This window comes from Hippocampus bargibanti, linkage group LG03 (genome assembly GCF_051943395.1).
Source record: "Hippocampus bargibanti isolate YZ-2025 linkage group LG03, ASM5194339v1, whole genome shotgun sequence".
In the NCBI taxonomy this organism is placed as follows: Eukaryota; Metazoa; Chordata; class Actinopteri; order Syngnathiformes; family Syngnathidae; genus Hippocampus; species Hippocampus bargibanti.
This window is the reverse complement of record NC_142736.1, coordinates 21,376,709-21,429,693: the sequence shown is the minus strand read 5'-3', so window position 1 is coordinate 21,429,693 and position 52,985 is coordinate 21,376,709. Positions and strand designations below refer to the sequence as shown.

General features: G+C 41.2%; 2 protein-coding genes across 3 annotated transcripts; both read left to right on the top strand.

Annotated features, from left to right (window-relative positions):
- Positions 1 to 5,090: 5,090 nt before the first annotated feature.
- On the top strand, positions 5,091 to 25,609 carry myzap (myocardial zonula adherens protein). Of its 2 annotated transcripts, XM_088992537.1 has the most exons (14): positions 5,094 to 5,765; positions 10,184 to 10,261; positions 16,894 to 16,962; positions 18,363 to 18,527; positions 18,642 to 18,734; positions 20,092 to 20,205; positions 20,281 to 20,433; positions 21,517 to 21,642; positions 21,770 to 21,898; positions 21,963 to 22,057; positions 22,225 to 22,330; positions 22,456 to 22,539; positions 23,160 to 23,263; positions 23,351 to 25,609. In XM_088992537.1, the coding sequence occupies exons 1-14, from the start codon at positions 5,688 to 5,690 to the stop codon at positions 24,027 to 24,029; spliced, it is 2,073 nt and encodes a 690-aa protein (XP_088848663.1). In that variant the 5' UTR covers positions 5,094 to 5,687; the 3' UTR covers positions 24,030 to 25,609. The 2 variants fall into 2 exon arrangements, with proteins under 2 accessions (XP_088848664.1, XP_088848663.1); XM_088992538.1 differs by lacking the exon at positions 16,894 to 16,962 and having other exon boundaries at positions 5,091 to 5,765.
- A 1,310-nt stretch (positions 25,610 to 26,919) lies between these two features.
- polr2m (RNA polymerase II subunit M) lies at positions 26,920 to 38,360 on the top strand. Its single transcript, XM_088992539.1, has 4 exons — positions 26,920 to 27,470; positions 28,594 to 29,091; positions 29,182 to 29,404; positions 32,308 to 38,360. Exons 1-4 carry the CDS (start codon positions 27,379 to 27,381, stop codon positions 32,449 to 32,451), a joined length of 957 nt encoding a protein of 318 aa, XP_088848665.1. The 5' UTR covers positions 26,920 to 27,378; the 3' UTR covers positions 32,452 to 38,360.
- Positions 38,361 to 52,985: the final 14,625 nt, after the last annotated feature.

Below are 52,985 nucleotides of genomic sequence, written 5' to 3'. Positions count from 1 at the left end.
GAAAGCAACCATGTTTGCAATCGATTAAAGAATGTATTCCGTGCCATTTTGAGGAAACATTGGGGGGGAAATCTCTTACCCAAAAAAAAGAGGCACAAAATGGCGACCTCCTGTGGTCACCTCCGTTTCCACAGGCTGATAAATTCCTTATATGGCGCTTGGACGCCCTCTTCTGGCCTTCTGGCGGCTTTTGGGTGCAACACGAGGTCTGTTGCGTCACACGCGTGTATGATTTTGAAGTGCGCTTTTCAACACTTTCATGTCTTTCAATTCCTTGATCTCCTTGATGTGCGTATCACCCTGACGCATAGCACACGCTTGCAAATTGTATAAAAGGAGCTGTCGCGGGACAGAGAGATTGGGCGAACCACGGGGCAGACTCATCTCGGACTCACGCCCAGCCCATGCCGGGCGTCGGACGGACGTCACGGCACGACTTGCTCGACTCCACACCACGATCAAGCTCTGCGCGTCACCTGCCTAGAAGATCTGACAACGAACCTACTTACAAATAAAGAGAAACATCAAACTCTTTAGGTCCCCAGAACAAACAAGTACAGCAAAATACATTGACTTGATGGACGGACCGCTACAATCTGTCTTTTTTACGGTCAGGGGCGGCCCTTTAGTGACGTCACGTACGGACTCGTCACCAACTCAAAAACAAGACTTCCAAAAAAAAAAAAAAAAAAAAAACAAGACTTCCTGAATATTCAGCGCATGTCTTAAAACATAAAATATAGCTATATGGGGTGGAATCTTTGTAAAATACGCTCAGTAGAAGTCATTTGAAGTCATTTTACAAATTGTGGACACAACTTGTCCGGAGACGTCGGTTGTCCTTAAACTCGTATTGAAAAAAAAAAAAATCAAGTGACATTATGCACGATTTGAACAATTACTGTGTGGAAGTGATTATTTTTATCATTAACTGCACAGGGACTTGTCCATTATGTGCATAAATCATTTTTAACCTGCAAAAAGTGCATGTGACCTTATGACCTCAGTTCTTGGGACGTGGATGTTCTAAAAGTTCCTCAGTAGTGATTGTGAATGCAAATGTGCAAAAGCAGGTTGATCCTGCTGCGCAGACTAATTCAACGCCTGAGGTTTATGTCGTGTGTTTAGTGTGAAGTTATTAGTTTGAAGTTGGAACTTAGTCAACTCAAGTCCTGTATGTCTGATTGTTGATTGATTTTTTTTTTTTTTTTTTTTTTATTAACCATTCGTCTTTGGCTCGATGTCTTCTCAAGATATGGAGGAGCATGTGAATGCAAATATGAAAGCTGCACTGTGAACGACTCCCCCTCAAGCGCTGATGAAGTCCAGACCGTGCATACAGTGTCATTCTTTATCACATGATTTCCTTTTCATTTTGTACAAGAGCAGCGCCATACAATCTGACTTGAGGGGGAGAAAAGAAAAAAAGCTCATGCTTAACTTTACACACAAACAAAAGTGCAAAGAAAACAAGAAGGCCTCCAAAAGTTCCCAATTTTGAACTCATTTGATTCACACCCATAAATAATTACCCCAAGTGTATTTGTCATGGAGTTAAAAATGTACCCGATTGGCAACTTGTATTACTTTTGGCTTTCCGAAAACGTGTGAGGAAGGCGTGTCACTCTTTTTAATTGCCTACACTTATTATTTGTTTGTGTGGCAGGCACGTAGCAACTTCACCTTCTCAAAAAGTTGAACACTACACGCCTGTTATTGGTATCATTGCGGAGGGTAAAGGTCATTATGAGCCGTCAATGTTGGGGGTTGCAGAGAAAAACATTTAAATGAGTGTATTGGAGAACTAAAATTGTACTTGATAAGATTGTACTGCATTGTAACGGCATTTGCAATGAAATACACGATTAAAGAAAATACACCGCTTGCATGTCATGACTGCTGCTTTATATTCCTACAAACGATCTTGTTGCAATATGTTAACTTTGACTCAATCCATTCTTGTACACCAATGAGCCTAAAAATAGCCTCTCCCCTCAAGTTGTCACACCGCTAAACTTTTAGTAACATTATCATGAAAATAAGAAAACCCTTCTTTGTCCCACAATGGTGAAATTTCCCAACACACAAAACAAAATACAAAGAAGAGATAAATAAAATGAACAAAGACATTTAAACAGAAACAGAAGGTACTGTAAATGCAGCCACTCTCCGCCGCCATCTTAGATAATTATCCCATACCTGTAATGGTTTTCAATTTCCATGACTGCTGTATGAGTGTTCCTTGAACCTGCCATTAATGTTTTTGTAATGTGGGAAGAAGTTCGAGTACCCAGAGAAACCCCACACAGGCACATGGAGAACATGCAAAGTCCACATCAGCAGATGAGAGCCCGAATTAAACCCCGCACATCTGCACTGTAAGCCTGACGTGCTACCCAGTCGACTGCCGTGCTGCCAATAATGCAGTAATCTCCTGTTACTCACGGTCAATGGGTACCCTTACCACCCACGATAGACGAAAATCCGCGAAGTAGAGTTATTTAATAACCCACGTGATAAGACAGAGGGGGCCGCTGGGCGGGGGTGAGAAGAAGCACAGCCAACCCACATTGCTGTAAACCGTGAGATACCGGGCTGTCATTGGGTGACGTCAGCGCTGGGAACCAATCAAGCGACAGTCATGTAGAAAACCTCTGAGTTACTCGGCATTTTTTAGAATTCTAAAGGTTGTATTTCCCTTACAAAAAAATCTGCTATGCACTGAAAATGTGATAAGTGAAGTAGCGAAGGATCACTGTAGTATAGTTGCTAAAGTCATATAGTTGCCCCCCCCCCCTCCCAGACGCATAAATTCTAGGAAGCATATTGCAATTTTTGTGATTTCGAAATTGTATTGCCGAAGTAAATTTCAATGTGAATAAAGTAAAAAAGTACATTCAAAAACTCAATGCAAAACATAAAAGAAACAAGTTAAAGGACTAGAACATATACAATAAATTAAAATGTCTTTATTTGTATTTGTATGTGTTTATTTCTGTACTATTTATAGCAATCAGATGGTGCGTATAGTTTAGCTTTTTTGAATGTTGTTGTGCTGATGGCCATTTTATTTTTGGGAGCCTTTTACTGAGCATCTTCATCTTTATTAACTTCATAGAGTTGCCACAAGGGGACATATACCAGTGTCTTCTTGTGCCGGTCCCACGCCCGGATAAATACAGAGGGTTGTGTCAGGAAGGGCATCCGATGTAAAAGCTTGGCCAAAACAAACATGCAAATCAAACATCTGAAGATGGAGGACACTGATTCGCGGTGGCGACCCCTTGAAGGGAAAAGCCGAAAGGAAAAGAAGAAGTTTACTTCTGTACTATTATAGTACGGAATGTATGCTGCTGTGCCTGGAGTCCACGTGACACTTGATCGTCCACCTATTGACGGATTGCACAAGCGTGTTTGATGTGCGGTTACTCATTTACTAAGTTAACCGTGCCGGGATACCACTGTATTATTCGTTTTTATTGCTTTGGGGGTTTGAACTATCGCTTCCTCCATTTTTTTTTGTGCAGGGAGTGTCTGAAGGCGAGGAATGTGAGCCGCTTGTGACACCCCCCCCCCCCACACACACACACACACACACACACACACGCAAGCATCGGGGCATTGAAAAATAATGCCACCGTCATCAATGATTAATTAATTCCCTGTTACAGCTGCTTCAATGACATTTTGGACAGTCCTATTTGTAATATATTATACACTAACAGTAAAACGTATTTATATTCACGTATGGTGTATCAAATGTGCACTTCTAAATGCATTTTATATTACTTATAAATTCCTTAGAGTATACGTTGTTGCTTTTGCTCTCTTTTTATTGTCTTATCACGTTGACGCGAGACGAAGCGGAAGTTTACAGTGACAGGAACAAGACATGTAATCGGATGACAGGTACATTTATTTAAAAAGGGGATTCTTTCGCCGAATTGCAACCCACAGGCACCAGAGATACGACATTAGCCCGGTTAATTATGTGAGCCCTGAGCAAAACAAGTGGATACATTGTCACAGTTAGTCGAGCTCAGGGGGCCCTGTCTCAGTTACGAGCAAATGGCAGGCGTCGGAATTTTCAATGACGCGGCCAATTTGAAAACAGGCAGCAGTTTTGGAAGCAGTAAGTGCAGTATTCACTGTTTGAAACATAGACTACTCACCGAAGGACCAATTTATTTGGAGTAACGAACAAAAATAGGTGAACTGTCGCTAAGACTGCTACGTATGGCTGAGTTGTGGTTGCTAGTTGCTAAAGCGCATTCGTAAATTAAGTGTTACCATCCTATCACAAACCAACAGTTTTACTGTCAAATATTCACAGATGTTTACTATTTGTAGGTAGACCGGGACTCTATCAGATAACGACTGTCCAATGTTCTTTTTAGCTATTTTTTAATGTATTTATTCATAAACATGGCCTCGTTGGAATAGTTGTTATTGGAGTAATCTAACAGTACTGAAAAATAATTACATCACATTGCTTTTATATTGTTGAACATGACACTGTTACTTTTTTTTAAAAAAACAGGAAACTATACGGACTGAATTACTGGCAACCAGTTCAGGGTGTCCCCTGCCTAGTGCCCGAAGACAGCTGGGATAGACTCCAGCACCCCCCTGAAACCCTAATGAGGATTAAGCGGTCTGGAAAATGGATGGATGGCTCAATATACTAACTCCATCAGAATATATTTTAAAAGTAGCTCTTCCAACATTGAAACAAATAAAAACATAGATAAAAGGAATTCTTGAAAACATATTTGAGTACCAAATTCCTGAAGACATCGTGAGATTAATACAAGTGACCTTTGGTTTGTCCAATTAGAAGGGATGCCGAAAGTGGTGATTATTAACTTCCAAACATATGAAGCACCACTTGGGTAATGTTGGCCAAATTGTTCGATGGGTGCAAAAACAAAACAAAAAGGCAAACGATGGCCTGTCTCTCGAAAAACTCCTTGGGGGTCAATCTAACGACACTATATAAAAATTTCCAAATTTTATATATATACATACATATATATAACTTAATAAACACATACCGCTTGACTGGTTGGTGTGGTTTAGCAGAAGATTCAGCATTTAAACCAGTATTACAGCCCTCATTTTATTTCTTCCTCTCAGGGACATTGTTTTTCAGCCTATTTCATCATGTCGTTAAGTTCTAGTTACATTTCATTGTGTCATGATCGCGTCAAGATTCTTCCCGGTGATTTGAGCCGTGAGCAGCTGTCACCTAGGAACTCCACCTGGCCCCAGCCGAGTGGGAGGATCCGACCCGGACCACCCTCCCCGCCCTCTGCGAGGCCTTCTCTGTCACAGCAGAGGCGGGGAGCTGAAATCTGGCCCAACAGGTCGGATGGGCGCTCAGACAGAAAGAGAGCGAGCCGAGTTGCAGAGGGAGCGAGCAGCTTGTCAGTCAGGTGGTTGCGTGGCGCACAGGCGGGAATCGGACAATGACCTCGCTGTGCTGCTGAGAGGGATCTACGGTCAGAGACGCGACACACCGACCCTCACCTCACTGGACCAGAGAGGAATTTCCCCACGGTGCCTCTGAGAGTTGAAGCACAACTCAGGAAGGAGCAGGCGGAGGAAGAGTGGGAGGAGGGTCTGCTGAAGAGGAGGAGGGGGTGGGGTATACGCTGTGGAACCGTGGAGTGGACACAAGCGGAGACATGCTTCACTACGGGCCGGGACGGAGGTTTTCCAGTACCACCACCACCACTGCTGACTCACTAGAGTCCGGAAGCGAGGTAAGAAGTCCCACAGTGATAGCACATCCTCTCCATCTCACAGATGTCTTTGGTCTTCTTGTCCTCTGTCGACTCTTTATTTTGCAAACCCTGGTGTGCCTTTGCCCCTCCCACTTGTCTTTTCTCAATGCATTTGGACAATGTCTGCGTACAAGAGGATGTGTACGAGAAGAGTGTGAAAGGCGAGGACAATGTGCTGCAGGCTGACTGAAACAATGCATTAACAGAACTGACCTTTGGAGACGAATGCTCTTTTAGATTGTTTCTGGAATTTGGGAATCAGCAACAACAACAACAACAACAACAAAACAACCCACAGGCACCAGAAATCAAGTCTAGGAGAAAATAACAACATATTAAGCGTTGTGTGTTTGACTCTGAAGACATTTTTTATTTGTTGTTGTTTTTCTTTGCTGTTGTTTTTCTTCTATAAAAATCAGAAAGTATGTATGTTCAAAACCCCTGCAGTAATATACAATATATATTCATTATATCTGCCCATAGTTAGTCTGATATTAATGCATGTATTTTACCAATGTCTTTTTAAATAATCAATATTTAGTCATCATTCTTCTGCTGATTATTATTATTATTATTATTATTATTTGTATTATTGCTATTATTACTATACAATACAATACATATTGATTTATATAGCACTTTAACAACAGCTGAAGCTGTGACAAAGCACGTAACATGGAAAACTATCATATCCAGAAAATAAAGCAGTTACAAAGACTCAACATGGAGTGCTACAAAAAAATAAAATATAAAGTACAAAAACAAAGGCCCATCTAAAAAAAGGTAAACAAAACTATAATTATGATGATGATTATTATTTATAAAATCATAATACATTTCATTTAGTACTGCCTTTCAAAACTGTCAAGGACCAAAATATCTAGTCCGGTGACTGTAATTATTATTATTATTATTTCCAGAATTATTATTGAAGATTGATCACACTGATTTGCTGTGGTGATCCCTGAAAAGAAAAGCCGAAAGGAAAATATTATTATTGTTGTTGTTGCTGCTGTTGTTGTTATTATTATTATTATTATTATTATTATTATTATTATTATTATTATTATTATTGTTGTTGTTATTATTATGTGGGCTGATCGTCGACTAGTTATCACGTCAGTCTAACACTGCAGGTTTAGGGTTCGATTTCGGCTTTGGTCTTCCTGTGTGGAGTTTGCATGTTTTCCCTGTGCCTGCGTGGGTTTTCTCCCACATTCCAAGAAAGTATGCTTGGCAGGTTAATGGAACACTCTAAATTGTCCCTTGCCATGATTGTGAGCGTGGTTGGCCCTTCGTCTGTGCGTGCCCTGTGATTGGCTGGCAACCAATTCCAACTCGAACCCACCTGCTGCCCAAAAACGGCTAGAATAGGCTCCATCCTCCTGCACTCCTTGTGAGGAAATAGCGGATCAGAAAAACAATGGATGGAGGAATCCTTTTTTTCTTTTTTTGGTCACTGTACTCACCCCCACATGAAGGCTCCAACGCCTGGCTTACAAGACGCAGTGTTCAAATTCATTCATTAAATGTATTTTTTTCAACAATTTATATAGGTTTACAAATGCCAGGAAGCTCCTATGTTTATTGTAAATGCCATTGATGGTAGTATACAGTAAATAATGGAGATTCAAATAATTTGTATTGTACCATAAAACCTTTGCTTACCATCTCGGCAATGTCTTAACTCCTTCACTGCCAGACGTGCAAAAAGGTGTCCACTCCAGTGCCAGGGTTTTTGTCATTGTCACTCAAATTCCAGGACCCATAATATATTGAATTTTAGGACTACACAAACATTGAAAGCAGCGTAATAAACCTTAGACTCTCTTCTTTCATCAGAAAAAAAGAGTTCATTTCTAAATCATATGGGTCTGGAGTAACTGTATATGAGCTTGAAATGAGGTTGGCTGTCCAAAATACAATGCAATACATACATATTGGTTTATTCATGTATTTTGTTTTTCTACTTTCATTCCTTTCATCACTTTGCTGCTGTGAAATGTAAATTTCTCCACTGTGAGACTATTAAAGGCAAATCCCATCCCATCCCATCCCATATACAGTGACGTGCAGTCAGGGGAGGCAGGTGAGGCTGTGCTTCACCTGTCATCATAGAAATATCAAATGACAAAATAAATTAAACGGTTATAATTAGTAATTTGTACTTTAACATTCTTTTCCATTTAACTTCACCATTTTTTTTCAAAAAAATGTCACATTTGCCGTTCAAGTACTAAGTAGAGACGAGCGGTGAGGCAGCAGCCGGCTGAGCCTCACCATGGATTGCGCAATCACTATGCTAACTGTGCTGGCTTGCTCTGCAGTGAGACCGCATTGCTGTCCCTCTGCATATCGTGATTAAAGTGTTCAAAAGCTTTTCGTATATGAACTAAATTTCTACAGTTTAGCTGGTAGATATAATGTACAGTCTCTGTACATTATAAACACTGGACTACAGTGTTTATTTTATTTTATTTTATTTTAATCAAAACGGTGTGCATAGGTGAGGCACACAGTTCTCCTGCCTCATGACAGGGGGCGCTGGTGATTACAGATTGTTCTTGTGACTCCTCTGCTGCAGAATAATATAATTAGTGACAGCAAGCTACAGTAAACAGTTAGCAAGTTAAGTGCAACCATCCAGTCATTTTTTCGTGTTGCTTGGCTTTATTTTCAGAATAGTGGATTACATATCTAAATTGAAAGACTTTTCTAAACTGGACTTTCAATCGAAGCAGGCGATAAATATTAAAGGAAGACCGACACCGGACTGTATTGCTCACAAACGGTGAGGGATGGATCTAAATCTCCTGGACAGCTTCTCAGCTTTTTGTCCAGGAAGGGTCTCATTGAAACTATTCCTGAAGAGACAAAGTTGCTCCAGCTCGTGCTCACTGTTCCAGCTACTACAGCATTAGCGGAGCGGTCATTCTCAGCACAGAAGACTAAAAACATAGTCGGAACAGGACAGATCAAGGACGACTTTCTTCACTGGCAGTGATCTCCATTGAGACAGAGAGACTTGGACTTCATTTTTTTTCTCTGCTACAGTTTGTATACAGTATATAAATAATGCTGACATGACATTTTAAACAAAACATGTTGCCAATCAAATGGTGAATAAGCTACTCTGGAGTTCATATGTTTGTAAATCTGACTGAGATGACGTCAGTGCCTCACCAGCCATGAACCTCACCGCACGTCACTGTTTATATAGCACTTAAGCAGCAGGTGAAGCTGGAACAAAGCGTTAACATGGAAAAAAAGAACATGCTACCCCCAGAGGCCATGGCCAGCACTTTATTGCCAACCAAATAAGAAAAAAAAACCGAACACATTTGGGAATGGGACTCTACATCATATTTTCTATTCCCGAATAAATTCATGAATGGCAGTTAATGAGTTAAATAACAGTGCTATTTGTTAGACAAGTGTGAAAATAAGAATGTTACGTCTCCAAATAAGTTGTCTCCATAATTTGTAAAATGGCTTCAAATACTGAGCGTATTTTACAAAGATTCCACCGCATATAGCTATACGTATTTTACGTTTTAAGACTTGCGCTGAATATTCCGGAAGTCTTGTTTTTGAGTTGGTGATGAGTCCTCACCCTACGTCACTGAAGGAACTGACCGAAAAAAGGACACATTGTAGCAATCCTTCCATCACGTCAATGCATTTTGCTGTACTTGTTTGGTTTGAAAACTTCGTGTTGCACCAAAAAGAGGCAGAAGAGGGCGACAAAGCTCAGTGTAAGGAATTAATCAGCCTGTGGAAACGGGATGATTAATTCCTTACACTGAGCTTTGTCGCCATTTTCTGCATCTTTTTTAATGTTACATTTACCCCCCCTATTGCCTCAAAATGGCACGGAATAAATTCTTTAATTGATTGCAAACATGTATGCTTTCCTCTTCAGACCTATTTGAATCATATTCATAACTGGATGAGTAACAAGAAAGCATATTCTCCGAATCTGAAGCCATTGTTTTGATTCTCGAGCAAGGCAAGACATCTTGGGGTGACGCCACGAACAAGGGGGCGGGACCTTCTGAAACTGGCCACTTCCGGGTTCATTTTTTTGCAGATTTTGGACACTTTAAGTCATTTTTATTGGTGTTTTGCATTTGACTAAAAATATCATACTGCATGTTTTGGGTATTTTAGATGCTATAAAACGTTTTTCTGATGTCAGTTAGGAAACAAAAAAGTGATGTTGTTTGTCATTTAAAACAATTAAAGGACTTTTTTTCCTTCAATGACAAATTACATCTCAACAGACACACAATTGTATAAAGATAATCACCACAGTTTGTCACTTGACAACATTATTGGGACAATGCTTTCATTTCTTGACCTGTGAAAATTCATTGCATCTTTTTTTTTGTGGACAGAGGACAATCAGGCGTCTCAGGTTGACTCTCCATCCAGGAAATGCCAGCAATGAGCACAAAGCTGCCTATCCAGAAACGGTAAGTCAGTGTTTTTGTTTTTGTTTTGTTTTGTTTTGTTTTGTTTTGTTTTGTTTTGTTTTGTTTTGTTTTGTTTTGTACATCGCTGAAATTCCACATTTAGCCATGATGCATACATCTTGACAGAAAAGACTTCATAAAGTTCCGCAAGATGTCTGGTCTGTGTTGTTACGAAATCAAGACGGAAGGGCGTGTGCAACAGTGGCTACATGTGTTTCACATTCAACCACAGGACAACAAAGCTCTATTGTACATCTCATGTTTTGTTCAGGTTGAGCAAAAAATATACATTTTCAAGATGTGCTTTTATTTGAAGAATGAAGGAGAGAGGAAAAAATACATTTGTAAAAAAAAAAAAAAAGGACTGGAGGCATGAAAAAATAAAGGATGGTAATAAGAGTAGGGAATGAGACAGAGGGGGTGGGGGGCTGGAAGGATTGAAAGGAAGGTCGGATCCAAGGACGGAAGGAAGCAGTTGGAAACACAAAGATAGGTCAAAACCCACTCACAGACTTGAAACCCTCAAGGTCTTTTCACACAGCACTCTTGAAAAAATGCTGCTTTTATCTGAATCAAATCCCACAACTTACTTCAACATAGTTCCTTGGTACCATGATGCTATAAGACAGCACCGAAGTATTACTTTTATTGATTTGGCCTGAGCCCAAAATCAGTGAAAATGAACGGATAATAGGTTCCCTGACAAACATCTGCAAAAAATGGAAGATGGGTTAAATTGACATTTTGAACATTTTCCAAAATGTGCACATTTCATCTCTATAGGCACACTGGCTGTTTTCTTCCCAGCTTTTGTATTGAGTGCTAAAGTGGTTCTGCCTTCGAGTAAATGCGAGTGCTGACTGTGTGTACATGCTGCAGGCACTACCGGTACACAGCTCTGTGGGTGTTTGCAGTGGGCGACGCCGCCCCAGCCGCTTTTGTTTGGATACAGCATGACGAGGTAACTCGTCATGTTGTTGATGCGTGTCCATTCAGGACCCTGACGTAGACGTGGCTCTTTTTGGTGAGAACTTTGACCCGGCTGGATTATGCCTTGCGCGTGCACACACACACTCACACACACTGATACGGCAATGCTGTAATATGTGAGCGTGTTTCCCTTCCAGAGGGTGTGGAAGGGTCGAGATGTAGTTAGAACAGTGAGAGGCGAGGAACACGTTTGCCACCTGTGATGAAGTGTTGAGCGAGTCTATTATGGAACGTACGCACATGAATGCCTTGTGACAGCTTCGAAATCAAGTGTATTTGTGGTTTTATGGCTCATTAGGTGGATATGTGATCATGGCACATGAATACGTTACGCTCGAAAAGAACCTGGAGACTCATTTTGGACCTTGAACTAGACTTTCAGAATTATACAAATGCAGTCTGCAGAGGCTTCAGGGATGTTCCTAGCCCGTGCCATTGGGCTATTGCACCATTTACGTATTTTGACAGCCACTCACACAACTTTGTAACTCCACTGCACCAGAACCGGCACAAGTCTATTACAATTAGCGCATATTGCTACATGATCTGCCCCACATAGGACATACTTCTGTTAAAATAGCTAAATAAACACATTTTGTTAAACAGCTATTGACAATTGTTTGTTTTCCTCAGAGGTTTTAACTTTCGTCGTCTGCGATCTTGCCTTACCGATATCTAGCCATGTGCACCTGGCATTTGTTTTGGTGCTTTCCAAAGTCGTGGGAGAGGATATATTGGGCTTTTCTGTGATCCGTTGGAAAATGCAGGAAGGGATAATCGAATATTCATTGACCCATGGTGCATTGCAGCGTTTACATCAAACATGGTGGATGGTTGCAATATGGAGCGTGAGATCAGGAGTAACACTCTAAATGAAATTAAAAACAGGCAGCAAACAAACATTCTCGCTTTTAAGAAATAATCAAATAATTCTGCGGATGGGAGTGACAATTCATTGCAGCAAACTGCTGTTAATGATTCGAATTTAATGGATAATGGGAATGATTTCAGAGCTGTTGCAGCACATTGGAAATCTTCAAAGCAAATACATTTATTTAAGTAGACACAAGAAAGAAATATTATGTTAAGCCTGTTCTTTGTCTTCTCCGTAATACCATAGAATATCAAAATAGCACAGGAGTGATTGTGTAGTAACTAAAGCAAAATTAAAATGTTTTTTTTTATTTTATGTGTGACTTGAATTAAATTGTTTGTTGATAGATTAGAGTAATGGATTTTACTCAATAATTTTCAATTTATAAATATGCTACAATGAATGTATTTTGGATTATTTCAATCAATTTTGTATACTTCGGCGATCTTGTTAAATTGGGCCTCAATGTTAGAATTTGGCCCCCTTTTCAGACACAAGGGGCCAACGTTTCGGTTTACAAACGTTAAATTCATGAGAATTTAATCTTGGCATACAAACTATTTTTCGGGATACACACGGGGCGCCACAATGAGTGATGTGTCGTTCACAAACGAGCCCGTTCTCCTAACAAGGAAATGGGTGCCGACTTTTTTTGTCCTCTATTTCCCGACCCCAGTCTTCAGTTAAAGCCGCATTGATTGGTCAGGAACGCAGCAGTGAGGGGGCGGGGTCTACAGAAACACAGAGCTGCAAATAAAAATAAATAGGCAGGCGACAGAGAAAGAGTGAGAAAATTGATAGAAAACACAGTGAAATTTGGACTCGTTTCAAATGTATTGATAGTTCAAAGGCAGAGTGTAGACTGCAAGGTTAAAATATCCCATCAATTTGAAGAGAAAGGACAAGCAAGCCAATCAGCTATTAATGCAGTTTCTTGTGTGTCTCCCTGCATCTGTTGATGTTGCAATATCACAACTTCCAAGATGTAAAACCCAGAGCTCCTTGAAACACTTGATGCAAAAACTATCAACCCAGCTAAACAGAACACAATTGATGAGGAACTAGGTAAAATTATCGCATAGAAAGCACGGCAACTTTACTCGGATATCGACAAGAGGCAACCTGGAAGTTCGTCATCCATTGATAATTTCAAGGCTAGCCACAGATGGTTCGAGAACTTTAAGCGTCATACAGGAATTCATAGTGTCATTTGTCATGGTGAGGCAGCCAGTTCTGATGATAAAGCTGCCAAAGCTTACAATCATTCCTCAAGATGGTGAAAGAAGAAGGCTATGTTCCTCATCAAGTGTTTAATACTGATGAAACCAGCCACTCCATTCCAAAAAGCCATCAAGGGCCATCACAAAAGTAATATAAAACGACTTTACTATACAGTACAGTTTCTTTCTTTAATTACAATACCATAGCACATTTGTTATACATAAAATAAGGTATATTTTGTGTAGTTTTAAGGCTTAGAAAATTAGAAAGTAAAAAATCATGTTTTATGGGGACCTGGGAACGGATTATTCTCAATGGTTTCCTATGGGAAATTAATGTTTGGGATACACACTTTTCACCTTACACACTGTCTGGGAACCGATTAAGTTCGTAAGCCAAGTTATCACTGTATATCTATGAAATGTGTGTGTAAAATTATGACACTGATAATGTTACATTTATCTCTTAAAAATGTTCATGCAAGAAATGAATACCACCTTTTTTTATGCGCCCACCAAATTCCTGGTGGCAACCCTGCTGTTCTAGAGCTGAAGAAAAACAAAGGCTGAAATTTCCCACATTGCACACATGCAGCTTTTTCATTGCAGTTTTATCTTGGAAGAAAAGTAACAAGACCACGTCGACAGAGTAGAAATGACTAAGATCTCTGTTCATATTGCAGGCATTAAAATTACAAAGTCCCCAAAATCAAATATATAAATACCTGAAAAATCAACTTGCTTAGACAGTACATAAATATTTTTACTTTGTACTACTTAGTCCCTCCCACTGAATAGTTCCCCCGCTAGTTGCATACGCGCTACCATTGTGACATCATAACATCTGCTTTGTTGCTTTCATAACATGCGCTTCGATGACTTTGTTTGCAACTTTAGTTAGAAATGGCGTTTGAGTGGCAGGGTTTTATGCGACGCCGTTGCTCGCTCTCCGTGACCACAACTTTGATCACCTCAGGACAATTAAACTAAAATGGATTAAGTCGAAGGTGATATTTTTCTGATACATTTTCATCTATTGATGGGATGGGACCGTCACCAAATCAAATGCAAAATAACAGCACTCAAAAGGAACAATGAGAGGACGCTAACACCGACCTTCCTATCAGTTAAACAGTCAACCCGAGCTGGAATCAAAGCTAGGAAAAAAACTGCACATGAATAATAATTCCTTTAACCCTTTGAGGGACATCTGTTACTCGAATGGACATCTTATCGTGTTTTAACAGGTTGCAGGGTACATACAATGGTTCAAAATGAGTTGACATCAAAGTTAAATTAAAATTAATCTAAATAAAGGTTTACAAACTTATCATGTTGGACTTAAAAGTTCAATGGAACCGAACTGTCATCTTTTGGCACTTTGTGTGTACCCCTGGTGCATCAGTCTACAATTTTAGTGTTGGACTCCCTTATGGTTCGTACAATGAATCCCTTGCCGCATGCAGCAGGATTTCCTGCGAAGTGCTGAAGCAGTGCGGCTGATATTGTGCTGCACCCCAGATAAACATCAACGCTGAGGTTATTCAAGGTACAAGCAAAGTTCAAGTGGTTATTAACTGACTTTCTTGTGTCTTCTACAAGGGCACAAACTTTGTGATTTTCTTTTAATTTTTCCAAGCTTAATTCAAGTTCTTTTGTTAATAAGAACTTCCTGGTTGTCCTTACTGGCTTTTTCGGGTCCACTACCTTCATGTGAGTGGCCCTGTAATCGAGCGGTTAGCATGTTGACTTCACAGTAGAGAGGTACCGGGTTCAACTCCAGCTCTGTGTGGAGTTTGCATGTTCTATGGACTTGCATATTCATGTCCCAGGTGCGTTTTCTCCAGCTCCGCCGATTACCTCCCACATTCCAAAACATGCATTGGCGGCTGATTGAACACCAGTGTCCCTCGGTGTGAGTGAGGCAAAAATGCTTGTTTGTTTCAGTATGCCCTGCGGTTGGCTGGCAACCGGTTTAGGGTGTCCACCGCCAAATGCCCGGGATAGGCTCTAGCACAACCCATGTTTGGAAAATGTTTGAATGAATGAATGAATGAATGAATGAATGAATGAATATCTTCACTCAAAAGGACATGTGTGACCCTGCCATTCAATGAAATGACCAACAATCTAAGATGAAACATGTTCAACATTCTCAAAATCAGAAGCAAAATCAGAAAGCCTTTAATAGTCCCACAATGGGGAAATTTGCAATCTACAGCAGCAAAATTGAACGTTGTGGGGCGAGGGTGAAAAGATAAAAAACAGTGTTCTATGCATAATAGAAATGTCAGAAGACTGAAGATTAAAATGTATTACCGTGCAAAAATTGCATAGTGCAAGTATAAAAATACACATTGTCTTAATGTGTCTATTCCAGGAGGAATTTGTTTTTAATTCCTTCTATGTAACAACAATATATGACCACTTCATTTTCCCTACAGCACGTCATTAAATTGGCTTTGCCAGCCTCTTCATCTCCTTAAATCAAGTGCACAGTCACAATGGCGTAGTCCATTGCGTGAAGAAAGCAGGGAGGATGCTTGAAAGAATCACAATAAAGTATTTTGATTTACAAATTATTTTTAGGGGTTTGAAATAAGACATTAAAAATTGCCTTAAAAATCGCCTGATATCAAAGAAAACATGATGACTCATTTTGTGTGTTGGCTGGGAAAAAAAAATGCTTCTTAGTTTACAGTAATGCACACACGCAATAGTCAGATGAATATATGTTTGCAGCAACCTGGCCCAAAAATGAATGCCAACGCATTCGCATCTTCAGAAGTCGCCACATTGACTGCATTGCAATTTAATACCACAAAAGTCCAGTCTTCCCCCCGCCCTAAATGGCTTTGATTGTCCGTTGAATGAATGCTCTTTGTGTCTTATGTCGTCTTTGACGAAGTCACGCGAGACAGAGGAACTGTTGTGAGCACAGTACTCAACAACAGAGTAAAGTGATTTACTATCACCCTGGCGTATAATTAATTCAAATGCCTGTATTTACATTGTTTGTACTTGTCACTCATGGTACACCCACCTGTAAAAGTAAGCAATTGTGATTCAGATAAGGTTGTCCAGATCTCCCTCATCAAACATTCTCTTCCTGGCAACTAAACAGAAAAAGCATGGACTGTTGTCACTTTCGGACAAAGTCGCATGGTTTTGGTTTCGGTGAAATAAAACACCGTCAAGCAGTGTGTATTTAAATGCATTGTAACAGTCAGAGTTTATTGTTGTGTTGTTGAACGGTTGAACGAAAAAGCCAGTAGTGTAGCTTTCCTCAGGAGTCAGGTGAAGTATTGAAGAAATGACGGCTTTGCGTGTGCCCATACAACAACACCGCTGTCTTTGTTCTGCTCCTCTTCATTCTTTACCTCCGCCCCATGTGAAGATTGATTCCTTCTTTGGTGGACAGCAGGTCTGGAATGTCGGTTTAGACAGATATTCATTCGTAGGCACAAAACACGTGTTTTCAATCAGTTCGAACTTTCAGCATCATGGGCCAGCACTGCTAAATCCTAATATGAATTGTCTTCGTGCAGGATGGCTGGAAGAAGAGGAATGGCATCATTCAAAGAGAGAGGCCAGCTGGCAGAGAGTCACCCAAGCCGGTACAGTAGGCAGACACATCAATAATAGACATTTAGTGACTCTCTTCGTAACAGTCACATAAGAGGTGCGATATCTAAGGAAAGCCCATACAACCTCTCATACAGATTCCTCAGAGTCAAAACACAGCCATGTCTTGTTATACAACCTTAACTTCACTCACAAAACACTTGATTTCAACCACTTGGCATAATATTATTTCATATGTTTAACTCATTCACTGCCAGACGTTGAAAAATGTGTTCACTTCATTGCCAATGTTTTTTTCATTGTCACTTGAATTCCAGGATCCACGGAATATTGAGTTTTAGGACTACATAAACATTCAATGCAGAGTAATAAACCTCAGACTCTCTTCTTTCATCAGAAAAAAAGAGTTCCTTCCTAAATTATATGGGTCTGGAGTTATATGAGCTTGAAATGACGCCAGCTGTCCAGTGCAGATGTGCAGCGCTCCTGTGTGGAGTTTGCATGTTTTCTCTGCATCTGAGTGGACTTTCTCGCACTTTGGTTTTGTCCCATGTTCAAAATACATGCATGATAGGTTAATGAAACACTCCAAATTGTCCCAAGGTGTGTGTATGACATTGGTCATGTCAGTCCTACCTATCAACTATATTGTATTTTAAGCAGCACATAAAGTACTTTGCACAGTTAGAGTAAAATACAGCGTTCGTATTGGGCCTTCTGCATAACACTTGGCAATCATTTTAACAGTAAATAGGCAATCACTGACTTTAAAAAAACTTGCTGCATGTGAAATGTGAATACAGTAGCTGTTATTCCTGAAGCGATACACATTGCAGCGCAAACAAGCTAAGAAATCAGACTAGTGAAATGGTTGGTTGGGACAGATTTGTATCGTATTGAAGTGCATGAATCCATCCCTGTATACAATTGTATGCATACTGGTACATTCAGACATATGCAATGTGATGCAATATAGATGATTAGCACAGACCATAGATAACATCTGACACATTCAATATTTCCCCCTTCTTTTTTCTTTTACATTGCTGCTGTCTGCTGTGGTTCATTTGGCCTAATGGTAGCCCATAAGGCAGAAGAGACAACAGCTTATGTTTTGGATTGCATATACATGACACTTTTTTAAACACCCGTTCACAGCATCCTGTTTCCACTCTGGAACTGGGACAGTGTTGCAAAAATGATGATTTGGTGCTGTGTTGTCGTTCTGCTTGTGCGTTGAATTGTCTTAGTAGTGACAACAAAATTAAGGGCATAGAATAAATGGTCAAAAGGCTCACTATTAAATGCACTACATCTGAGCATGCACTCGTCCGCACACCTGCTCACACACGCGCACACACACACACACGCGCATAGACAATGATAGACCCAGCTGAAGGAAACCTGAGCTGTGTGATCTTGTCTCCCTCAGCACCTGGGTGACATGACCAACGGGCAGCCCGAGCCCTCGCTGCAGCATCACGGGCCCAAGATGTACGGCCTAGTGCAGAGTAAGAGCCCGGACAGACAGCAGCAAGTGACACCACGAGAGTGGACCGTCAGTCACCTTCGCGATGAAATGAAGTACATCAAGGAGGTGAGGGGAGCGCTGACGTGAAATCATCACAACATGATCGTAGTGATATGCTTTATTTTTGTTTGTCGGATAACAGATCTTATCTGCACGCTTTCTCACAATGTGTTTATACAGGTGAGAGATTCTCTGGAGAAGGTCAGAGAGCGTATGTACGGCCAATTTGGGGGCATGCAGCAATCTGTGCGGAAGCTCACTGAAGAAGTAAAGGTAGGATAAGAAGCATCATGTGATTATGATCATAACTCTGTGGTCATTTGATACGAAAGGTGTCCAAAGTACAGCCTGCATCTTTAATTAATTGTGAAAAGGGGTGTCTTTCAGATGCATTTTGACACACTGAGTCAATTTTTGCAGTCTTTTTTGAGTCGGGAGGGACAGCAGCCGCTGTTTCTTGCATTCTTGACCCTTCTGTAGCCCTTTTCAGAAAAGATCTCTAGCACAAATGCCAAACTCATTTTTGTCACGGGCCACATTATAGTTAGTTTCCCTCAACTGGCCTTTATGACAGAATTTTGTGAAACCGTATACTTATTTTATCACCTCCACGTTCCATATTCAGTGCACAACAAATCGATAGTTCGGACATTGTTTACGATAAGTATGTGTCGAGATAATGCTTGCAATAGCTCGATGTAATAATGGATACATATGGCAATTTAAAATTTTGGTTTACACTTTGTAAAGTATATGGAAAAAAATGGAAAAGCTGTTTTCGCGGCCTTCAGTAGTGCTACGTCTAACTCAATCCAGACTGAAAAAAAATGTGCTGGGATTTACTACAGGTCCACTAGAGAATACCATTAGCCATGAAATAACTGTCCTACCTTTCTTAATTATGTCATTTTTTTTCTTAAAGTCCGTCTTGAAAATGGCTTTAACAGTAAAGTTCATACCAAATCCATTTCTTCAGCCATTGTGAGTTGAGAAAACTACTATTAAATCAACACAATATATTTGCTTATGCAACTCGCTACTGATTCAGTGTCTGGCCAATTTGCTTTTATGACTAGCGGCTCGTGATACTATGATTGGCATGGTTTGCAAAAACTCTGACGTTGACCAGCGCCTTTAAGATGGCCTCAGTACCCCTTTTGGGTTGCCAACTCAAAATCTGATTGGTTAGAGCAACAGTTTGATCGACGCATTTTATGCGAAAACTGATTGTGAAGACGCCCAAGTAGATTTCTGACCCTGGTAACAAATTATGTCTCAAATGCATTGGTTAAATGCTTAAATACGAAAACACACTTTAACAGGCGAAATGTAATGAAAGGAAGCTGAAAGACAATTTGGAATTATTTAAGAAGAATTCATGGACAAAATATAATTCATATCAGTCCATGATTCAGATATTTTTAGGACAGCAGAGAAGGCTTTGCAGGCCTTGACGGTCCGCCACTGAGAACAAAACATCCACGATACAAGTATTTCAATGTCATTTTAAAAGGATACTACTTTAGAAGAATTCTTATACTGCTACCATTGCTGCGACTGTTGCCACTTCGTGACCATCTGTGAAGCTGCAAATAATTTGGTGAATGTCGATGGATGTGTGCTTTTACAGACTGCCAACTCCCATCGCAGGAGTCTGGAGTCAGAGGTGAGGATCCGCACAGCAGCAATGGAGAAATTTGATCAGATGAACAGCTCCCTGATGTCATCCAACATCGGCCTGCAGGTGACAAACTGTATCTATGCGCCTTTAAAGACAAACATAAGCTCAATGCTTAGGACAATTGTCTTCCCTTGGCAGAAATCACTTCTGGAGAACTGTCAGAATCGAGTGGATTCAAGAGAAGAGATGACTAGTTTGCGCAATACCTGTGAGAGAGCACAAGAACAACTCCGAGACAAGGAGAGACAGCTGGCTGCCGCACAGGCTGAAAACCAGACGCTCAGACTTCAGGTAGGATGTTTGTGCACTGGGCCTCGTCGCACTGTATGACATCACTGTGGAAGTACCTGCTCTGACACATTCATAGTAACAATTGTCTCTTGTGGCTGGTGTGCTTAGTCACTCTCCTCGTAACAGTCCGATAAGAGACGTTGGACTCGTTGTGCGGGATTGTGTGAGAAAAGATCGGACTCTAAACACACACACATATTGTTTACATGTGTCCTGACCAGCTCGAAACACAGCATTCTGTTAGAGATATCTGAGACATAGGTAGAAGTTTCCTGTTTCCTTGTTTCCTGTGAAAGTAATCATCAAGTTACAGTGATTCTACAGTAAAAGAGAAAATCAAAGAGTAATTTACACCCCACCTAAAAAAAGACTAATACTCTACTGTCATTGCCTATCAATGCGACAATACAGTTGCAAAGGACTACTTTTGACCAAATGAAGCTCCTCACTTCATTCTAATATGCTATCAAGTGGTGCCAAAGTGTCAAAGTCGATTAATCTTTGTCTTTTGGTCCCCAACCATTTTTGCGTGACGGTCAAATTTCTCATTAGCGTCCAGTTGTTGCCCGCACGTTATTGAACATAAAATGTTGGCGACAAAGATTGATCTGCACTTTGCGCTCATTCCTCACTGCCAGTCCTGATGCCAGGAATGTTAAGACTAGCGACGGTCACAATAGTTGACGCTAGAAAGGCTAACCGCTTTTCTCATCCCCAACCATCTTGTTTTCATACAGTCAGAGCCAAATGCTACATTTTGCTTCAGTTTTACACCATGCACTGCATTATAAAAATGACATTATTGTATTTGTAGACTAATGTGAAATCTGAGAATTATTATCAGTGATGTTTTAAATTTATTTTTTTTATCCTACAAATGATGTTTGACTGAAAGAAGCAGAAGGATGAAATATCACCTTGTTCGTCTTTGCCCTCCGTTGAACTGCAGTTAATACTTCCACATTCTAACCAGCACCCTCTTCAGTTCTTCCTGGAAGTTTCTTTCACTTTTCCTTCCCTTTAGTTAATCATGCAGCTGTACAAAGTGCGCACCACAGTAATTTTTTTCCCCTTGCTATCCAGGTGGAATCTTCACAAGAGGCCAACAGTAAGGCCCTAGTGAAGCTCTCCATGGCGCTCGAAAAGGACTACCAGGAAAAGCTACTGGATGAGCAAAGGAAACACAGGGAGGAGATTGAAATACTCCAGGTCTGCACACTTTACTTTTTGATCAATGTAATGATCCATTGCCAAATACACCGTGTTACATAAGAATGTGTGTTGGGCAATTTCATACAAGTGTCAGTGCAAAACATGTTTTTCTCTACTTACCCAGGCAAAACTGGATGATTACATCAGACGACTAGAGGAAGCTGAGATGAATATCAGGGTCGCAGAGGCCAATATTGCTGAACGGGATCTACGGATCGGTGAACTTGAGCGCCTGCTTGACTGCATGGGAACGGTAACCATTAGAGCAACATCACCAACGTGTGACATATGTGTTAATCATGTCATCGATCCTTTAGGAAAAGAGCCAACTCCACCAGAAACTGCAGGAAGTTGAACGCCATATTCGCCTATTAGAAAGGAGTGATACAACAGATGGAGTTGTAGCCATAAGGTATCCAAACAAAGTCCTAAAAGGGAGGACATCACGATGAATGTGTGATCAGTGTTCAAAGACGAAAGGCAATATTTGGTCAACACCGCTTTCCGAGTTTTATTGTGGTGAGTGCGACATCAAGATCAAATCAATTTGAGGTAACAATGACTGCCGGTGGTCGACAGGTCACAAGAGCTGCAAAGTGAAGCCGGAGGTCTTCGGGAGAGAATCAGACACTTGAACGACATGGTCTTCTGTCAACAGCGGAAGGTCAAAGGGATGATTGAGGAGGTGAGAGAGCTCATTTGAGGTTGCTTTTTTTCATTCCAAATATGTGATGCCTTCTGTTTACGATGTATTTATTTTATGTTTGACCAAACCACGCAATGCCGCAAATGCGTCTTTTTCCTGTGAAGGTGCAAACACTACGAGCTCAAGTTGCTGAGAAGGACATGTTCATTTCAGAGCTGCTGGACCGAATTGCAATTGTGGAGTGTGAGGTAAGGCTCTATATGTGCGTGTGTGCGTGTGTGTTTGCGTGTGTGTTTGCGTGTGTGTGTGTTTGTGTGTGTGTGTGTGTGTGTGTGTGTGTGTGTGTGTGTGTATGTGTGCGTTTGTGTGTGTGCGCATGTGTGCGTGCGTGTGTCCGTGCGTGTGTGTGCGTGTGTGTGCGTGTGTGTGTGTGTGCGCATGTGTGCGTGCGTGTGTCCGTGCGTGTGTGTGTGCGTGTGTGTGCGTGTGTGTGTGTGTGCGCATGTGTGCGTGCGTGTGTCCGTGCGTGTGTGTGTGCGTGTGTGTGCGTGTGTGTGTGTGTGTGTGTGTGTGTGTGTGTGTGTGTGTGTGTGTGTGTGTGTGTGTGTGTGTGTGTGTGTGTGTGTGTGTGTGTGTGTGTGTGTGTGTGTGTGTGTGTGTGTGTGTGTGTGTGTGTGTGTGTGTGTGTGTGTGTGTGTGTGAAGGTGTTTGGGTGGGTGCCTGTGGGTGTTGAATATGGGCTATTGTGGTTAGCTGTTCTTTGGGTGCTGAGGGCTGGCTAGCCTGAATTTTGATGGAATGTTTGTATGAGGTAACTCCAGTCTTTGCATGAATATGACAGTCTTGTTTCCTGTTTTCCTTTTCCTAGAATAATGAGTTAGAAGACAAGCTCAAGTATTTTATGTCCACACAGAGTAGTGAAGAAGAGGATTTGGACTTTGGGAAGACACAAGTCTGCAATACTTTTTTGGGGTAAGAAGCAATGTTGAGTGGAGTGGAGTGTTTTCATTCAAGGGGTGTGGCGGCTTCTTTTGCTAAAATGTGTGATTGTCCAAACAGATTTGACGCAGTACCACGGCATGAGGTTGACTTTCCTGTTCTGCATGAATCCACTCATCTTTATCCTATACCAGAACACCAACCATTTGAAAACGATTTGTTTGTCATACCGCCTCTGCCACAAAAGCGCCCTCCTCCAGCACCCCCAGATCCTGTCTTAACATACCCATACGCTTCACTACCCTCTGAACCTCCTTTATCGCCCACACAACCTCCCTTGCCCCCACTGCCTTCATCACCCACATCATCCTCATCACCCACACCGCCGTCGTCACCCACGCCACTTCCCTCCTCTCCCACACAAGAATCAGACGAGCATGTTGTCCGCCGCCCTTCCCTCTTCCTTACAATGGCTACTCAACCTCGGACGATCAGGCATAACAACCCTCCTCCCAGCAGGTTGGAGTCCAGTTTACTTCGCTACACGCCCGTTGAGTACAGCCGCTACCTGGATGCCAACCCGACACCCCAGGTTGAAATGTACTCCTCCACCCGATTGTCGTCGGAAAGTTATGAGAACCAGTCCATAGACGAGGTGGACGGGGGAACCGACACTCTGATGGCATTGAATCAAGACGAAAGTTTAACCGCCTCCAGGAGAGCAAGATCGGGGATTGCCTACCTTGACACACCATTCTTGAAATTAATGGAAATATCAGCAAATATCAAAGTCGAGTGATTGGAGACAATGAAACATTTTAGACTTGACAGTGAACCCCCAATTTATCACAGCCAAACCAACAGAGACCATATTAAAAACAAAACTTTACTCAAATAGTTTTATCTCTCTGCCACACTTTAAACATATACATGCAGCTCATTAAAACACACTATTATTCCTGACTTATATTTGTAATAATACAAAAGTAAAATTGCTTTTTAATTTATTTCTTAAATTCCTTAATTTATTTATTTTAAATCATTCCTCAATCAATTGTAAGCACAACCAACTTTCAATTTTGGCAAAACGGATGGAAGTGCTGTACTTCCTTCCGCCATCGTTGATGGCTGAACCCTTTCACAGGGGACAAAGCACGTAAAATGTCTTCAGTGTCTTTAATTTCTCATTAGATGTATTTGTGAGCTCCAAAAGATGACAATATCTCCTGTTTAGGATATGTTCAGGTTTAAGTACACCATATCTGATATGTAGGGAGGAATGCTGCACAGGTATTTAGGTTTTGTCCGAAGGCACGAGCCAAAAAGGAAAATCAAACTTGATCAAGTTTGAATTGAAATCATCATGGCATGAACCCGTTAAGCTAATTATGGTAGCATGCACTGGAAGTCCACCAGCCTGTACTGCTGGTTTTGTCACGCGACACGCAACTCGTAGTGGATTGACCTTTACTGTGAAAATGACACATATTACAAAAGGGAATTGAAGTTTGTACATTCCAAATACCAAAAGGTTAAACCAAACCATACAACAAACAGGGATACAAGCTATTGCTTTGTGGGGGATTTTTTGGTGTATTTACTCTTCTCTTAATTGCGCTTCATCTACCGCTGCAGAGCTCAGTACTTCCTGGCAAATGAGGACTGGCCTATATGAAACACGATCGCTTAAATGTCTGCAATAAAGCGGGCACTGCGATATAAAGGGGGTTCACTGTACATGGACATTTAAAATCAGGATGCTACAGCTAGCAATTTTGTGTATTAACCAAGTACAACAAAGTTTCTTGTATTGGACAGGGGGGGGCAGTAATCAAAATTGGTGTCAGATTTTTTTCCCCACTTTTTTTCTGGTAATAAACTAAGCAGCCAAGCTCTCTCATTACCATATCTATTGTTCTACATGTACCATTCCCTGCCAAAACCTTACATTATTTTGTATGACTTAACAAAATACAAGACACTACATACAGTATATTTGTCCACAAATGACTGTACGTGTCTCGAGGTATTTTTTAGAATTTTTTTTAATAAGCTTCATTTGAGACCCACAATTCAAGTCTTTGTGAAAAGATAGCTTCCTGCTTCATATCATAAGCTAGCATAAGACAAAACAAGACTGTGTTTACTTTGATTTACTCCTTTTTTTACTTTCGCGTTTTTCTGTTCACCTTTGTGAACATATACTGTAATTCCAGGTGATGTTTGCACAGATGACTACAATATGAAATTGCATACTGTTTGTATATATAAACTCATTATGACTCATGTTTTGTAAATAATAAAATCTGTAGTTTTCTTTACTTGTTTACAAAAATGTACTAAACTGATGGATGAGGGAAAGTAAAACAAATGAAGGTCTTTATGTGTAGACTTTCTTAAAAATGTATGTTGGCTATGGATTAATCGAAAAAAAAATCTTTTATTTTTTTACACGATACATAAGATATTTATTTACATGTGATGTGCCTTTGGAGTTGGGAATATATATTAAAAATCAAATGACTGGACATGCTCCTGGACATGTTCGCAATTAAATTGATAGTAATAACATGTTCGCAATGAAATTGATAGTAATAATCACTTATTCAATATCCATCAGTCCACATCTTCACAAGGGTCGTGGGCGTGCCAGTAAACAGAGTACAGTGAGACCTCAACTTACAAACACCTTATCTTACAAACTTTTCGTCTTAAGAACCTCTAATTTATGAAAATTAAACCTTATAATAAGCACTATTTTCATAATACACACCCACCACGGCTGGCGGGGTGATCTTCGACCGAACAGCGCTCCAGCCGGCGCTACTTTGCACACCCCCTCTCATTGAATGCACACGTCGAACGCCTACTTGGAGCTTTTTGCTGATAATTTTACTATGATGGGACCGAGAAAAAAACACCACAGGCTCGTGTTCAGCCCAAGAAGACACAAAATAAAATCACCGTCGCTGAGAAGAAGGAGATGATTGAAAAACACGAACGAGGTGTGCCTTTGTGTGATTTAGTGGCCGAGCACGGCTATGCTAAGTCAACCATTGCTCCCATTCTCCGGAACAGAGAAGCCATCAAAGGTGCGTCTGTTGCAAAAAGTGTTTCCTTGCTCTCAAAGCGACGGTCTCGGGCAATCGGAGAAGTTGAAAAAAACTTTATTTTACAGCACAGTTTATTTCTTTAATTACAGTCCTCATGTAATGTGCCTCTCTTTGTGACTTTATGATACAATGCAGTGTATTTCTTTCATTACAATACAATAGCACATTTATTATACATAGATTAAGATATGTCGTAAGTAGTTTTAAGGCTTATTTAGTTAAAAACTATATTTTATGGAAACCCGGGAACGGATTATTCCCATTTTAATACAGTTTCCAATGGGATGTTTTTTTTAGATACACACTTTTCGCCTTACACATCCTGTCTGGGAACCAATTAAGTTCGTAAATTGAGGTCTCACTGTACACCGTAAATTAGTTGCCAGCCAATCAGTGTCCTCCATCTTTAGAGGTTTGATCCGCACTGTATATCTAAAATGTTTATTTAAACAAGGAAAGCCTGCTTCGGTTAGTGTTTCGTGTCGGACCGATTTACATGGTTGGACAGGAAGTTGTGCGCATACGTTTGCATTACCTGTGGTCATTCGAAGTAAAACACTGTTGAGTCAAGATGTATCCCCACGCTTGTCTTGTGTTTTTTATTTGATCCCACAACCCCGTATCTCCCTTACCATAGTGGAGAGCGCAACACAATAACACGGGTAATTTTGTTTTATGAGTCGGTTCTGCATATCATTCCTGTTGTCCAAAGATATTGCACACGGTCGAGAGGAAGCGGTTTCAGTACATCGCCGATGATCTGCAGAGGGCGCTCGAACACATTCTACAATCGTATTGAATCAACCCTTTCCTCCACCAAAGAAGAACACCACTTTGAAATGTTGTCCACTCCATCGCAAACAAGCATGCCTCTGTTATGGTTGTTATATAGCTTCCTCCCCCACGCAACGGCTTAAGAACATCTTCAGGTTCAAGGGGGACACTTTGCTTCGCAAGGAATGTGGTGGTGAGGTGCGCGGCGTGTTCCTGCTGTTTTGGAGCAGAGTGTGGCTAAGCTTGTTATAGCTCGCTAGGATGTCCGAGCGCCAGGTGGGAAACTTGAACAAGCAGACCAGAGAGCAGCTCCAGGAATTACTACTGCGACAGAACACCATACTCGCTGACAGGTAAGACCTATTAAGTGCACTTGGCATCCATAGCCAGACTGGACATAGTAGGTTACGTGGAAATTGAGTAATTGATTCGATATCCTCGATGCCCATCTCAGCTCCATGTACAGTGCCGGTATACTCTGCTCTCACTATGAAAACAGTTGGACGCACTGCTAAAATCACCTTGTCGGACTGGGAAATGTTATGCATTTGTGTGACGAGTCTCCATGCGAGTAGGACAACTGTATCTTACTCGTGAGGCCAAACTACTAATGGGCATGTTGGTGCTAGACTTAAAATGGGGATAACATTTTGGGAAACCATGATAATATAAATGCTTTTGGTTCCTAACTGACATCATAAAAACGTTTTATAGCATCTAAAATACCCCAAAAACGCAATCAGATATTTTTAGTCAAATGCAAAACTCCAATAAAATGACTTAAAGTTTCCCAAAACGACAATAAAGTCTCGTTATATCGATATCGGTTATATCGATAGTACTGTCTATTACGATACTATTTCTATGAACGCAAGGAGAAAATTTACATGCCACAGGATTGGATATATCGATAGTCCGGTTATATCGATATTTTTTCGACTCCCGAGAATATCGATATAACGAGACTTTACTGTACTTACAAATCACGTGCACATGTATACTGTATGTACTTGGTTTAGTAATGTGAAATAAATTGTCACCTAATTAATCAATTGCGTAATTGGTAGAAATAAACGTAAATATTTATTGTCGCTAAACTAAATAAGTGTTGATTTAATGAAAATATATTGCACATTAAAATTAGATACAAATTAATTTATCTGAAAAAAGTTATTTTCCAGTTTATTTTTTCCAGTTTATTTTTTTCAATCAGTTAGCCCCAAACTGAACTCCACTTAAAAAATGGCCCCTACTGGCGGCACAGTTTGTACATGAAAACAGTTTAATCGTAACACCAACGAATTTTGAAATTGTCTTATTCATCAATCAGAATCAGAATACCTTTATTCGTCCCGCAATGGGGAAATTTTCAGGGAACACTGAACAAAAGGAGATTCACATGATACATATCCAGAGAACAATGTGGATCCGAACTGATTGCTATGACTATTAAGTTTGTGTTTTTGTTGTTTACAGGAGATTAATTGAGTCTCTTTCTGACAAGGGACAGCGGTTAAAGGAATTTGCGGAAAGAATACGGCTAGCCATTGCACACCGTGATGAAGAGGAGCGGAAGCAGAGTTTGGTGTCAGCGGCCAAAGCAGAGTTTCAGTCCAAGTACCGGCTACCGTTCACTGGGAAAAGTGCGGCAACCGCATCACAACAGACCGAAGCCTTGCCCGTCTGCGTTCATGTGGAGGAAGAGGAAGAAAACGCTGCTGAAACCATGGAGACGGCTGCCCCCATGGCTTCTCTAAAATCTGTCGGAACAAAAGAAAGTGACCTTGCAAAGGCTTTGGAACGGGTCACAATCTCCAATCGTACTGGTGACCAAGGCAAGAATTCCGTTCAAACCATTGCAACAGACAATTATTTTCTCAGGCAGCAGTCACCAAAGAAGCCTCTTGTTCTAACCATCCTGGAACGGACGGAGAACACCATGATGCCCGAAAGGCAAAAATTCAAACCAAACCAGTAAGCAGATCTGAAGATTCATTATTGAAACAATACAACCGTTACTTATGTCTTTCAATCACTTTGGTTGAATATTGGTGACTTTTTCAGGCTGCCAACTCGAAGTGGCAACTCTCCATCTGGCTCCTTATCACCCGGCCAGTCGACCGAAGGGTCGTCCCCGCTCTCGAGGCAGGCCCGGAGAGAGCTGGACAAAAAGCACCTGGATGATATCACGGCCGCAAAGCTGCCGCCTCTTCACCACACTCCGTCCCAGCTTCTGTCTCTGCAGGAGTCTGCTGACCTCCTGAGAACACAGACTAGGAAACAACAGGTGAGTCCTTTCTTGCAGGTACACATTTTCTCTGCATTCTTCATTACCCAAAATAAATACAGACGCCTCCCTACTTACGAACATTTGAGTTACGAACATTTTTGTAGGAACATGTATAGTATTTTCTCCAGTTGTACATGTACATATCTTTATATAGCATATATTTTATTCAATGTTTATTTTTTCTGTACAAACTAATACAGGTAACTTATACAAGGCTTAAACATACTTCTATAAACCTTAAAGGACAACCGACGTCTCCGGACAAGTTGTGTCCATAATTTGTAAAATGGCTTCAAATGACTTCTAGTGAGCGTATTTTAAAAAGATTCCACTGCATATAGCTATATTTTACGTTTTAAGACTCGCGCTGAATATTCAGGAAGTCTTGTTTTTGAGTTGGTGATGAGTCCGTACGTGACGTCACTAAACGAATGCCCCACACCGAAAGACATATTGTAGCAGTCCTTCCATCACGTCAATGTATTTTGCTGTATTGTTTGTTCTGAAAACCTTGTGTTGCACCCAAAAGCCACCAGAAGAGGGTGTCCAAGCTCCATATAAGGAATTTATCAGCCTGTGGAAACAGAGGTGGCCACAGGAGGTCGCCATTTTGTGCCTCTTTTTCGTTGAGACATCTCCCCTCAATGTTGCCTAATAATGGCACGGAATAAATTCTTTAAACGATTGCAAACATGTATGCTTTCCTCTTCAGAACTATTTGAATCATATTCATAACTGGATGTGTAACAAGAAAGCATATTCTCTGAATCTGAAGCCATTGTTTTGATTCTGCAGCAATCCAAGACGTCTTGGCGTGACGTCACGAACTGGGGGCGGGACTTTCTGAAAATGCCCAATTCGCAGCTCATTTTTTTGCAGATTTTGGACACTTTAAGTCATTTTTATTGGTGTTTTGCATTTGAATAAAAATATCATACTGCATGTTTTGGGTATTTTAGATGCTATAAAACGTTTTTCTGGTGTCAGTTAAGAAACAAAAAAGTGACGTCGGTTGTCCTTTAAATATACTTATATATGCCTTAAATGGGGAGTATAGTTTTTGCTTTTTTGAATGTTGCTGTGCCGATGACCATTTTGTGTTTGGGAGCCTTTTACTGAGCGAGTTGCTTGTTCTGTAGCCACAAAGGGACATGTCTTCTTGTGCCGGTCCCAAGCCCGGATAAATACAGAGGGTTGTGTCAGGAAGGGCATCCGACGTAAAAGCTTGGCCAAAACAAACATGCGGATCAAACCTCTCAAGATGGAGGAAACTGATTTGCTGTGGCGACCCCTTGAAGGGAAAAGCCGAAAGGAAAGGTAGAAGATATATGCCTTAAACATACATTCCATACAAAATATACCACTGAAGCAACTTATGAACGAATTCACCTCACGAACGACCTTTCGGAACGTATCTTGTTCGTAAGTTGGGGAGCATCTGTAAATACATAAAATCCGACATCTGGTGCAGTTCGATGAAATGTTAACATTGATTCATTAAAAAAGTCGTCTCCCTGTCGATTCCTGTCAGTGATTTTCATCACTGGTGTGGTACATCTGAAGTCATATTTAAAAATACAAACCCGAAATGGAAGATTAAGATCAATTTTTCAGTATTTTGTTTTTTGAGGACCAGCATTTGTTTTGTTTGATAAAAATTGTTTATTCGTGGCATAAAAACAACAGAAATGTCTCTCCCTTGATGGCAAAAAAAAAAGAAAATCTTTTATTTATCCAAAAACTAGTAGATACCCTCACTACCAAAACACAGCAAGTTATTGAAATTTTCCCTCTTTTTTTCAAGATACGTATTTTTGCCTTACTTTAGTCCTTATCCTCTATATTAATGTTATGAAAACATACTTCGACATTTCTTTGGCAGGCTGCGTGCCTGTTCCATCCCTAAATGGCTGATGAATAATCAGTATGCGCATGGAATCGTGCTTTATTTGGTGATTTAATTGGTTGGATGTGACAAAATTTTGGTTCTATCTATTGAAGTCAACATTTTAGAATTAAACCGCGTCACATAAAAAGCCTGATTGTGCGTGTTTGGAGAGAGAGGGGTCGGGGGGTAAAATGCAAACAGATCAGTCATGATCATTAATACTCGTAAAATAATACATGATTAAAATGACTTGTATCCAAAAACTTCTGGTGGAACATGAAATGTGTATTTCATTATTGTTTAAACCTCTTAATGCATTCCATCCCAAGCAGTGTGGGGCACCAGGATATGCCACCATCTTGTCCATCCAATGAAAGAAATTGTATTCAAGGAGTGACTCAGAGTTTCATTCTTTTATATTTTCATGGCGAGTGGGTGATTCTGTCAATGACTCCCACAACTCTTGTCTGTGATACTGACCCATTACGACCTTCTTCCAACTTGGACTAATACTCTAACTCAGTTGTTCTCAACTGCTGTAATTTGGCACCACGACCCTTGAGTTGCCGCCAAGTCACAACTCAATTTTGTTGATGTTAAGAACATTAAACAAAATGTAGTATTCAAAAATAGCCTTTGGGAATATGTCCAGTGCACAATGCTGTTTACCGGGTTATACCTAAGGTAAAAGCACAAGCATTAAATGGTTATTTTTTTGTGTGCAGAATTCTTATATTTTAAATGCATTAAACTTTAATTTCGTGTGTGTTTGTGCTAGTGTTTTAATGTAAGTTGTAAATATCTGGGACTGCTGGAAGCTGTCATATTTGTGTTAGAGCGCTAGGGGTCAGCATTTAGCCTGCATCCACTGCATTTTGTGTTGAACAAAGCAGTGCTCCTCATCATGGAAACTTGCCGACCCTGTTAGCATGTCCATGACTGTTTGCCAAGTCTCGGTCCGCGCATTGAACGCACCGTGTCAAGCCTCGCCATGTGTTGTGGTTCACGGCAGGAACTGCAGGCCAGGCTGGCAGCACTGAAACTTTCTGAGGGATTGAAGACGTCCATGGGGAGCTACAATCCTGACGGTGGGCCCATGGGAGCCTACAGAGAGGTTCATGATGAAGGAGCGCAGCCCTCCTCAGAAGAAGACTGATCCTGCATGGTCAGATGGGAGGAAGACCTGGTTAACTCTGTGCAGTATGCCTTGCCTAGTGCGAACAGTCAATGTCTTGATGGACTTGATGAATGCTGGCTGATGGACTTTGAAGGACTTGAAATCCGGTGCTACATTAAAATTAAACACAAATGTAATGGAAATTCTGTTCCGCCGTATTCAAACAAGCACCAAACTATTTAGCATCAGACATTTCTGGCACAAGGATGTCATACAGGCAAGGACCAACCGATTCTGATGGCATGACAACCGTGATCAAAAATAATGTATTATGTGAGGCGGCCTTATTTTGAACTATTGGATAAATAAAAACACTTTTTTTACCCAGTGAATACAATCTATTTTATTGGATTCTGTTTTAGTTGTACTGTAGAAGTCAGTTTACAATTTGGTAAGATTTTTTTTTTAGAATAGATCTTTGTGCCAACCAGTACCTTTACAACAGTGCACATTCATCCCTCTTCTGTGTGTCACTGCACACCCGTCCCAACTGAAAGAGGAAGGGGAATTGGATTGGATTTGTCTTTATTAGTCTCGCAATGGAGAAATGTACATTTCACATTGGCAAAGTGATGAAAGTAAGTAGAAAAGTAGTACAAAAAAAAACAAAATACAGAGCTGCTGTAAAGGCACACTCTCGCTGCACCATTTTGAAGTCAAAAACGAACAAAAAAAACTAAATAATTTGACAACACAAAAAACACAGACATTCATTCAATCTTAAGCACTTTCTGCACCCTCTTTGTTGTATGAAGCAGTTCTAGATGAAAAAGGAGAGGATCAAAGCATCCTTTTCACCAATGGATTAGGGACGTCAGTGAAACGTGCGTGTCTTCGACAAGCTAAATGTTGATAGCAAACACGAAGCAGTAGCATCCATTGACTGTCTCACATCTGCTCCACATAAATCCGCTTCAATTCCGAGCCGCGACAGTTCCACATCGGTGCTTTGCTCCTTTCTTCTCATTGCGGGCTCCTCAAGCCATGCGTCCATCCAGCTGCAGACTGTCCAACAGCACAGACCTTTCCGCTGAACAAAGCGGAATATTGAATTGGAAGCAATTCACATCAAACGGGGGGTTGATTTACTCAACTCCGCAAGGAGCCAATCATCTTGTGCCATGCTTTGAAGTCCTCTCCCAAAAAAAAAGAAAAATGGGGATGTAATTAGTGACAGACAATACTATCTTCGTTTATGAGACCTTAACTTTTGCCACTTATTGGCTCATCCCTGTGCAGTGATTTGGTACATGTTTGAGAATCAGTTGTCTGATGTGCAGGATTGGTTCATTGCTTTTTTTTTTGGGTGGGGGGCGATTGCCCAATTTGGCCGTATAGTTGGTCGGTTTAATTCAGGGGTGTCAAAGTCATTTTTTGCCGCAGGCCACATTGTAGTTATGGTTTCCTCTCGAGGGCCGTTATGAATTTGGGGAACCCATTAGAATGTTTAAATCCCTTCAAATATTACATATGGAGCACACAGCAAATTAATGAATAACTCGTTTTCAAATCTGAAGTCAAGAATAATGACTTTCATTGTGTTTGACATCCAAAAATATGAAATTTTGGCTCAGATTTTAGCAATCATCATGGAATTTAACAAGTTTGATTTGCTTTTGCGGGCCGAAAAAAAATGATGTGGCGGGCCGGATTTGGCCCGCGGGCCTTGACTTTGACACCTGTGGTTTAATTCATTGTGGTAACCGACATCAGAGAAACAATTTCTTATGTAAATAGCTAAAGAAATTTCCCATATCGCAACGTTAATATACATTTTTGTTTGTTTGTTTTTCTTTGTCAAGTGACTCATAAGTTTGCTATATGGTATTTGACTGTTGTTCAAATATCGTTTTATAGTGCTTAGTGCAAATATACGGGTTGGTATACGTGTGTAAAGTGTTGCAGATGAGGGTGCCTCTTGCGTAAGATCACGTGCGGTGTTATCACGCAGAGATCAGTGGCACATTAGATAACGGTAATCCAGGAGGGGGTGAAATATTGAAACATCTGGACTGCATTTGAACGCTGTTGTTGCTGGCCGCCGCAGCCACGGTGGGCGGGCAACATGGCAAATCGCGTCTTTCGGCTTCGCTAATACGTGGGAGATAAGACGTGCCAGCTACAGCCGGTACCTTTCCCATCATCCTTCATCCAGCACTCAAAGCGCTCGCCGCGTTAATTCAAACAAGGTGACGCGAAGAGCCGGGTCACGCAGGTCAAAGTGACGTTGAAAGATGACCCGTGATAACCTTTAGGAAATGTTGCTGAAATCATCCTTCTGATTGCTGGTAGGCTCCAGAGTGGCCCATGTGGATGACGTCCAATAACAAACGAGCTCCGCCGAGGATCCTCATTGGGCTGGAATTAATCACAGCCCACCTCGGCGACTGTTCCCAATTATGCGGCACTTTTTTTGTCGTTAAAGGGGAACTGTTCACGCACTTTCTATCAAAGCTTTCACGTTGTCCACTGATGAGGTTGTTTATACCTCCAGTCAGGTCCCCCGGCCCCTCTTGTCTCACATTCATAAGGACCCCACAAAGTAGTCTGCAAGTGATTTGCTCCAGCTCTCGCGTCCGAAATTACATGTCACGCGGGAATAAAAATAATTTGATGTTTTGGAGCAGTAAGTGGAATGTGATGATCAAGAGCAGTCGGCTCAGTTTTAAATTAGATATAAAGTATGATGTATGCATCGGGTTGGGCCCTCGGCACCGTGATTGGATTATATCTTCCAGTTTGCAAAGTCTGAGCTCATACATTTTTCCACTTGTCATTTTTTGGGGCCAGGGATGGGGGGGCACCTAAGTAGATGAAATAATGTATTGTGAGCCGTTTTGTGCGGCTGGGGTTCCAGTTCATCCGCGCACGCACGATCAGAGCTAGCCTTCCCTTCCACCTATTGTGCAAGACATGAGTCAAGTGAAACCACTCCCCCTTTTTTAATCAATTCTATCTTTCTTTTTACTGAGGAGTTGACCAATTTTTCTTGCACTACATTTTTCACTGCATGCAGATGCTGGCGATGAGTTTCTTCTGACACCATATAAGTGTGCAGCTCTCATAATGAAAGGAAGATTGCTTGTGAATAGTGATGGCAAAATGAGGTGTCATGAAGCTATGAGGCTTTCCATCAAAATGGTACACTTTTTGGCCACTGCATCATGAGGCCTCTTTTGTACCACTGCACCATCATGTGGAAAATAAATGTTATGACAGAGAGAATGATTAAAATGTTACCAAGGATTAGATGGGGACAAAATGTACGGAAGAGGATTAGGGCCAATAAAGACAATAAAATAAATATGGCAGCATTCTCACTTTTATCTCAGAAGTCAGACTTTCAAGTGAGAATCCTCACTTTAAAGGACAACCGACGTCACTTTTTTGTTTCCTAACTAACATCAGAAAAATGTTTTATAGCATCTAAAATACTCAAAACACGCAGTATGATATTGTTATTCAAATGCAAAACACCAATAAAAATGACTTTGTGTCCAACATCTGCAAACAATTGAGCTGTGAATTGGGCATTTTCAGAAAGTCCCGCCTCCAGTTCGTGACGTCACGCCAAGACGTCTTGGATTGCTGCAGAATCAAAACAATGGCTTCAGATTCGGAGAACATGCTTTCTTGTTACACATCCAGTTATGAATATGTTTGAAATAGTTCTGAAGAGGAAAGGATACATGTTGAAATCCATTAAATAATTTATTCCGTGTCATTTTGAGGTATCAGGACTGCAATGTAGCGTCCCAGAAATGTGGCAGAAAATGGCGACCTCTTGTAGACACGATAATAATAATAATAATAATAATAATACATTTTATTTCAAGCGCCTTTCAAAACACCCAAGGTGCGTTTCCACAGGCTGATAAATTCCTTATATGGGGCTTGGACGCCCTCTTCTGGCGCAACACGGGGTTTTCAGACCAAACAAGCATTGATGTGATGGAAGGACTGCTACAATGTGTCCTTTTTTCGGTCAGGGGCGTTCCTTCAGTGACGTCACGTACGGACTCGTCACCAACTCAAAAACAAGACTTCCGGAATATTCAGCTCGAGTCTTAAAATATAAAATATAGCTATATGCGGTGGAATCTTTGTAAAATACGCTCAGTAGAAGTCATTTGAAGCCATTTTACAAATTATGGACACAACTTGTCCAGAGACATCGGTTGTCCTTTAAAGTAAGAATTTTGAGATTAAAGTCCCGATTCTGAGAATAAAGTCTGACTCCTGTGATAAAACTGAGAACCGTGCCAAGTTTGTTTGTTTTTCTTCGCTAGCCCGAATTATCTTGTGTAAAAATGGCAGGAAGTTGTGATGTGAATGAATGTGCGTGTGTTACTTGAACTAATAATTGCTTTACTATAGATATTGACATACAAGTAACGAGACACACCTTTCATTCATGTTGTTGAGGGAAATGTGTTCTGTTGTAGTGATGTGTCGTTCGCGAACGAGCCGGTTCTTAGAGCCGGATCAAACCTCCGGAAGTGAACGAAGAGAGCCGGTTCCTAACTCCTTTTCAAAAGTACTTTTTCTCATTCTGGCAATTTTCCCGCATCACTGCCGATAGAAGGTCTGTCGATTTGTCACAGACGATGGTTGTCTTGCTCTGTGTGTCTGATGCCTTTGACAAATACAACTAGATACAAAAGTAGGAGCACTGGGTATTCTATGTTTTTCGTTTTTCTTTACAAGAGTTTCATTCTCCATCAATTATTTCAAATGTGCCACCCTAGACCTCCCGTAGCTCGTAGCTTTGTGCTCTGGCTGGCACTTTAATAACATCAAGTTTTGTTATATCATAAAAACATTATGCTTGTTTGATTTATTTATTGATATGTGTGTGTACTTGAGTGGTATTAGGCCACAATAATGCCGCAAATTGAAATAATTTCGCTTGGTGTCATTATTTTAACTCCACCAAATTTATTTCGGAATTGGTTTTTCTTGTGGGGGTGCTGATAAAACGCTGGTCAGACCTCCGGCAATGTTTTTCCCTTCCACGAGAGGGCAGCATTTGCCTTTTGTACACCCACCCCCATTTCAAGCTCAGATAACTCCAGACCCATATAATTTAGGAATTAACTCTTTTTCTGATAAATGAAGAGAGTTTAAGGTTTCGAACGCTGTATTGAATTTGTTCGGGTTTTTGTTTTTCTTGCGGGTTGCAGATAAAGCGCAGGTCAGACCTATCGCAATGTTTTCCCTTGCACGGAGTGGTAGCATTTACCTTTTGTCCATGTGAGCACTTTGTTACAGCTTCAGCTGTTGTTAAAGTGCGATATAAATCAATATGTATGTACTGTATTGTAGTTTGTATAGCTGCCCCCATTTCAAGCTCAGATAACTCCAGACCCATAGAATAAGGGAAATTAACTCTTTTTTTCTGATGAAAGAAGAGAGTCTAAGGTTTCTTACACTGCATTGAATGTTTATGTAGTCCTAAAACTCAATATTCAATATTCTGTATATTCTATTCTTGAAATTTCAGTGAAAATGACAAAAACCCTGGCACTGCAGTGGACACATTTTTGCACATCGTCTGGCAGTGAATGATTTAAGTGTCTCATAAGATGGTACTTTGACAAAGTTGTGAAGAGTAGACTCTGTAATGACCATTGAAAAGACATCACACACGAAACAGTGTAATTCCCCAGCTCTGTTAAATTAATTAATAACTAAAGAGATGGAATAAAATCAAACCTTACAATGGAGTAAAACCACCCACACGCTTTTCTTCTGAATTACAAACAGGCCCGAGTGTGATTTATGTCTAAGATGCCATAGAAGCCCCTCGATTTTCATGGCTGCACGGGAGAAGCAAATGAAAGTAAAGCCAAGGAGTGTGTCAGAGATCTTTTGGAATCGTAAAGTGAAATATGATATTTAATGTGCGTGCACACTCTTAAATTTGGAAAAAAGGACGAACGGCGCTTTGAAATTAATGTTAAAAGGAGTGTGTTAGGCGGTCTTTCGCAGATGTTATCTGTCTTCCTATTGCGGGGTTAAAACACCAGCACGCAGCATACGAACAAATGTTTTAGCCCCTCAAAGCCTCCATCGTGTGTGTGTGTGGCAGCTGTATTCATTGTGTGTGTGTGCGTGTATTTAACTTTACATGTGTTAAATTTGTCAAGCGCTTTGTTTCACACTTGGAAATGACGTCTACAGGCCCGACTGAGAAAAACAGCAAGACGTCATCTGTTCTCGGCCAAAGTCTTTTGTTTCTCTGCGTGTATTTACAGTGACATTGATCATCAAAGATCATTGCTCTTCCATTCCCGTCCGAGGAAGATAACACATGCTTGTCGTTAATGTGCACAGTCTGTTCTTATTTATTTATTTTACACTTTTGGGATTTTTCTTCCAACAATTCCATTAAATGAAGCGACGACGGTCGAGCTTAACGATGCCCCCACGCATATTTAGTGTTTCCTCCTCCTTGGACCAATGTTTACAATTCACAAGCCACAAAATCGACCACAAAGGGGAAAAAGCTGTGACGCTTAATCCTTGTTTCATCATTCGTGCAACAGATGTATCGCATGTCTGTTGATGTTCAAGCCTTTTTAGAAGTAGCGTCAGTTCAACACTAGATGGCAGTAGTGTATCTGTACAGCTCATCTTCTCGGCCTGGCCAAAAATCTGCTTTCATGAAATAGGAGCTGTCATCAAGTTGATCAAATAGTTTTTCAGCAATGAAGGAATTACAAAGAAATACTTTGTCATACCACAAAATCTTTGGTTCTGATCCTTTATTCATTTTCTATCCCAGTGATGCCCAACCACTGGGCTTTTAAGTGCCGTGAGAAATCATCAGCTGGGCTACAAGAATTTATCCAGATTCAATCTAGAGACCACTTTGCGGTTCACTTATTGTGGTTTGACTTTATTGTGGCTTTTCATTTGTGACTATTATGTCATCTATTTTGTAGGTTTTCTTATTATTTTTATTCAAAGTTGAAACCAAAAAATGTTTTTTTTTTTTTTTTTATAACAGCGGCGGGGGTAGATTGTTTTTCCAAAATACGCAACTGAACATTACCATTGGAAATTCCGAACTTTGTTGAAATGTTTTGTTTAGATTTTTTTAAAAAAAAGTACTGAAATCCAGTGCATCGGCCAGTACGACGAATGTATTTATCAGACACAGAATGAAGTTCTTCCCAGGGCCGTCCGTCTCTCGTCCCCAGATCTGAACACAATTGAAAACCTGTGAAGTGAGCACAAGAGGAATTCGAGTCAGATACTCTCCCGTCTCGTAAAATGTTGTTGGTAAAGATTAGGTGCTGGTTTGTTTGCAAAATTACAAACATTACATGAACATTTGTGGTGCTATAAATAGTGGTCTACCTGATAATATGTGTAATGATGTGAAATACAGTGATACCTTGGCTTACAAACTTAATTGGTTCCCGACAGAGTGTGTAAGGCGAAAAGTGTGTATCCCAAAAATTAATTTCCCATAGGAAACCGTTAAAATGAGAATAATCCGTTCCCAGGTCCCCATAAAACATAATTTTGAACTTTCTAATTTTCTAAGCCTTAAAACTACACAAATATACCTTATTTTATGTATAATATATGTGCAATGGTATTATAATTAAAGAAATAAACTGTACTGTATAATAAAGTTGTTTTATTTACCTTTGTGATGGTCGTTGATGGCTTGATGGAATGGAGTGGCCGGTTTCATCAGCATTAAACACTTGATGAGGAACGTAGCCTTCTTCTTTCACCATCTTGAGGAATGATCCCTTGTAGGTGCTTTCTCTGTGATAATTGTATCTAGTTCATCATCAATTGTGTTCTGTTTATCTGGGTTGATAGCTTTTTTCATCAAGTGTACAGATGGCTTGTGCGGGTTATTTATGGAGCCTGATTTATGGGATATTTTAACCTTCAGCTTGCATAATCCTTGTTGAAAAATGTACCTAAATGTCAAATTGTTCACACCTTAGAGATAAGGCGAGAAGCTTGGTCATCCGGGAGGGGCTCAGAGTCGAGCCGCTTCTCCTCCACATAGAGAGGAGCCAGATGAGGTGGCTCGGGCATCTGATTAGGATGTCCCCTGGACGCCTCCCTGGTGAGGTGTTCCGAGCATGCCCCACTGGCAGGAGACCCCCGGAAACGACCCGGGACACGCTGGAGAGACGATGTCTCCCAGCTGGGGACAGGATCCACCAGGACGAGTTGGAAGAAGTGGCTGGAGAGAGGGAAGTCTGGGCTTCTCTACTGAAGCTGCTGCCCCCGCGACCAGACCCCGGGTAAACGGCAGAAGATGGATGGATGGTTTGGTTTGCTCCTTTGGACCTTTTTGTTTTGATGACTTTGTTGTTTCAGGATTTTGGTCCTGCTGACTTTATTTAATACAATTTGTCAAATACACCCTGCCCCTCTGCCCTGTCTGCATTTTGGGGTCCACCACCACCATTGCCTTGCAAATGATGCCATGGCCTTTCTCAATCTGGTCATAGTTGTTGCGCCGTGCAATAACAAGTTGGATATCGTCCGCGTACATCTGCGCTTGAAATTGCCTTTGCCCACCTACGCTCGGAAAACATGCATAACAATCCTCTGGCGCTCGGAAGGAAAGTCGGAGAAGGGAGATAGAGGAGGAAGAGAAGGGGCCAAATGCGTTGAGGCCCGCGATGTGCGCCAAGAAGCTGCCAGTGTCCCAGGCGCTCCGTGTCTGGCCTGGCACAGCATTAAGCGCCCTGTTTTGGGGCCTGTCAAAAGCTCATCACAGCGAGGAAGCCATCTCGGTGGGGATGTGCCGCTTTGCCAGGGCTCGGCAGGGGTGGGGTTGGGGGGAGCGGTGTGGGTAGGGGTGCAACCGGAGACCTGGCGCAGCCGCTCGCTCATAATGAGGAGGGAAATTCTTATTATTGCGCCCCCATTAAGCTTACAACAACAATGCACTTTTGTCCATGTATTTTGCGCTCTCTCTCTCTCTCTCTCTCTCTCTCTCTCTCTCTCTCTCTCTCTCTCTCTCTCTCTCTCTCTCTCTCTCTCTCTCTCTCTCTCTCTCTCTCTCTCTCTCTCTCTCTCTCTCTCTTTCAAGCTCTCTCTTTTTTCAAACTTTTTTTTTTAAACATCTTCTTTGTTTACTCTCTTTCGGGAAATGTGAAACCTTTGTTGTTTTTATCGTATGAGATGTAGGGCTTCACGTTTAATGAAACACAGATATCTTTTTTGATATATAAATCGACACGTGAGAAATTCTTGGATTCTGCAATCCAAACTTCACATGTTCCTTTCCATGATCTGTCCCAAAAGGCCCAGCTGATTATCCGAGTGCACTTAACTTCACAATTACCTTGTCAGAGGATTGTAAAAAAAAATCTGAGTGCCAATCAAACAACGCGCACACGTTTTGAAGTCCTCTTTATCGACGAACCCCCGAACAGCACCACATGTTGACACTCATCCCTTCCAAGTCAGATTTGGCAACTGAGCGCACGCAATATGCTGTTAAGTATTCCATAAAACAAAAACTAAAATATTGAAAAGCTTATGAATGTCGTGTCGTTTATTGCCCCGCAGTCGTGATATGGTGAAGTGTGAATGGTGGGAAAGGAGTCACGTCAGAGGCGGCCATGTTTCACAATGCTGAGAAAAGTTCCACTTGCAGAGAATGCAGGACTGGCAGTTTTCGTCCACCATCCCGAGTTGTTTGTAATACAATATTCATGAAGTGTGTGCGCGCCGGACGCCGGGCTCTGTGCCAGAACAACAATTGTAAAATGGCAACAGTAAAATAAAGCAGAAATCCTCTTCAGCCCCACAATTAGGGGGCCTTCATATGAAGTATTTGGCTGGTTTACACGCTGTAATGTTGCGACCGTTCCAAGCCCGCCAGCCAGGTGTTTTTGATTGTCCTCCAGTATGTTGGGGAGCACAGCTCTGACCCCACAGGACGTTCGCAGAGGACGCCGATAAACCAGAGGAGTGGGAGTCGGAGGCTCAAGTTGTTCCTCTTTTTTTTCTCTTTTTTTTCCTCGTCTCGCTTCTTTGAGCCGAGCTGTCGTACAATAAATAACAGGCACATATCCTTCCTCCTCAAGAAGGAATGTCTCTTTTTTTTACGTGCAAAAAGCTTTTGAACAAGCCTCAAGCCGCCGAGTGTATAGCATTTCTCTGAGAAACAGTATTTTGCTGTCGTGCGCTTTTCCACAACTGACGACAACTGCTGCGGACATTCATCATTGTTGCTGAAGTTCCAGCATCTCCTGCCTTTGTTTTGCCTCATCATTGTCATTGCATCTGGTATCGATAATTGTGTGCGGTGGACGTGCTGATCGGGAGTGACATGGCGAATCGAATAGTTTGCTTCTTGCTCGCTGTCTTCGCTGACTGTGTAGTGTCATTCAGATGGCTCGATCTCGGCATGGAAGATTGGATCTTCACTGTGCACGCATGCGAAAAGTACCGTATTTTCGGGTGTATAAGGCGCACCCCCAATGAATGGTGTATTTTCAAACCTTTTCCATATACGTATAAGGCGCACCGATCAATAAGGCACACCTTCAATGAATGAAAACAGTTTTCCTAATATATTATTATTATATTATATTTCTCCACTGCGAGACTAATAAAGGCAAATCCAATCCAATCCAATTATGCAACTCTATGAAAGCTTTCCAAATATAAGGCACACCGCATTATAAGGCGCTACAGTAGAGGCTGGGGTTACACACTATGTCTTCTCCAGGGGACAATGGCTTCTGACAGTAGTTGCGAAACCTGTTGTGGCTCAATATTATTAATAATAATAATAATAATACATTTAATTTTTAAGCGCCTTTCAAAACTCTCAAGGTCACTTTACAGTCACGGGATGAGAACCTTTTTTAACTTCACATATACCTGCGTATAAGGCGCATGATCATCTTTTGAAGAAAATCAAGGCTTTTGGGTGTGCCTTATTCACTGGAAAATACGGTACTTTAAAAATCATTCTTGTGGACAAGCACTGGATAAAGACAGCTTCATACATGTCGTTCATGCTCTTTAAACTTTCAGTTTGGGAGTGAGAAGAACGATATGCTGTCGTGCTTCGCTGGCCGATATTCATAACTCAAATTAATCTACGACTCTCAGAATATGTTGTGATGTTTGTTTTGTCTTGATTCCATTATACTTCATGCCACCAATTTATGTTCAAAGAATCTGATGAGTGAACAAGACAATTAGATCAAAAGAGCATGCAGACAATAAGTTTTTAGAAATATGGTCATTGTTTTTTTGTTGTTATTTTTGCTCCCAGGCTCCTTGTCTAGTGATAAATCGATTCTCAGTTTTATATATGATGACACTGTGTCTTAAAATAAACATTTTCCGAGCACTCAGGGTACTACTTGATTAACAATAATGGCTCACACAGTCCAAACACGAACCAGCTGGAGTGTGGATCCAGTAAAACTGTTCAGAAAAATGTTTGTTTGTAGAATAAGGAAATACAGCCAACGTATAAAAAGAAATCACTGGCAACAAGTCAGGAAAATCAATCCAAAGTATTGTATTTTCCGGTGTATAAGGCGCACCCAAAAGCCTTGATTTTCTTCAAAAGATGACCCATCGCCTTATATGCAGGTGTGCCTTATATGAGCCACAGGTCTCGCAACTACTGTCAGCAGCCACCAAACTCCATTTCGCCCTGTAGAAGTCATGTGTAACCGCAGCCTCTGCTGTAGCGCCTTGTAATGTGGTGTGCCTTATATTTGGAAAACTTTCATAGATTTGCATAATGTATTAGGAAAATTGTTTTCATTCATTGAGGGTGCGGTTTATAGTCCTGTACGCCTTCCACAATGGAAAATACGGTACAGTTATACCTTGACTTACGAACTTAATTGGTTCCCAGACAGACGGTGTAAGGCGAAAAGTGTGTATCCCAAAAAATAATTTCCCATAGTAAACCATTAAAATGAGAATAATCCGTTTCCAGGTCCCCATAAAACATAATTTTCTACTTTCTAATTTTTAAGCCTTAAAACTACACAAAACATACCTTATTTTATGTATAATAAATGTGCTATGGTATTATAATTAAAGAAATAAACTGTACTGTATAATAAAGTTGTTTTATTTACCTTTGTGATGGTCATTGATGGCTTGATGGAATGGAGTGGTCGGTTTCATCAGCATTAAACACTTGATGAGGAACGTAGCCTTCTTTCACCATCTTGAGGAATGATCCCTTGTAGGTGCTTTCTCTGCGATAATTTTACCTAGTTATTCATCAATTGTGTTCTGTTTAGCTGGGTTGATAGCTTTTTGCATCAAGTGTATTGTCAAGTGGCTTGTGCGGGTTATTTGTGGAGCCTGATTGATGGGAATTTTAACCTTGTAGTCTACACTCTCTGTCTTGTCACTCTCTGTCATCTGCCTGTCTCTTTAATGTTTAAACCACCTCCCCTCACTGCTGCGTTCTTGACCAATCACATGGCTGTAACCGAAGACTGGGGGCGGGGAATAGAGGACAAAAAAAATGTCGGCAGCCATTTTCTTTTTTGGAGAATGGCTTCATTCTCTCTCTGTCTGTAACCCCCACCCCCTACTGCTGCGTTCTTGACCAATCACATGGCTTTAACCGACGACTGGGGGCAGGGTATAGAGGACCAAAACAAGCAGGCTGTCATTTTCCTTTAGGAGAACGGGCTCGTTCGCGAACGACACATCACTCATCGTGGCAGCTCCGTGTGTATCCCGAAAAGTAGTTCGTATGCCAAGGTAAAATTTTCATAAATGTAACGTTCGTAAGCCAAGGGGTTCATAAACCGAGGTATCACTGTATTTACTTCCAGTTTGTTTCACATGATGTAGCTTCAAAATAAAAATAATTAACGGTTGATTAATAATTTGTTCATCCAGCAGGATGAACAAATTCATAAATGAGGTTGATTTTTGCTTGCAGTCGTATTTACTATCTCGGGGTGTGAGCAAAAACAATGCAAGAGTTGAAATAGGGCCGTGATCAATGAAGAGCGGATCACACTGGAGTGAATATTTACAGGCTACAGATGGTCCTGCTTGACTTGCTCTTTCCATCCCTCTCTCAGACCCTACAGGTACCACGCCACCGGGTAATGAAAAACATCGTCCGGATGCAGCAAGAGGTTGAGTAGCAAACCAGCGGGGTCCTTCGTTACCACCTTGTTCTTCAAGTTGCGTTATACTTGCTACTCCGAGCGGGCGCTGCCGCATGCATTGTGCCTTCATCGTGTTACAATCCTGGAAATGTCATTCAGGGGTGGCTTACATCTAATTTCTACAGCCGCTTCACTGAGACTTTTAACTCATTCAGTGCCATTTACAAATTTATTTGAGAATGGAAAATACGAAATAGAGCGCCATTCCTAAATTTGTTTGGGTTTTGTTTTTTCTTGTTTGGGTGCTGATAAAGCGCTGGCAATGGCCTTTGGCAATGTTTTTTCCCTTCCAGAAGGGGGCAGCATTTCCCTTTTTTCCATGTTAGCGCTTTGTTCCAGCTGCAGCTGTTAAAGTGCTATCTGCTTTTCCTTTCAGCTTTTCGCTTGAAGAGGTCGCAACAGCGAATGAGTGTCCTCCATCTTCAGAGTTTTGATTGGCATGTTTGTTTTGGCCAAGGTTAAAGCGCTACATAAACCAATATGTATGTATTGCATTGTATTTTGGACAGCCGCCCGCATTTCAAGCTCATATAACTCCAAATCCATATAATTTAGGAATTAACTTTTTTTCTGATGGAAGGAGAATCTAAGGTTTCTGACGCTGCATGAAATGTTTATGTAGTCTGAAAACCCTATTCTGTGGGTCCTGGAATTTGAATGGAAAACGACAAAAACCCTGGCACTGGAGTGGACACATTTTTGCACATCTGGCAGTAAATGAGTTAACCGCGAAAAACGAGGGATTATTGTATTTTGATGAGCTCTCTCAAAGAAGTTTGTTTGTTTGTTTGTTTGTTTGGTCGCAGCAATGTACTTAAAGCCCCTAACCAATTTCACAAAATGGTCTTGTGTGTGAATCAGGACCAAGGTTTGAATGTGAACTGGGGGGTGGAGACAAAAGAGAAGCAGCAGTAAAGCGGGCCAAAATCTGGAAGTGAGGCAAGATAAGAGACCAGATGATGTGATTTTAACCAAAAGCCCCCGCGACTGTCGAAACCAATGTCTCATTGTTACTGGAGTCACTGTTTCCTTGGAGCATCCATGTTTCCCTTATTGTACACATCGCAGCGACGGATTAATGGCTGTCTTTGTTTCATTACAGAGCAGTTGAGTGACTCATAAAAGTATGGCTTAATGGTTTAAAGCTGTGATGGGTTGCTGTCGAGCAGGTGTACCGATCTGCTGTTGGTCTGCATTGCTGAGCTGGTACTGTATTCAAAGAACACTTGGACTGCTTTCTGTCTTTTTGTGTGACACATGCTGTAAATAGGCAGTAAACGTGTCGTGATCCATCTGGGGGCCGAAGTTGAATCCCCTTTCATGTGGCTGTCCTTAATTTTCTTTCAACCCCCCCCCCCCATTAAACATCCTGCGAGTTGTTTCTTCCTAGTTGGAAATCAAAGTTAACGTGCCTGACTCAGCCCAATATAGTCCCTTTAATATCTAACTACTTGCTGCACTTAGTCCTATAATCCTGTTATTGGGCCTTTTAGAAACGACTTTCCATGATTGCGTTAAGGCCTTGTTTGCAAGACCTGCTTCTTGATCATAGTCCGCTATAATTGCAACTTTCAAGAAACCTCTTGATGTTTTCGTGTTTCTTCATGCAAAATCTTACAGTTATATCGTATTTTCCGGTGTATAAGTCACACTCATAAGCCTCGATTTTCTTCAGGTGCACCTTATATGTGAAGTAAATTTAAGCTTCAACATTTCTCACAACTAATTTCAGCGGCCAACAAGTCTATTTCCCCTTATAGAAGTAGTAGTGTGTAACGCCAGCCTCTACTGTAGCACCTTATAATGTGATGTACCTTATATTTGGATTTTTTTTTCTGTTTCTCTATTATATATATATATATATATTATAACTTTTTTCATTCGCTGAATGTGAGCCCGATAGTCCGTGTGCCTTGTATATGGAAAAAGTGTGAGAATACACCATTCATTAGGTGCACCTAATACTCCGGTGTGCCTTATACACTGGGAAATATGATATATATATATATATATATATATATATATATATATATATATATATATATATATATATATATATATATATATATATAACTGCAGGGTGTAAGATGCTGGCAGGGAAAGCCTACATGGAGCGCCATAACCAGGTGGCTGGCATAGTCTACCGAAACATCTGTGCGGAGTATGGACTGGAAACCCCAAGGTCAAAATGGGAAACACCTCCCAAGGTGGTGGAGAATGACCGAGCAAAAATCCTGTGGGACTTCCAGATACAGACTGACAAGATGGTAATGGCCAACCAACCAGATATCGTGGTCATAGATAAAGGGGAAAGGAAAGCCGTTGTCGTGGATGTAGCGGTCCCGAGTGATGGGAACATCAGAAAGAAGGAACATGAGAAAATCGAGAAATACCAAGGGCTCAGAGAGGAGCTGGAGAGAGCCTGGAAGGTAAAGGTGACAGTCGTGCCTGTGGTGGTCGGAGCACTTGGGGCAGTGACCCACAAACTCCACGAGTGGTTGCAACAGATCCCGGGAACAACATCGGATATCTCGGTCCAGAAAAGCGCAGTGCTGGGAACAGCACGGATACTGCGCAGAACCCTCAAGCTTCCTGGCCTCTGGTAGAGGACCCGAGCTGAAATGGGGACAGACACCACCCATGGTGGGTGAGACGAGGATTTTTTTTATTTTTTTTATATATATAGCGCCTCCCCGCTTCCACCTCCTCCTTCATCAGGACAGCGGGTATGAAAACGGGACGCTGTCAACTTGTATTTATACTTTGTACTACCCTGGACTTTCTATATCTTCTGTGCTCGGTCCGAGGCCCCCCCACATCCCATCATCTTTTCGGGATTGTTTCTTCTCTGCACCACCGTGTGCGAGTTGCTTTTCGCCATTGGCGTAGAACGTGGGTCGGGTTTCCCATTGCACCGCCTCCCACCACTCGTCGTTTTTGGTATTCTTCATTTTTCATGTTTATTATGTTTAAGTTATTATAAGTGCCTTGCATGCTGGGTCCAAGAGGACAGTAATTTCATGTGTGCTGTATGTCATGCATATTAGCATATTTGACAATAAAGCCGACTTTGACTTTTTCACTTTAACTTAAAGTTTGAAAGTACAACATTCATTGGGGGTGCGCCTTATACACCGGAAAATATGGGTATTTGTCAGCGCTCCTCCATGTCATTTTCCATCCTCACACAAACACAAACCCCCAAATGAGTCATCTGAAATTGGACGACTGGGGGGTTATCTGAGGTCGAGCTGGCCAAAATGGAATTTGACTCAGTTTCCTCACCTCCCTTTCCTTTTCCAATGGGGGCACACACGAGCTGGTGAGGTTTGCGCTTGTGGTGCAAGGTGCTCGTTCTTCAAAGGCCGATTGTGATCAATCTAGGCCAGACGATTTACATCAAACTTGCAGGTGGAGTGAGGCCGCAACATGCTTGGAACTGATCTGCACTAGACCCCCTTGAGTCAAGCCGTGTACTCAGCAGTTTGATATGGAAAGTTTTAATTCATGTTGTAACCCGACTTCCTCTTTGTGTGTGTGATTTTTTTTGTGTGTGTATTTGTGTGTCCAGGAAGCTTTCCATGAAGAGCCATTCTTGTTTCTCACAGCAGTTTGCCATGTCCAACACAGCAGTATTCTGTATTTCCTGGAGGCCTTGCCCAGTGCCAGGGCTCTCCTTTGTGCATGCTGGCTCACTGGCGTGGTTTTCTGGGCCACCTAAATGGAACGGAGCCATCGGTAATGTTATTAGTTACACCTGACAAGTCCAAGCGTCTGCTGGGAGAAAGATCTATATCAGCGGATGTTGTCATTTCCACTTTGAGCTGTACGAGGGCTGTTAAATCAGGAGGAATTTGCCTCATTACAGATGAGTATGTACGGCTGTTTCCACGGCGACATTTCCCATATGATCAATAGAGCCTCATTTCTCCTTCAGTATCTGTAATGCTCGTTCTTCTGACAGCAAAAACATTGAAAAAAAAAACGGCAGGTCATTCGGGGTGAGGTTTTATTTATTTATTAATTCATATATTTTCATGCATCGCTGCAATCTACTTCTTGTCATTCCCGTCATTTCTGGAATGCTGTGCTGGGTTCATATGATATTTTCGAACGCTTATTGATGCCAGTCCATAGATAAGGGCGCAAAACCTCATCGCTATTCTGGTCTGTGGCCGGTGTTTATTGGTTCCATAAGTGTGGCAGGGATAAAAATTCTCACATGCAATGAAAGAATGGACTTGAATGTTGTATTGATGCCTGGAATGGATGGATAGTGTCATTTGGGCAGTTATTGATTAAAACAAATATAATGTGGTTCCGCCCACTGTCGCCATCCATTTGAGAGCAGAACCAGCAGTTGTACCTCAAGATGCTATCAGCCTAAACAAACAAACACATGGCAATAAAGATCTGGCAAAAGTAGAGAAGCAGCTGTGATTGTGTCTGTGTCCCACAGTCCTCTGAGAGTATTCTTTAATCCTAACACCTGCAAGCCATTTCATTATGATTTACAGTGGGGGGTATTGTAGTTTGGGGGGGGGGCAGGGAGGCCACCAGAGGAACTGTTTTCACAACAAATGATGGGGAACACGTTGTTGTTTCTCGCGAGCCAAGCATTTATAGTGCGTTTCTTGCTAACATATGGACAACTTATTTGTCAACCAGAGTTCTCGCGGAAATTAAAAATAGCCTCTGCAATCTCTGGCGCGTATCACTACTTATTGTGTTCAGATGTGCACGTAGGGCCTATCCCTCCTCCCTTTTTTTTTTTTTTTTTTTTTAAGAAACCATCTAAACATAAATGGACTGGCGGATCGGGGACAGGATATGGACTTTGCATGAATGGTCATTAACAAGATCTCCAAAGACCAGAGCAGCAAGGTTACATGTCTTAAAGTCACCCAGCTGCTCACCAATCATGTCTTGGTATTCCCTTTGTGCGGCCACTTTCCCATGTGGATAAGTTAGTTTAAGACTCTGCGTTGTGTGAAGTCATGGAGTGGCTGTAATTACGTATGCCTGACACCGCTCACATGTGTTGTAAGAATTGAGCTCAAGTTTATCCAAACACATTTTCCAGTTGGTGTCTGACGGTTGTTAAAAAATCATTTGCCCAACCTCAATTAGCAGGAATACTGTCAGGATCTTGAAATTGGAAATGGAACGGCCTTCCTTGCAGCTGTTTGTTAAAATGGGGTTGAGTGGTGGTGAATGGCTCAATATGTATTGAAAAAGGTTTCTTTCTCAACTCAATTTAATTGATGAGCACTTTAAAACAACCACAGCCTCGAAGTGTTTTATACAATCTAAAACAGAACAATGAAAATAAAATAATGGCAACTATTTCAAAGCAAAACAGGAAGTTAAACAAAGTCAAAGCTCAAGAGACTGCAAATTTAAGATGGGTTTTACACATTGACACTGAAAGGGCCTGTCCAATGTCCCACCGGTACATCATTCCATAATTTAGAACCAACAACATAAAAAGCTTTCAACCCAGTGGCGGTCCGTGCATGTCATTCATAGGCCTTCAATAGTGCTACGTCTGAATCAATTAGCTGCGAGTGTGGTGTGATATTACTACACATCCATTAGAGAATGCCGTTAGCCATGAAATAACTTGTGATTTGACGAAACTTAAGAAATACTGTCATTAAACTGAATTTTTACTATGAATGTGTGGATTAATGATAACCTCATAAAATTGCAATATTACGTGCTATTTTTGCTAGATTCGGAGCTGTCCAACCTTTCTTCATGATGTCCATCTATACTTGAAAAGTCCGTCTTGAAATTGGCTTTAAACAGTTTATCTGCATCCAAATCCAAATTGTGGGTTGACAAAACCGCGATTAAATATACACAACAATATATTTCGTTATGAAGCTCACGGCAGATACAGTGTGCTAGCTCAGGCCAGTATGCTCTTAACACTAGCAACGAGTGGTACTCTGATTGGCTAGTGACTAGCCAATCATAATTTGCGAAAACTTGGGTTGCCAACTCGAAATATATTATATATTGGCTCCCCTCTCCTGGCAAATTGGCGTTTTCATATTATGTTTGTTAAAATCATAAGTGCCTTGCATGCTGGGTCCGAGAGGACAGTAATTTCATCTGTGCTGTATGTCATGCATATTAGCATATTTGACAATAAAGCTGACTTTGACTTAAAACGACAGTTTCATCAACACTTATTTTATGCTCCAGGGCCTGCAGAACTGATTGTAAAGGAGGTCGATTTCTGACCCTGGTAACAAATGATGGCTGAAATGTGATTGTTTAAATACTTAAATACGAAACACATCTGGAAGCAGCACAACAAGGGAAATGCAATGAAAGGAAGCTGAAAGACAATTTGGAATTATTTAATAAAAAATCAAGGACAAAATATAATTAACATTAGTCTTTGATGCTGATATTTTTAGGCCAACACAGAAGGCCTTGCGGGCCCTGACAGCCCACCACTGCTTCAACCCTCTGTGCATCTGCTTGGACATAGGGATCACCAGAAGGAGCTTCTCAGATCACCTGAGGCCCTCTAAATTATCCACGTTAGAGTCCGGGTTTTAGATGTGCTCTCTCCTGTGTGTTCCAGTAAAGAATGACGTAAAAAAAAGCCGGACTCACTCTGAGCCTCCATTTTCTGGACTGCTTACCATCACCAGGGTTGTGGGTGTGCTTGAGGCTATCCCAGCTGTGGTTGGGCAAGAGGCCTCTCCACTGTAAGGAATGCAAATGTTCAAGGAAAGTAAAGGGTATCGACTGAAATAGAAATTTTATTTAGGTCTCGGGGCCAAAGGAAAATGCCAACGTGTTGAATGATAAGAGATGGTAGTGTCTGGTGGACATGCAAAGCAGAAATCCACTTGGATGGCTTGACTGGGTATTTCTTGTAGAAGGACACAATAACTGCTTTACAGCCCGAAAAGGTGTTCCCCCCCCTGTCAAAAACATAACTGCGCTTTATCATACCCGCTTTAGTTACACCCAAGCTTGATTACTGCCATACCTGTTCTCAATCAAGAAACTGTATCACATAAATAGGACCCGTCTGACAAGTGAAGTCGGCCAAAAAAATTCAAACGCTAGACATCACAGCCAAATTCAAAAGAAATCCAGTAACAAAAATAACAAAAAGTAATTCAAGGATATCTATCAGTTTAGTGAAGGTGTTAAAGCCTTTTCGAGACTCCAGCGAACCACATTGAGAGCCAACAATCCACAAATGTCCAAAACATGGAACAGTGGTGAACCTTCCCAGGATTGGTCGACGGAACAAAATTGCAAATAAAAAAATCCAGTTGTGGTACGCAAATGCGTAGTGATGTTCTTCTTCTTCTT

Excerpts from the sequence above, each read along its gene's own strand:
- myzap (XM_088992537.1), top strand. The coding sequence starts at position 5,688 with ATGCTTCACTACGGGCCGGGACGGAGGTTTTCCAGTACCACCACCACC. Across the intron at positions 20,206-20,280 it reads CATCCAACATCGGCCTGCAG|AAATCACTTCTGGAGAACTG; the intron begins GTGACAAACTGT and ends TTCCCTTGGCAG. Across the intron at positions 22,331-22,455 it reads TCAAAGGGATGATTGAGGAG|GTGCAAACACTACGAGCTCA; the intron begins GTGAGAGAGCTC and ends TTTCCTGTGAAG.
- polr2m (XM_088992539.1), top strand. The coding sequence starts at position 27,379 with ATGTCCGAGCGCCAGGTGGGAAACTTGAACAAGCAGACCAGAGAGCAG. Across the intron at positions 27,471-28,593 it reads AACACCATACTCGCTGACAG|GAGATTAATTGAGTCTCTTT; the intron begins GTAAGACCTATT and ends TGTTGTTTACAG. Across the intron at positions 29,092-29,181 it reads CAAAAATTCAAACCAAACCA|GCTGCCAACTCGAAGTGGCA; the intron begins GTAAGCAGATCT and ends TGACTTTTTCAG.